The sequence below is a fragment of the Lepidothrix coronata genome, unplaced genomic scaffold (genome assembly GCF_001604755.1).
Source record: "Lepidothrix coronata isolate B3197 unplaced genomic scaffold, Lepidothrix_coronata-1.0 Scaffold35, whole genome shotgun sequence".
NCBI lineage: Eukaryota > Metazoa > Chordata > Aves > Passeriformes > Pipridae > Lepidothrix > Lepidothrix coronata.
In genome coordinates, this window is record NW_016690215.1 from 4,659,516 (window position 1) to 4,720,463 (window position 60,948).

At 40.0% G+C, this 60,948-nt stretch overlaps 3 protein-coding genes across 3 annotated transcripts in view; all 3 read right to left on the reverse strand.

The window, feature by feature from the left end:
* ASB11 (ankyrin repeat and SOCS box containing 11) overlaps positions 1-4,604 on the reverse strand; it is a 13,155-nt gene extending 8,551 nt beyond the window's left edge. The window contains exons 1-2 of the mRNA XM_017812273.1: positions 4,427-4,604; positions 1,320-1,399 (exon numbers count right to left, since the gene is read on the reverse strand). Of these exons, the coding sequence (XP_017667762.1) occupies positions 1,320-1,399; positions 4,427-4,604 (258 nt within the window). The remainder of the gene's footprint in view (positions 1-1,319; positions 1,400-4,426) is intronic.
* A 4,736-nt stretch (positions 4,605-9,340) lies between these two features.
* On the reverse strand, positions 9,341-15,670 carry PIGA (phosphatidylinositol glycan anchor biosynthesis class A). Its single transcript, XM_017812272.1, has 5 exons — positions 15,007-15,670; positions 14,334-14,466; positions 13,154-13,286; positions 11,730-11,936; positions 9,341-10,722 (listed from the first exon to the last, which is right to left on the reverse strand). The coding sequence occupies exons 1-5, from the start codon at positions 15,614-15,616 to the stop codon at positions 10,480-10,482; spliced, it is 1,326 nt and encodes a 441-aa protein (XP_017667761.1). The 5' UTR covers positions 15,617-15,670; the 3' UTR covers positions 9,341-10,479.
* An 11,296-nt stretch (positions 15,671-26,966) lies between these two features.
* Positions 26,967-57,361, reverse strand: VEGFD (vascular endothelial growth factor D). Its single transcript, XM_017812357.1, has 7 exons — positions 56,734-57,361; positions 39,738-39,948; positions 35,541-35,731; positions 33,015-33,163; positions 31,639-31,736; positions 29,082-29,277; positions 26,967-27,631 (listed from the first exon to the last, which is right to left on the reverse strand). Exons 1-7 carry the CDS (start codon positions 56,821-56,823, stop codon positions 27,505-27,507), a joined length of 1,062 nt encoding a protein of 353 aa, XP_017667846.1. The 5' UTR covers positions 56,824-57,361; the 3' UTR covers positions 26,967-27,504.
* Positions 57,362-60,948: the final 3,587 nt, after the last annotated feature.

A 60,948-nucleotide genomic window follows, 5' to 3' on the forward strand; every position in this document is an offset into this window, starting at 1 on the left:
CCCTATGGAGCCAAAGCCTCACTGCTTTCTTGAAAGCTATGGTCTTTCCGTAGAGACTTCTGAGTGTCCCATACATACTCAAGTATAGCCCAATATTTAATTTTAGGCTAGTAGTGTAACTATATTAGAAGCAATGAGCAATGATTGTGCTGACTCATGAACAGATTTGTCCTTACATTTATCAAGGTGTGGTGAATCAGCTCCAATTCAGGCTCTACAGACATTGCTGCCCTGATCTCTTTTCATCCGCAAGGACCCTCATCCTTAACTCCAAAAATTAAATGTCTTCAAGAGAAGGAGAAAGGGTAGATTAACTAAATGATGTATAACCATAACACTGCGTGCTTCTCCAGTGTATAATCATGACCAGTATATAACCAGGGCATCTAGTGAATAACCACAACTCCGGGTGCTCCACTAATCAGATGGTGTAAGGTCAGCATAAGTGGAGATAAAGAGGGTCAGAAAACCATCAAATCCCTCAGTGAATAAACCCTCTTTTTTTTTATCCCTAACCTCCACCACTTCCTTTTCCATAAAAATATACTGTCCGTAAACAGCAACATCTTTTAGCTGCAGTTCAATATAAGTTTGGAGTGGAGGCTTTTACATTGGCAGCTCCACTCCTTGAGGATGTTCTCCATTCGAGCTGTGGCCACATTGGTAAAAATTATTTACCTTGATTTTAAAAGGTCTGATGGCCAAGTCATAGAGCTTTACACTCAGGGAATTAATTTCTCTGCAGTTGCCTTGTGGGGGAAGGGTAAGAGGGATGACAGTTGACCATTCATGCCAGATGAGGACATTGAGTTTAATCAAAGTGGTAAGGAAGACAGTTGGCAAAGCATGAAGAACCATAACCTATCCCTTTTCATATCCAGCTTCTTGTCCTTTCTAGTGTATTCTTTCCTCCTCTCTTTCTTCTGGTTCTATTTGGAGCAGAAGGTTTCAGGCTGACAGCTCTCCCTTTATATAAAGCAATATGCATTTTTATAGCTTTCTACTGTTGCTTTTTTTAATAGTTTATATATATTTATTGTCCCTATTCTCGAGCCCAGTTTGATGGTGTATCATTGAGAAAGAGCACAAGGATCATTGTTTATCATATAGCAAGCTACAAGCTGTAATAGTCTTTGTCCTGGGCTTGTCCCCAGCATCTTAACTAAGCAAACTAATACATGCCCAAAAGCATTTGTGCTGATATATTATTCATATAGCCATATTTCTTATGCCCTGATACAGTCTATTACCAGTTCATGGATGCAAATCATGCGACACCACCCTGCTTCCCAATCTTTTCTTTACCTGTGGGCTTTTACCTGTGCAATCAAGGTTTTCAAAGAGAGGAGGCGTCCCTGGAAGGCAGCTTCATGAAGAGGGGATCGGTCTGCCCAGCTGCCTGAAACAGCAAATGCATGGAAGCTAATTCAGGTGAGCAGCAGAGGCAGATCCCAGGAGGACAGGGGAAACACAGCCTCGTGTAAATGCAGATCAGGACTAAAATCAATGTGGGGTCAGTGGTGAAACTGTTTGATAAATTGATTTCAGTAGAGCAGCTGAGGGCTCAGCAATCCTGAGAAAGCTGGCTGCTCACTAAGGGACCTAAACAAAAGCTTCTTGGCAGAACTTTTAATAGAACAGCTAAAAACATGCTTCAGCAAAAATCACAAGTTTAGTGCTGCTGGGCCTAATAGGGAGACTTTTGAACCCTGCAATTCTCCTATTCAAAACCATATCGGCCTCCTCCTTTCCCAGGGAGCTTTTGACACAAATTGCATCTCAGCTTCCCTGGCACTTAGGTAAGAGATGCATAGCAGGGAGACATGGGGATGACTTGTCCATCAAATGAATTCTGACATGTCCCTGTGAGGTTTTTTTTCATGAACTGACAAGTTCATAAATAACATCCTCCATCTCAGGCTACCAGGTAATATATTTCATCATCCTCTTCACTGAAAGATTTTAGAAAATGCATGGAAAAACAAATTCTGCCTGAGGTTTTACTTTTCTTCTTTAATAATGTTGAGATGTTGAACTGTTTGGACTCCTTCATGTAGTCTTGCCCTTTTTCTTATCTTAATCTATTTATGTGCTAAGAAAAAAAATTCTTTATCATAGCTACTACTTACAGGTATATACAGCCACCCCAGGTTAAATCCCTGCCACTCAAGTAGAAAGAAAAATTTCTTGTTACATATTAAAATTTATAACCATGCCACAACAGTGGGTAGTAAGTATTTCTCCAAAGGCCAGCTGCATTTGCAGAGCCACAGGACAGAAGCAACACCAATGTTTGCATTCATCCTCTGTTGTACAGCAACCCCATGGGCACTTATTTGAAACTCTTGTCCTGTTTAATTTTTTCAGCTACGCCACACCAGAGAGAATGGAAAGGGTGATTTATCTCCTTTTCAAATGATACCCAAGGCAGTGAGAAATCAATGAAAGGCACAGACATATCCATGGAGACTTGAGGCCAAGGACACAGCAGAGGCTTCACTCTTGGCCAAGAGAGTTTCCTTCTGTGTACCCAAGAGGCAGGATGCACTTGAGCTCATGGGGTTACGCTTTTAACTATAACTATTACTTTTATTTCCATTTGTGTAGGGAGCTGTTCCTAGGCTCCTAAGGCAGGAAGCTGGAATGGAAAGATCAGCTGGCATAATATACGACAAGGCTCTGAATGACCAGATAGAACTCAGCAGTCAAAATGATGGAAACAAGAACCAAGCAGGTTGAGAGAGAAACACTTCCTGAAAATATCCAAAATACCCCATACTCCTCATCATGCTGGTGACTGAAATAGGCAAGCTCAATTCAGAAAATCAAGACATTGTAAGTGACAAAGCCCAGAGCCCTTATACAGCAGGAAGATTCAGAAGTAACTCAGACAACAGAGCTACAGTGCCTTATTTAAGCTTTTAAGCCTGAAGTGTAACACATGCAAGTGCATTTCCAACGCATGTGTATGCACACACATCCCTCGCCATGACAACACACCATGACAACTGCTGCACAGTTCCATGCCAGCCACCACAACCTACCTCCCTGAAACGTGTGGCAGATATAGTTCCCATATGGGGCACATCTTCCCTTCACAGCTGTGAGCGACATGACTGAAAGCACTCTCCTTTTAAATGTCTATGGATAAGTCAAGCAGTCCTGCCGCTGCTGTGCTACTTCACTGCAAGGAGAAATGCTGCAAAGCTCTGACTGTAATACAATATAGTGCCCCAGCAACAGTATCACATGATCTTGCATTTTGTAAGATTATCCTTGGTGGATTTTTGCAAATGGTAACTTGCAATAAAAATATGTTATGGCCTGCTGAATTTGAAGGCACCTCAATAAGAACCTGCATGAAGGAAAAACTGCTTTTTGCCAAGTCTGACTATGATTGCATAAAGGTGTTTGATAAAAAATGACAGTAATAAATAATAGGAATTATATTCTGGAGAGTAAAAAATAAATTAACAGCCAAGACATGCCTGTATATATACAGGCTTCATAAAGGCTTTGTAAAAAATGCTTGGCTGCAGTATTTCTCTTGGCCAGATCTTAATCTCTCTGTTTTGGGTGGCCATCTCGCACCACTCATGTTCTGCTCCTCTTCATGTGCCTGTTCATGATGGCACAATCCATCATGAAGCAAGTGCCAAACAAATGAGTCACATAAAAATGTGTGATGTCACAAGGCTGATAAGAATCTTCAACTAGAAAAATAAGTCAAGGCTGATAAGAATCTTCAACTAGAAAAATAAGTCCTCATTAGCAGTAAATTTAAAATACTGTGTCATTTTAATTAGTGGAATTAACAGGCATGCAAACATACGTCTGCTCATTATTATGGCAGTGATGTGAAGGAGTAAAATAACTTGGAAAAAAACAAAACCATGACCTACTAAATAACCTACAAAATACAATATATTCATGTGCCATATATTTTCAGAACAATTTTAGCTGCATTCATTTTTATCATCTGATTTACAAAAAACAAGGATTCTTGGCTTGGATTCATGAAGTCATTAGTTATATCCTCCTAGCATCTCCTTTCAAAAAATCAGTGTACTAAAACTTTTCCCTAAATATTCTCTGGCAGTGAAGCTGGATATTTAGTAAAACCATCTGTAACCACTGCTAAAGAATGCCTTGCTTCCGAGAACAATCTTTTTATTTACCATAGTGCCTTGAGCAAATGTTGTTCTCATTCTAGCCGGAGTCTCATATTTTGCACACCTAAATCATGCCAACACATACTGACACTCCAAAGACCCCAGAAATGGAAGGCACTTCAGGTTAAAACAGTCACACATGCATTTAGCAACAAATTCCTCATTTCATGGCAACTCACTGATTTAAATCCTCAAGTTACAAAAATGTAGCAAATATACATTTAAATGTTAGAGAGTCCATATTTTTACTTTACCTGGGACTATTCCATAGATCTCTTCTGCTATCCTGGCAGCCTCTTTTCTGTTGCCTTTAACAATATAGAAATGGGTCAGCAAAGCCAAAGAAATCTTAATTAAAAGCTTGAAGCAAAACAAAGCAAAAATGGCAAAATAAATGTTAGTGAAAGCATGGAGTATAGAACTGCCCTCCATTTTGGTTTGCTCTTTGAATAGTTTCTCAGGTTGGCTAAGTGGCACTGGGCTATTCTTGGTATCATGTGTCATCTATTTTAAACACTTCAGGACCTGCTGTTCCTCACTTACCAAAAATACATTCTGGTTTTATTTGGTAGAGGCTATTTGATACTAAATAACCAAGGATAAGATACTTTGAACATCTCTGCGTACAAGAAAAAACCAGAAACACTTTTCCAAACCCACATAAATTAGCATAAATTTTCAGATGCTCTCCATGCCACCTGAAAGCCTGAACATCCACATTAGATTAATTCTTTGATGTAGCAGTTCCATTTACAAGACTGCACAGGTAAAGATGCAGAAATTATTCAGAGATTCAGCAAAAAGAATGCTTTTCTGTGTTTCCCATCTTGATAACAGGCTTTGCTGGTATTCAGATACAGAACAAAGAAAACATGTCAAAGAAAAGCATTATCATGAAATAATTTGAAATAAACCCACATATTTCCAAAGCCAGGGCTAAGAAGTCAAAGTTATTCTTGGAGGAGAAAAATACATTGAAATTGTGTGATAAGAAACACATAACATACTGGTATTTTCCATCAGTCAGGGATAAAGAATGCTGTCCACTGCTATCTCTTGCAAACAGAATCTTACTGTTTTGAAAAAATAGAAATATTTTTACTTCATCCATCATTGATTCAAAGGTATAATATTTGAAATCGAAGAAGATGTACCCTTTCTTTAACTGCCCTTTTTACTTTCTGAAGGCACACGGCTTCCACAGAGAACAAAGTATTTTTTCTGCGTGTAATTAATTCAATCTATGTAGAATATCCACCTCTTTTTCTTTTAAACTTTGATTGATTCCTACTTTCCTACATGCACCACAGGAGATTTATTTCTTTCGATGAATCTCCTCCTTGCCCAGGTATTCTTACTCTTCAATTTATACACCTGTCAAAGAAAAGAGCAGGATGACTCTCCTCTCTTAGGGATCCCAAAGAGATAGTGGATATGCAGAAGGAAATTTTACAGTGAATTATTTCCCTGGACACTTTAGAGGTAACTTATTTTGGTTTGTAGCAATATAACTGGCTTAGCGCCTTAGTGAAATTCCAGTAATACCAAAGAGGTCTCCAGGTGCTCTAAAACACCATGAGGAAGTTTGACCACTTGGAAGCAGTCACAGGAACATGACTCTTCCAGAAGGACAAACACTATTTGTGTAGCAGCAAAATTATCCTCCTGGCTTCAGAACAAGACAACTAAAGATTTTTAGTTAAATTATGGAATGAGTCATTTGAGAAAAGTTTGTGTAATCTCTTAATCTGTTCTTAGTCTACAAGAGCACTAGGAAAATTACTGTGGTGGATTAAAAAGAAAATCATCAGTGGGAAGATGGCTGAACAGCACATGGAAACAATATTGGTGAAGGTGGTAGTCGGGTAACCATTGCAAGATCAGGAGTGATCACTGGGAAATGGCAGGTATTTTTTAAACTGAAGAGAGGTGAGCAACACAATGTAGGCATGAGAACAGGTAGAACACAAGAGACCAGAAATGACAGTGCAGAAACAGGATTCTCATTGTTCCTCCCTCACTCTTTGCAGAATCATCATTGTGAGCTGAATAAGGTGGATTATACAACTCCATTGAGACTTGAGTGAACAAGTCAGCCCTCCATAGATAAAACACACCTCATTGAGAACTTCTGCAAGATGCCCAAACTACTCCATGAACCACTCTTGCTTACAACTAGGATTAATAAATTGTTAAATCAAAATATCCAGGAAATGTCATGAGAAAGTGAGTGAATAAAAGTAGTTTAGCTAGATCCTCCAAAGAACTGGAAAGACAAAGTTTATATATCCTTAGTTTACAAACGTGCAAGGAATAAGAACAAAAGATAAGGCAATCCACCTTAGAAGACAACTGATTTTCATTTTGGTAGACCGTAACTTTATCCAACAGGGAGAAATGTCAGATGTGACCTGAAGAATTTGGCAAGGAAATAAAAATTGGAGGGATCCTCATCTCAAAGAAATGAAAAAAGGTATTGGTCTATTCTTATGCTAGACAATCTTTGAATTACAGCATTGTATTTCTAACTTATATCATCAAGAGTTTGAACATTAAATATATTCAAAGTAAGACAAGTGGGGAAAAAGAGGAGACAGAAACACCCTGTCTTGAACAGAAGAGATCAGAACAAAAACATCTGTACAGAGAGCTGAGATATTTATTTTCTATCAGCTTGGTCTAATAAATGGCACTACTTCCCATACAAGCCTTGCCTCATTAGCATCCCTAAGTCAGCACACTTACAACACTCCTGCTTTTGAAAAGGGATGTATACAGTGACTCACTGGTTGCTCTCAAGGCAATGTGGGGTTCATCTCACCTATCTGCCACCCACCACAGCACGTAAGGTCTGGTTATCGAAACTCCTGCTGCTGCTTGGGCAGCAAGACAGCAAATTCCAGCAGGCAATTAATTTCCCCCATCTGCCTCCAACACCTGTGCTGGCCAGTAATGCATCAATCCGTCCTGCTTAAACAATGAGCTTAAAGAACTAGCATTTTCTAGACAACCATTTATTCACAGTTAAAGTTCGATGAATCCCTCACAAATATCATCTCCAGAATTACGACAGTGTTGCAGCAATTCAGAACCTAAAAATAACCCAATCTACCTGCTGGGTTTACAAGAAAAATGCATCATTTCAGTAAAATCGTAAATTCAGATGCATACCCATATCCTCCCTTTAGTTTTGTTCCCTTAAAAAATATCCACCTTTTATCTATGTCAGTGCTCAAGTAATTAGGAAAAATTATGGAACTCGACATACTATGGGTGTGATGATGCACAGAAGAGTAGTTTAAAGACAGCAAATCAACATTAAAAATATCTAAATATTTTTTGATTCAAAAACCCATAAAACCATTTTGAGATTGATTATTCTTATATCTATTTATATAAACTCTGTATTTTATGGAAGCATCAGAAGGATCAATTTTTACAATTATTTTTTAAAAGCCTACACACATATGAAAAAAAGGGACTAGTGAAGAGAAGTAAATATCAAAAGGGAAAAATTATGTTTATTTCAAAAAGATGCAGATCTGTGCACATCCACTAAAATGCAATCTGAAAGACTAATCTTACATCCATACTTAACTAGAGGCTTGTTCTCATTTAACATACAGTTTTCAATTATCAACACATCTTAATTCACAGCATCTGCATATAATGTATTGGAAACACCATTTCTCCTTGTGCCTGGGGGATGGAATTTCATTGCAGATTTTGGGGGATCTTCTATAAAGGTGTTTTCTGGGTGTTCCCTCTACCCACACGCCAGAGGCTCCGCTCTGTGCAAGACCTGAGTATCACTCTCTCTTTGGTAACATCTCCTCGTTATTTCACAATGATCATGTTACCTACAAGCACAGTTTAAAAATTTTAGATTTTTTTTCTGTTATTTTATAAATTTCTAACTACACTCATTATCTCAGTTCATTTTTTTAGTGCTGTGATTATTTTATTTAACTTTTTCCATGTCACCCACTGATTTTTTTTAAAACTGTAAAAATGGTTCAGAGACATCACCCCTTACCCCACTGCACAAGGCCAGAAAATGAATCATTCCTGCAGACAGTTCTGCGTAATACAAGTGGTGTTAATTGAGAAACAGCATATTTGTGGTCAAACCAGTTATGGATTAAGTTTTTATGGCAGCTTGTACGGAATGTTTTTTAATAATCATCTTTTTATAAGAACTCCAACCACCAGTGATGGGAAGCAGCAACATGGTGTGTATTCTTGTACTTCCTAATTGTATGTTCCCACATATTAATGAAACGTATCCATTCTTTATGGAAAAGTTAATAAACCTCTACATAAACTTTACATTGGGCTTGTAAACAAGAGTATAACAAGGTTTTATTATGTTATTCATAAGTACACAATGTTCCACAAAAGAAAAAGGTATTTTGAATAGGTTTTGACAATCTCTTTGATTTGTGTTTGTAGATGTTGCAGGAAACCAAAAAGAAATAAACCAGAATCAGTAAAATATTATTACAAATATATATATAACATTTCCCTGGAGTGATAATTAGTATTTTCAAAAAGTTGTAAGAAACTTGAATGTTTGGGAAAAAAAAAAAACAAACACCAAAAAAAGAGTGACTTAGAAAAGTAAAATATTATCTTAATTCCACCCATTTATCCTTAATCCATATGGCACCATTTTAGTTGACCTCCAGTTTTAATGTAGAGCTCAAGAAATTCAGAATGTAATACAACACATTGTATGTTACATATCAAAGGCTAAAAATTCTAGTAAAAGAAAATAGTCTTTGTATATGGCGTTTATTTTACATTACCTTTCTGTGTTCCGTGAAAACATGTTCAATGAAATTATGTTTGTGGAATTACATCTCTAACCAAACAAGACGAAGTTGTGTTTTAAATACTACCCTTCAACGGTTTGGAAACAGCATTTTCATATTGCACAGTGTTAATATTAATACAGTGTCTGACAGTACACAATACTCAAGAGGCATAAAATTTAGTCATCAGTGATGCTTGGAAAATAAATAAACCCAGTGCATTAGACAAGGGGGAATTTTAGAGGTGGTTAACAGAAATGAGATGAACGCCTCCTCTCACACACTGGCACACTGTGCTGCCTCTCGTCCCAGGTATACATTGCTCAGGAATCCTAACAATTGCAAGGAGCCACATTTTTTTTTTACCTCTCCATGAAAAGCATCCACTTAAGGAATACCTTCCACTTAAGGGATACCTTCCTAAGATTCCTAAGATTTCACTTGCAGAACCTGACAGACAGTGTCTCAGATGTTGTGTAGGTGAAATCTCACACTCTGAACACTGTCTCTCCCGGAGATGGACTGAAATGCCACTTTGGTCTTAAGTAAGGGGAAGGAAAAAGAGAAAAGGGGAAAAAAAAAAAAGGTGGGTAGGAGGTGAGAGGGCAGAGAGAGTGATCAAGCACAATGGTACTTGTTAAGCCCTTCAGAGATTTCACTCTCTCTCACACGTTACTTCACACTTTGGCACAGTCTGCTGGAAGAGTTTTCAGGCCTGAGATGTTTCTGAAGGCTGTATTATCTCTAAATAATACTATTTCTTCGGCTATGTACTGAAAAAGCTGCTATAAGCTTTACACCACTTTCACACACGTAAGTGAACTGAATAAGTTTAGCACCTCTGAAAATATCAAAAAATCATTATGAAATTTTCATTTAGCAACAGGAGGATCAAATCTGACTAGGGAAGAACTTCAAAATAATAATGCTGTGCAGGCAAAACACTGTCACTGGGACACAACTATTAGAAGTAAGTCTCTGAAATTTACATGGTAATGGAGTTTATGACTAATTTCAAGTGCCATTTTCATTTGAGGACAGAAAAAATGTGTTTTGTTGGGTTTGGAGTTATTTTGAAAGAAGTCTTACAATAAAGATCACAGTAAATATCACGGATTAGCAGGGACTACTGTAAGCTAATAATGTTTGTGTTTTGCTTTTCCAAATACCACTAAAGTTTAAATCACTTTCTGAAATATTCAGAAAAATCCTGTGGTTTTGTTTCAAAGGCTTTTAACACATATAAAACCCCATGTTCTCCTCCCAGCTTTAAGTGCAAAGAGATGTCTGTAAATTTGCATGAATTCAAAACTAAACTAAAAATATCATCCTAAATTGAGGTAGCACATTTAACCAAGTTTCTTTCCAAGAATGTCAGAAAGAAACTGAAGAACTGTACGAGTAAGGTCTCTCTCAGCAAGAATTAAACTCTTCAGTGACTGATGCATTCTTCCCTCACCACTCGAGCATTTTAGGAGCTTGGAAGTTCTTCTTTAACTCTTCTTTTTTTTTCCCGAAAAATACTGTTTAGTCCACGCACCTTCAGGTCCTGTGGCATCTATTGCAACATCAATAATGGAATCTGGAGTCATCCACCTCAGAAACGCCAAGAGAAGGAAGTTCAGAACAGCAAAAAAAGCAAAAATACACCCAGTCACTGGGCCACAGTGAGACATTAGTCTGTCAAGTCGTTCATCCATTGGTAAAACCAGTTCATCTGCAACCCTGTCATACACCTAAATGGGGAGGAGACATAAAATAAGGTCTTAAAACAGGTAACTTAACAATGCATTAACAACTGTATTGTGTACAATGTGAGTTCCATGCATACTTCTGCCAATTATATGAACATTTTTCCTAACAAGAGCTTTGGTGGGGTTTTTTGAAGAACGGGCTACATAAAAGAAACTGAAATCTAGGCTAACTTCTATAAAAACTTTGCAATTCAAATATTGCTTGAAGTTACAAAATCATAAAATGAATTGTACTGATGGCACTTGAAAATGATAAACTGGTTGTACATGATACTTCAAGGTGGCTTACAAGAGATATATAAGTGCACTACAGTGTAAGTAAGAAGCATGTGGTTCATCTGTTCTCTCCTTCCTAGAACACAGGAGGTGAAGTCAAAAGTGACACATCTCCACAGGTTTTTGTAACATTACTGCAGTTACCATTCTTCACTAATGGCAGAGGTTTTATGCTGAAGTGCGGTTCTAATTCTGAAATACCATTTCAAAACTATGAAAATTAATTTTCATTACAATGACAGCTTGTGTAAATTCAGCTGTAGTTCAGCCTTCTGGCATTAAACTACCTCTCATAATTTTAAACCCCTTGTTAGCACGTGGCAGACAAAACTTAGTCATGACCTGTCTTTACATTTTCATACATCTTACACAGTACATTTTCCAGCTATGCCAGAAAACTTACTTCATGTGAAGACTTGAGTAAATACATGAGTAGAAATCTAACTAAAGAACTAGGCTGTTCTTCACAATATTTGTCAGCAGTTACGGCATATTAAAAAACACAAATAGAAAAACCCCCACGTATCTAGGGAAGTATTTGGGGAAAACAAAAAGCATCTTCTGAACCTTTTAAAACCATATATGTTTGACAGGAAACCTGTTTAAAAATTACACTGGAAGATTACACAGAGAATGTACATTGTAATATTTCAAAGCAGCAGCTGTTTCAGAAATGTATTTTATGAGAATTTAAAAGAAGTGGTTATACATACTTTCTCAGTTCTCTCTGCAACGTTTCTCCATGTATAAAATGTCTTTACTTTATTATGAACAGTTTCTGGAGATGGAAGTGTTCCTGATCTGAGTTGGGCAATAGCTTTTTCTAATCCATCACACAAAGATTTCACGGAGGGCTCACATAAAATAATGAGATTTTCTGGAAGCACCTCAGGAATCCCGCCAACTCTTGTACTCACCACCTTGGAAACAAGCAAAAGAAACAGGACATATGCAGGACAGCAATAAAATTGTGTGGTGGCACTGCTAATACAGTGTTTAGATGCAGCACTTGAGAAGAATATCACGCTTTGGGAATTTGATCGGTACGTGAATTCCAGGTGTAGGCCCCAGAAAAGACCTGACATAGCAGATTATCTTTAACAATGTCCAGAGTGATTCTTTGGTGGCATGATAAACCAGAAGACTTGGTCTAATGAGTGCTTATGAGACATCTTTCCTAAAGGTGTTTGTAACAGTACAAAACTAAATCCGTGTAACCAGGTTTTGGACTCTTCCTCCAAAGTCCCTCATAAAATGTTACCTCTATTTGGAGAGGACAGTTTTACCACATGCACTTTCAGTCTATGCCCTCTAGGCTACTGAACATTTACAAGAATTTATTTATCAGTTCAGTAATTTTAATCTGAATTATTATTTTTAGAAGGAAATCAGAAATTACTAAGACTCACATTGTGCAATCATCTCTAAAAGCAGGCAACAAAAAGAAACTGCATAACTTCCTCACCTCTAAAGAGGAAAACAGATGACAAGGGAATAACTACCACAACTAGGTTGTAACTGCCATCAAAAGATACTGAAGTAAAAAAAAAAATAAAGTCACTCATATTTTCTATGCTTCCTGTAAATCAGATACTCATATCAGTCTGTCTTTTTAATAAAGTTTCTTCATATTTTAATGTGAAAATTTAAGTTCTTTATGGCTATTGATTTGACTTCTTTTAAGTTGTTAATCTGAGTTGTAAATTAGCCAGAAAGGACTTTACAGTTCTCTCTCTCTCCAACTCTTCTCTTGAATCCCTACATAGTCAGGTCATTTTTCTGCAGCTCCTCTCGAAGCAATGTCAAAGTAAACGTTTGTGAACACCAACCATCCCAAAACTCTGTAAAGGAGTACATACAAAATAGCATTTTGGAGAGGCAGTCTGGCTAGTTAGGGGAACTGAGAGCAGACCTAAGTTTTATTTCCAATTCTGCACAAATTTCTTCTCAAAGCTTAAGCAGTTGCAATTAACCGTTCTGTCTCAGCTTCCAGGTGATCTGTAAATGGGGATAATATTTGTCCACGTTTTTAAAGACAGTCTCAGATGAAACCAAATGTTACAACCACATATTAGTTGATTGTGACCTTTGTTTAAAATGGATAAATGCTCTCTAGACACTGAGATTTTTTTTTTACCTGTAAACCACAGCTTGCTGCTTCCACAATAGCCATACAAAAGGCCTCAGTGAGGGAAGTGTTGAGAAAAATGTGTCCCTGGACTAGCACATTTCTAACATCCTGGTGTTCCAAGGCTCCAAGAAGACGTACCCTGCATATAAGAGGACAGAAATAATAGAGATAAACACTAAATTTGGACTGTAATAGTGCTGTACAGTGTTACATATGTTCTGAAAAAGGTACCAGTGGTTCACACTTGTACAGTTAGAGGATGAACCAAGGCACCTTGGTTCCATTTTCTCTAAATTTTTCCAGCAATGGAGAAACAGAAGACTGCTTTTTATTGTCAAACTGAAAGAAACTTCTGAAAATAAAGTTGAGGGGAGAAGTTGCTGTTATAAGGACAACTGCCTTCAAAACATTGCTACTGAGCTTTCCAGTTCTGCAAGAGAAAATGGTTTCCTTCAGTTAATAGCTAAGATTTGTCAAATGCATTGTTTAAATTTTTACTGTGAGGTCTGATCAATCAGAGTCTGAGGGGGAAAAGTATTTATGATCAGAACCTATTATTTTTAAGAGATACCAAAAAACAGAAAAGAGTAAAAGAAGAATGATACTGAAAAATAATTTTATGAGGGGAATCATTGATGGAACTACAAAACAGGCAACAAAAAAAATAGAAAAGAAAATGAAAAATTAAGAACATAAAACTGGCTTTGATCATGAAAAAAACCATAAATAAATATGTATCATGGAAACATTTTGGTAACACGGTACATGTTTGTAATACCACAAGAGCATTAGATAAGCTCTATGCCAAGGGTTTCATAGTGAAATAAAAAAAATTACTAGCAGTCACCATCACAGCAGCAGTGACACAAATGAGCTAACACCTTTGGCCACACAGTAATATGTGATCCAAGTACCATGGTTGCAGAGAGGAATATGACAAATTTATATCTAAGTCAACTTTTCTATGACTTGAGTGAAGGTTCATTTAGAGTCTATTTTTATTAATCATCTTGCAGGATCACAGTCTCACTCTCAAAGTCTTCAGCAAGTGTCTGGTCTATTTGCTTTGCCTTCAATAAATTTCATCTTTGCCAGCCTCAAATTTTCAGTTTTTTTGGGGGGAGGGTGCAGGCAGTTCCCCACCCCTGAAGTACATTGAAAGGTCATAGACATTCACAAAACAAACCTGTCATGGAGCTGGTATCTTTCCCGGACTTCTTCCAGCACGATTCGTTTTGGTCCTTCTCCTCCAACTAAGAAATGTAACTCTGGATATTTCTGACAGAGCTCAGGAATTATACCACTAAGCAAATCTATACCTAAGAGTAGAAAATTAAGGGCAAGCAGTTATTGTACTTGATTTCAGAACTTCTCATGATGTATCCCACCGCAATAACTCTATTCAAGAGTAGGGGAAAAAAAGTCTCTTGAAGACAGTTACACTGTTGTATATAAAATTATGAAAAAAACCCACAGTTTTTGATCTCTTAAGAGACAAATATGAAAAATCACTTAAGTTGCTGTTACTTCATTAAATAAAAAACTATTAAAACACTTCTAACAAAATAGATAGATTAGGGCCTAAATCATATGTCCAACATAAGCCAAACCTTCCATTTTATAAATTGCAATTTTCAGTATGTTCAGTATTACAGAAGAAACAAAACTCTGAACCAACACACACAAACCAAAATGTACATTTCTTCTTCTTGAGTGCACAGACACAAAAGATCAGAACGGCGACCTCACCACTCCCATTGAAAATTCCATCCATACCACAGACACAGTATAAGAGGTACCTAACCAAGACCTTCCTAAAAAAAAGAACCCAAATAAACTCACATTTTAACCCCCATTACCTTTTCTGTAAACAAGTCTGCTGACAACAACAATTGTTACTGTACTGTCATCCCTCCTTGACGGGTCTGGAGTAAAGTCAGTGGGATCGACAGCGTTGGGGATGACAGAGACTATCCGAGGGTCCAGAGCCGCTCGCAGCACCGTGTTCTCCTTACTCGTGTAGGACACGCAGATGATGTGGTTGGTGTCGCACAGGGACACCGTCAGCAGCTTGTTGGTCAGCACCGAGCTGACATCAGCGAACCCGAAGAGGGAGTGGTCCGTGAAGACGGTGCGCAGCCCCATGGTCTTGGCGTGGAACAGCGCGTCGTGGGCCATGGCGGAGAAGGAGCTGTGGGCGTGCACGATGGTCACCCTCTCCCGCACGAAGATGTACCTGAGCAAGGGCAGGCTGTGGAACAAGGTGGTGGCCGTGGACTGGTTGTACATCACCTTTAGGGGCAGGTAGTAGACTTTGAGCCCGCTGGTGAGATAGCGGACGCCCTTCCTGTGGCCGTAGGCGTGGGTGACCACCAGGACCTTGTGGCCGCGCTCGATGAGGCACTGCGACAGCTGGTACACGTGGCTCTCCACGCCCCCCATGTTGGGGTAGAAGAAGTCCGACACCATGCACACGCTGTGCGCCGCGGGGCCTCTGCCCGCCGTCCCGGGCCCGCTCCTGCCGGGGGAAGGAACCACAAGGCGCCATCACTCGCCGGCGGCCGCCCCCGACGACCCCCGGCCCCCGAACTGCCGGCGGCACTGTCAGGCGCGGCCACGAGGCCCGCGCAGGCCGCACGCACCGGGGGGCGGCGCCGCGGCCCCTTGAGGAGTCCGGTCACCCCGGCGGCCGCCCCGGGGGAGCGCGGGGGCGCTGAGGGCGGGGGGACCGCACACGTACCTGCCGGCGGCGGGCGCTCCCTGCGCGCTGCCCGGCGCCATCTCGCCATTGCCCAGTCACCGCGGCAACCGCGCGCGCCCGCACCGAGCCGCGCCGCAGCCAATCACCGCCCTGCGCTGCGTCACGCGGGAAACGGAGCGCCAATCGGGGAGAGGGCACGTGCCGGGGGCGGGGGCGCCGCGCGTCAGTCCCGCATCCCGGGGTCCCGCCCTCCGGGCATGACCCTGGACAGTTGTCAAAAAAGTGTAGTCCGGAGTGATGGAAAGAGGTGAGCGTGCTGTAAAGGGAAGGAATTGCCTCACAATTCCAATGGCTTTGCCCTGCCCTCAGTGGAGGAGCTCTCCTGGAGTGCTTCTGTTTGGCTCGATCGCAGCTGGATCCCCCGAAGCGTTCTCGATTCTTCTGCCACAGGTGCTGGAAGCTTGCTGTCTCTAAGTAAACAAATATGATTTTTACAGGCGGCCCAGGAGCTTAAACGCTGGGAAAGCATCTGAGTTGCGTGACTTGTGCTCTGACAGCCCGGGCTGGCATCACCTGGCTGTGTATTCTTGGTCTTCTGGAGGAGCTTTGCCATCAGCTTTTTGCAGCTTCAGCACCGGCCTGACTGCCAGGAAGGGTGTGATCTCACCAGGCTGGGGTTGCTCATGCCTCTCCTATGTAGTCTCACAATTATGTGTGGCAGGTCCTTCCTCTTGCCAAGATTTCTGATACAAATTTTGTCAGATTCAATTCTGTCATCACTCCTATGCAAATATATGTATCATGAGTGACAGTACAAGCTGACCAAGGCTGGAGTGCTGGCTGGATTCCTGGTTAGGTTGAAGCTTGGACAGATGTGGTTTGGAAGCATTGATCCCACAAAGAACTGAGGAGGAAATCAGGCAGTTCATTCTAGGGACTGAAAGACATGAAAGACACTAGTGTGTTGAATAAGAAAAACATTGCTTGTTGTTTGAATTTTTCTCACGTGTTCAGAAAGGCGGGACCAGTATTGGCAAGTCTGATTTCATCATCGGATGTTGCTCTGGTGTGGCAAGAACCTGAATTTCGGGGTGAGAAGCTGCGTGTGAGGCCAGAAGAGGGGAAGCTTCTCACCAGCAGCAGCAGGGTGTGAAAGAAGAAGAGACTGAGAAGCAAGGAGCCTTAGGGATCCTAGTTCTTAGAAGAAACTGTATCCTGAGTGTAAAGCAGTGGCCTTAAATTACATCTATGAAGAAAACCCCAAAAATATCATCCAAGTAGTGCCAGGAGAAGGAGGTTCTCAGCTGCAGCACACCACGATGTAAGCCCTGGTAAATGATGGTGGTGACCTCCCTTGCTGTCAGGCTGCCTGAAGAATCAAGCTGTCCCAGTCACCAATTTTAGATGTCAGAAAAACAATGCTTATGGTTTTAACTATTAGGTAAATGTTGGGGTTTTTTAAACTAGTTCTTTTTCTGCACTCTCTAAAGAAGATGTAATTTTTGGTATGCAAGCTTAAAAATCCAAAGAGAAATCATAAATGGTAAATGACAAAGCAGCCCCTTTCTTCAGTAAAAGAAGTGGGATTTGATGTGTTCCATAAGCTAATGCTGACCCACTACTGTGCAAAGCCAGAATGCTGGCACTGACCTACAAAACCTGCAATAGGACAGGTCCACTTAATCTTATAAACCTCTTTTTATGCCACAGCAGTTGTAATTTTTCGTCCCTCTATATTTGTCTGAACTTTGGAGGGAACTTGGCACTTTCCCAGCAGCTGGCCATAGGCTCCACATGTCTTTCTGAAGGAGATCAGGTAAAGTATTGTGGCCAAGCCTTCATGCCCCTGGCCTGGCATGTTGGCTCTGGTTGTTTGACACCTGTGTTCTTCAATAAACATGTCCAGTTGTGCCTAATGTCATACCTGTCAGTGTTCCAATCAGTCTCCCTATATCAGCAGCCTTCTCTGGTTGTCATGTTCAAAGGACCTTGAAAAGTTGGTCTACCAAGGAGCCTAGGAGAAACCTTAATGGAAAGAAATCTTTTCCACTGCAAAGTTGGCAAAGGTGCTGCTAAATTTTCTCTCCATGGTTGGTTCAGAAAGCTGGGGTAACAGATTTTTCACTGTCTGTGGTGTTGTTTTGTTTAGTAAGAAAATTGTCACAGATCCTGGACAGATCCAGAGTTTGTCCTGCCCTGATCTGAGGTGGAACTGATATCGAAGGCACCAACAACTGAAGAGAGAATCAAATTTTCTTACTTTCTAAATGCTTGCAGTCAATGTATTCACTCCCTCATTTAAAGCACGTACAAGGTCAGAGTGAGGCTGTGGAATATGTAAAGTAGAGAGTAAAGATGTTAAACCAGTGACAGCACAGTAATTGCTGCTTCCAAGCTTGGTCCTTGAATGCTCTCTAAAGCATCCTCATAAATTGAGTTAATGGAGAGAGAAGATGGAGGACACTTAAAGAGACTCCTGTGGCTTTGTTCTGGTAGCACATGCCATTGTTCCTCAAGGAGACCACTTCACTGTTCTTGAAATTGTATGGAAACTTTTTGCTGGTACTCTGTGTTATCACCTCCCGCTCAGCCTCCTCTCAGGCTGAATTTGCTGCTCTCAGCCTCCAGTCTGGTGGATGATGTTGCTCCTATTGCATGTCTGTATGGAGCTAAAACTGTCACTATTTGGTGAAGAGGCTTTGCTGTGTGTTACAAGCTGGTGTATTTATTTACACTTAACAAGCCTAAAGCATGCATATTTATTATACAAAACATTAGTAATTGACAGAAACAAGCCATCAGCTGTTCACAACATAGTTCACAACAGAGCTGTGAAGCAGTGCTGTTCTAGAGCCTGATGCCATGGCAAGGGAGCTGTAGTGCTCCTGAAAAAGAAATCTTGTGACATGGAACAGTGGTGTGCACAACCAGATAGCAGTGGTTTTTTCTTGGACATTTTCTTTCCATGATTCAGGAAAGCAGAAACTGTTGGAAGCCTCAAATGAAGATCAGTGAAAAATAGTGCTGAATTGAGAATTGTGGCCTATAGATGCAGCATAGACTGATTAGTGATAGAAAACAGGAGAGAGCCAGAGACAACCCAACACCTTGTTTTAAAAACCACAGTGTCTGCAGGTTTTGATCCTGCTGGAATAAATATGCTCTAAAACAAGGAGGAAAGCAGTATTTTAAATCTTTTTGCTGAAGAGAAAGGACAAACTGTCCTTCCATTTGGTTTACTTTTATAGGGTAAGGCTGGAGAGCCTGTCACTTCTCCTAAGATTCCTGCTTAGAAGGAGTGAGGGCCCAAGCGTCTACCTCAGTGGTTGTTTTCTGGTGCTAGGAAATAACAGCAGGATCTAACAGGTTTCTCTAGTACCTTAAAAAGGTTGGTTTTGCCTGGTTTCCACTGGGTACAGCCTCTCCTATTACCTGGCTGCAATACCACTCACAAAGCAAGCAAGAGAAATCATGATTTTCTCATTTGAGTACCTGGATTTTCTTACAGACTTTCTCCCCTGTTCATGGAATTCCATAGAAGCTGGCTGAAATGACATGTTAATGTACTTCTAAAATAGAGGTTTCAAGTTGAAAGCTTAACAAACTGCAGTGTAGTCCATGAAGGAAATTACCATTAAACACAAATTGGAAAAAGGGATTCTTTTCTTTAAGCCAAATTTCTCTCTTCAATGCCAGAAAAAAGAGTTGTTTTTCCATTTTAAAGACACATCTCCCTTCCAAGCAGGTTGGAGTTCATCTGTAGCAGATGAATTTGCTAATAGAAGGGAGCAGTTGATTGGCAAGGCTGTGCCTGTTAGATCTCACATCTGTATGTAATCTGTGCCTCTCACACACGCCCCAAAGTCTGAATCACTCAGTCATCCTCTGTGTACTAAAATGCTCCTCCCAGAGCCCAGAGTATTCTCTTCCCTCTCAAATCAGGACAGTGAAGGTAGGGAAGAGCATGAGGGCTTGGGAGCAGCTAAAGAGTACATAGAAGGATTAGCTTCCGGTCCTCTGGGCTTACAAACAGGTTACATCTCTGACCTTACCAGGACAGGACAGCTGCTCACAGTGCATTGACAGTTGCTGAGAATAATCCTCTTTTACACCAGCTGCGCATAAGTCATTTACCACTTCCATGCAGGAGCCATTTGGGTACCTGAGCACTTGGTTCCAGAGTCCTTCCTGGTCCCTAGCTGGAGCAGTTGTTGCAAAAAGAGCCTGGATGGTGTCTGTCTTCTGCCTTCTCAGATGAGGTGGTGATCCAGCCTGAATACTCCTCAAATGGCGCAGAAAAAGATTCCTGGGCACACAATGCAAAGTGATGGCTGTGCTCTCCCTGACATTTTAAGTCCATCAGGAGGACTGGTTGCTTTCCTACTGGCAGACCTGGGGGATATCTGTCCTGCAGCCAGCATACAACCAGTATCAACTCTCTAACAAGCCATCTGACTAACTTAACAGAAAAAAAATTCTGCTTGTGTCTGATTTGTATCAAATCAGGTATAGTAAGACACACCTGGTGTCAATTATGAAGCCACAGCCTATTGACCACACTAGACTTGGTTTTACTTGTTTTTTTCCCCTCCGCTTTAGTAGGTTTTACAGTCTGTTTAGCCGGAGATCTAAATTTCTGTTTCTGCAGTCTTGAGACCACATCAAAGTACTTCAGCACTCAGGCATCAGCTGTATTAGAAGAGAAGGCCTGTCCTAGAGATTTTCTCTCTGTACCTCTAAGACTGTACTTGACAAACTCCTTTAAAAATTCCCGGGAATCTGTTTTGTAGAGTTCTACATTATATGAGTCAATGCAAACGGAAGTTCCAGAACTGTCAGGTGGGTTTCAGTATTAAAATGCTAACAAAATGGGTTTAACTGAAAGTTCCACAAGTATAATGACTTCTTGGTGGAGGTGGAAAAAAGGTGCAGTGACAACAGTAGATGGAGCTGTTGGAAACTTAAAATGTGTTTGTCCTGGTGGCAATGCAAAATATTCTCAGAGCATTAGTGTAGTACCTGCCTGCATTGTATACTTTGTAATTTAAAGAAAACTGAGTTTCTTATGAAAACTAAGCATGAACTATCCAATATTTTGATAGTTTGTATCCAGATTAAATCTGTAAAGCAAGAATAATTAATTATACTTTAAAATCCATTAAATGAAACAAAGATTTCTTTAAGTTGATAGGATTATTGTAGCCATGAATATCTACAGATAAAAACAAGATGAGGTCTGTGGAGAAGGCAGTAATTTTTATTTGACTGTTAGAACTGAGAAGACTCAGAGAGACTTACAAGCATACAAACCCTTGAGGTTTGAAAGGGAAGCCACAGATTTCAAGCCTTTTGCAGGTTGGAAAGTACTGCTCTGAGGTTAATTTAATTAATGTGGAGCAGGGCAAGGTGATAAGGTGATTGGACTCCAGGGAACAGGTAGAAAGGCATGGGCATTCTTAGCTGTGTAGTTTTAAAATGGGATGCACAGGTAAATGGCAGGCAGAGAGACCAGATGACTTTCAAGTGATTTTCATTATAATGCCTTTGTAACTGAGCCACAGGACAATACTGCCATTTATTGTGGAGACAATATCATTAAGAAGTGTTGCATAGTTCTTGTAGGTGTGTTAACTTTTCCCTTGTGTTTCATCACCTGTATTGGTGATTTTATTCTGAGGACTGAAGATAAGTAATCACTATGCAACTGTATTTGAGTGTTTAAATATATTCTGAATGGTTAGTCCGTTCATAGAGAGCAAGAAATGCTTTCCCAAGAAACAAAAGTACATGTGTGTAGACAGTCGGATCTGGGGTCAAGGGAAAGTTTTGGATAAATGCTTTGCCAGTGAGTCACCCCACAGAAACTTATGGGTTAGTCTGTGTATCTTGCATCGCAGTTTCAGCTGGACCTGTGATACTAAGCCACACATTAGAGATACAGTCTTCACCAATTAAAATAGCACTTAGCATAAAAAAGTGGAGCAAAACACTAGGTGAAGTGCTTCCTGTTTTCTTGATGCTTAATTTGTAATCACACTCAATAACTGGATATTTTTTGTATAACTACTGTTGTAATTTTAAATAAATAGCATATACTAGTGCAGACTAGAATTAAATAATTGACTATTCAGCCATAAACATTTTAAAGGTAGCTTTAGATGTTTAAGAAAGGAAGCAGTTCACGCTAAGTTATGAATCCTCAATGCTCTCAACCTGGAAGGACCTTTCACATTGAGTAGTATTGTAAAGTATGATAAAAGTGGAAACAAAGAAGGGTGTTAATGGCATAGAAGTAAAAATGCAGATCAAGCCCTGCCACATCATTTTGTGTACTCATTTTGCTTTATTGGCTAAAGGAGCAGTTTCCTTTTATCTTAATTTAAAACAGACTTTTTACCCCCGAGTTAAAATTTTTTATTGAGGTTTTTGAGTAACTGCTGATGTAGGAGTTTGATAAATAAAATGAATGGCAGTACATCACTTGTAACCCCTGACAAGCAAACTCTGGGGTTTTTTTGACATAGACTGTAATAAATGGAATGTAAATTCACTTGACCTGGTAACCACCTTGTAGTTCCAGAAAGACCAATTCACTCCACAAGTCCAGAATTAGAAGGTGACAACCTATTTGATATTTTAAAGTTGAAATGAATTTACCAGTTATTTAAAAAATACAAAGGAAACTGGGAGCTGAACAAAACCACAGTTTTGTTTTGGGTTTTCAAGATTTTCCTTTCCTTTTTTTTACACTACTATAAAGCAAAATAACTCTTGCTTTAAATAGCATAAATCCTGGCTTACAGTGGTACAAGAAAACAAAAATAAACCCAAGCAGATTAACTTTTTTTTTGGCTGGAATAGAGAAAGGGCCTTTGCAAGTCAGCTGGAGTTGATGCCTAAAGGATACATTTAGATTTATGTATTTGCAGTGTATATGGGTATGACAGGATTTATATGTGCTGTCAACCTTCCTATGAATAATGCTTGCTATAAGCAATGTCACAGTACATGACCTGTGATGGCTTTTGAAGTGAATGATAGCAGTACTTTCAAGATGTGCTTGAATTTCATCAGTGTCACCAGCATTTGGTAAGATCACACATACCGCTGTCCTTCTGGAAGTCAAGTGCAGTTTTCACAAGTAGATGAATATTTCCTGACCCCTCCAAATGTAATATGCATATTCTGATCCAGTTTTTTCCTTGCCCCCTTCCTGCAAAAAGCTTTTGCAAGTGAAAGCTAGCTACTCATAAAAACTGATGGTTTTATAAGCTTCATGTGTGTTTATTTAGAATTAACAATTGTTATTTAAGTACCCTCATTTCTATTAAACAAATAATAGAAATATCACATTAAAGACATCCCTCACTATATGGAAATTAAGACATACCAAAACAGGAAATTTTAGCATTATTCTTCTGGCTGTGAAATCTGTAAATCCTGTCCTTATGCTTAAAAAGCTAGTCATGCTAATGCAGTAATAAAAGGCCTTTCCAACTTCAAAGTGAATGTTCCACTGCTCAATAACCTTCCCCCTGAGAAAGTCATCTAGTTATATGAGCTAATGACATCAGTCAAAAAACAGATCTGCTATGAATTTTGCATACCTCATCTAAGTCTTCTGCATTGTTATATTGAATACTTTATTAAATTCTGTTGTATCAATATGAAAGATAACATAAAGCATTTCTATTTTAAAGTTTGTTGAGTATTTTTAACAAGGAATCCAGAATTTCGTAAATAAAATACCACTATGAGCTTTTATAAATCCTCATCAAATTGTCTGTTTGTGTTTCCGTCTCCACCCAGAGCCTCCTTTTAGTCCTGGTTTTCCACATGAAGGATTTATGGCTATGCCATGGTGTTAAGTGACATCCAGATCTTCTTGGGGCTGTGGCAGTGAAGACCATCACGTGGCACTGGCATTCACAACATTGTGCTTAAACTCTTGAGCTTTTCAATGTAGTATTTCAGTAAATGTTACAAATATGCAGTTACAAATATACTCTAGACTTGGTAATTTTCTAATGATACGGGAGAGGAGTGGAAAAGAACAGTGCCCTACAAAGCAAAGACTGGGACAGGGCCTTAGGAGCAGATGATCTGCTAGGGTGGGAATTCATTGTAAAGGAAACACACTGTAAGATGCCTGTAGGTTATACCAGAGTTGACAATCGTATTTGGAACATAAAGAAGTACATTCATGGGGCCAAGAACCCCTAAGGAGCATGAAAGTCATAAACTTGGTAAAAATCTAAGTGTTTTGGCTGCTTAGATCACTCTTGTTAGTGACTGCTACCACAAACAGTTTCCTTTTTCATCTTCACAGTAAGCCTAAGACCTATTCTGAATCCACAAGCTTTCTGGCACATGACTCCTGAAAAATGGAAATCCCTCACAAGTAGAAGAAAATGTAGGGGGTTATAGGTGAAAATAACACTGAATTTTATGTTGACCTTCAGGTGTGTTTTTGGTAATCACACATTTTCTCTTGTTTGAGCATGTTTTTATCTGTCCTGGTTTTAGCTGGGATAGAGTTAATATTCTGCTTAGTAGCTGGTACAGTGCTGTGTTTTGTATTTAATATGAGAATAATGCTGATAACACACTGATGTTTAGGCTGTTGCTAAGTAGTGCTTACTCTAAATCAAGGACTTTTCAGTTTCCCATGCTTTGTCAGTGAGCATGAGAAATTGGAGGAAGCATAGCCAGGATGGCTGACCTGAATGGGTCAAAGGGATATTCCATACCATGGGATGTCGTGCCCTTTATATAAACTAGGGGAGTTGAGAGCGGGGACAGGGTGCTGATTGCTGCTCGGGGATGGACTGGGCATTGGTCAGTGGGTTTGTTTTATATTGTATTGTTATTGTACATTACTTCTGTTTCTTGAGTTTTATTCCTCTCTCTCCTTTCCATTACTACTAATATTAGTAGCAGCAGCAGTATTACTATTATGTTTTATTTTGTTTCAGTTATTAAACTCTTCTTACCTCAACCCATGAGGTTTACCATTTCTTTCCAAATCTCCCCACTAGGGTGGTGGTGGGGTGACTGAGAGGTTGTATAGTACTTAGTTACCAGCTGGGTTTAAACCACGACACTACCAAAAATATTTGCCTAGGTGTTTAATGAAGTAATCCACAGGATTTAACAGCAAAATTTTGAGGCTTAAGGTTAAATTCACCCAGAGGCTTAGACTGAAAGAAGCCTGTGGACATGGTAAGATCTCATCTCACTCCATCCCGTTGGGATCTTCAGCCCTGCATTGGACCTCCAGGCACAGGTCTGTTTTTCAGTGGAATGGGGATGTGTGAAAACCTCAGAGCAGGGCTTACAGTGGTGGCCAGTGATGGTACCTTTCCAGCCTAGGTATCCTAATGGCTCTTGCACTCTCCTGGGTTAGGTGGTTCATGTCCAGATCCCTCTCTGTCAGAAAAGCTTTTGAATATGGTTTTCAGCCCCTCAGTGACTGCTTTATGTAACAGCCTTCTGGAGTTGAAGCAGACTTAATTTTCTCTCAGGTAGGAGCAGTTCAGTTTTGAAAAAGGAAGTTAATATATTCACTGGTCAGGATAGAAAAACTGAGGAAGCCTCTACAGATCAACACTGATGAGACTGAGGAGTAATTAATACAGGGTTCCAGTTGCTAAACTTCAGTTTAAGCTAGGAAATGTAAAAGCTTAATTTCTTTCCACAGAATTTTGCTTTACAAATACTTTTGTATGGTTTTGCACAAGGGTGTATTTTTAGTCTATATATCTCTGGTGCTACACGTTAAGTGTCAGGTTTGCCTCTGCAGCTCCCTGGCTTTCTGAGGAACGTGCTAATGGTGTAGCCTACTGGCAGTCCAGCCATTTGGTCAGGGTGCCCTCAGCTGAGCTAGAATAGAAGTGATGGGGCAGTTAATTCCTTTTATGGACCCCTGTGTAGCTCAGGGAATTCACCAACCATGCACATGTGTTGGAATTTAGAGCCTCTTGGAGGAACAGGAGAAATGTAAGGGTGTGCTTCTGCTGCCAAGCTGCTTCACCTGGTATTGCACTGGGGTCACGTTGCCCCTCCTGTCCATGCAGAGTGCATGCTGGGGGCACGCGTCCTTCACTCTGGAGGAAAACCCAGAAGCAGGCGAGCCCAGGCCAGGCCAGTAGGTAACTCTGCTGCAGGGCCCCCACCCAGATGCTCACAGGTCAGACTATGTTGCTTGGTCAGAGGATCCCAGTTCACAGAACAGGTAACAAAAACAGCCTGCAGATGTTTTTCCACAGACCTAGATCCCAGACAGCTTAGGAAGCACTCAGAACACTCATTCAGAATCAAATCCTGAATTCCTTAATGAGACAAAAAATATGTTAAATTGTTTGGTGCTTTCTCCAACAATCCAATCAATTTTACGGGATTTGGCTCTAATTTTATTTTAAAGCAATCTATTTTTCCTATATAAATACAAAAAAAAAAAATCTCAGTTGCACATCAAAAAGCCATTTCCTACTCCCTGTGTTGTGTCAAGCATTCCATCCCTGTAGGTTGTTTCATTAACTCTATTCCCTTTGTTCACAGTGCAGTGTAGAGTTGGAGAATTCAGCAAAGGGAGAAAATGATTCAGTCGTCAAAATTACCGCTTCCAGTTCAGGATTATTGCTCATAATATTTTATCTGGACAGGCTCACACCAGACTTCAGTGGCTCAGAAAATAATGCTGCCCTGGTTAAAGCATTGTTACTCAGACCTCACACTGGTGTGAGGAATTTCAGTGCAAAGGAGATATTTTCATGGCACCGTAAGCTAGAAGGAAAACCATCTTTTCTTGAACTGTGCTTTTCCAAAATTCACTGAAGAGTTAGCACTAGTGTGGCTCTTATCCCCTTAGGGAGATTAACACACTACACCAGGAACAAATAAATAAATCATACATGGCTGTCAGAGAGACGTGGGAAAAGGATTTTTTTTTTTTTTTAGTGAAACTATTGGATCAAGTGACCTTGTTTCGACCTGGATTTGGGCAGAAGCCAGTCCCGGTGGAACAAACGTAAGAAGGCTGTACTTGAGATGGCTTTGGGGTTTTGCTTATTTTCTTTTTGTTGGGCAGAGTTTTAAAATAACAGAGAAAAATCAAACCCATTCGAATAACTGATGTATTTATTTTCTTATATACACTTAAATATGGCACATCTGACAGTAGTTGTACAATAGACACAAAATGATAATCGAAGCTGGACAGTAGATCAAATAACTCAGTGCTGAACCTATTAGAAGCCAAATCTGTACACTGAATTTCTGAAGAAAGTTTTACCCAGGAGCTGCATTGGCTAAGGATTCAGAGGCTAAGATTATCAAGTCTCAATTTCTGAAAGACTGGCTGGAGACTGTGTCTCTATTTCCAATATACCAGCTTCATCTTCCATAATGTAACATCGAACTGGCACTTTCCAATCTTTCTTCCATGCCAGCAATTCACTGGCTGTTACCTCTTAGAGAACAATTGCCAATGTCCCAGAGGATTCACTCGCAGTTAGTGATTACTCTAATAAATAAATGCAGACTAGATTAATTCTTCTGCTATTAATGTGGAAGATGTTCATGTTTACTATGGTTTGAAAGTCAGTGACAGCTACTTTGCAAAGCAGTGAATTCTTGAAGAATAGGGGAAGCTCAGTCAAGGAGTTTCTCTGCTTTGGGACCCATGAGAACCTCTCTTCTCCTTCGGACAACGACAATGCTTGGAGCACACTGGCTTGGCGGTTGGGCATGTTCTGGGTTGGGATGGACATCTGTCTTCACAACTGTTTATAAAGGATAAAGAAAGCAAAGAGAGAGAAGCATTGTAATATGATAATTCTTCACTGTCACATTCCTCAACTTTTTCATCATTGAACACTGCAATGCTCCCTAGACACCATTTGGGAAAGTGTTGACATCCTACAACGCAGGAAGACAAGAATTTGCTGGCTGACAATTATTGTCTACAGCAACGTCTTGTAGTTGTCCATTTGTCCACAGTTATGACCTACGTGATGCTTTCATTTCTTGAGAGCAGTCAAGTCCCAAGTGTCAGCACTGGACAGTGCTGCCATCAAACTCTGCAAAGTACCTTATCTCCACCTGATGCTTCAGCTTTGCTCCTTCAGGAATACTGGGCATAGATGTCTGGCATTAAAGTCCTGTGTCCAGATTATAGTAATTTCTAGAAGCCAAATTCATGTAAACAAATGATTACATTGCTCCCCTTCCACCTGTCTGAAGCACATAAACGACCAAGTCTTTCATGCTCACTTTCAGCTCTGCTGATTGCTTTGGCTATTTTTGTACTCGTCAACTATTTTGTTTGTCCTTATTTTCAAAGCTGAACCTGAAGATGCAAAGGTTGCTTCTTCCACAGAGTCTTCTCCATGGATGAACCTATGAGGTCTCTGAGAGTTGACCCTATGGGTGACCACTCAGGGAGCTGCAGCTCTGCCAAGGTACCTGGGGACACTGGATGTGGACTTTCCTTACATAAACTTTGAGACTGAGATACTGCAGGCTTGTGGGTCTCTACATGGGACCAAGGCTTTCTGAGAAATGTTAAAAATAAACTAATGCATGGAAACAGGTATTTTAAGAGTGTATTTTTTATCTGAGTCTTGGCACAGAAACCTCAAAACTAATTATACAAAAAAATTAGGGAAATGCATGAAGTATAGTAGCCCCAGAAAAACTTTACTGCTTCTCAGTGGAGTCAGAGCTGATCACGTGGATTTGTATGTGTTCAAAATTGCTTTAGGTCTAGCAAATCACTTGGTCTGAGGAATAAGGAATGTCCTGTGTGCTCTGTGGGCCAACTTAGGGAGCCTGTGTCCCTAAACATCCATGAGATTGCATTCAGCTGTCACAGAGAATACAGGATGGGCTCTGCCTACCTACAAATGCAAGACTCAGTATCTCACTGCAAAAACTAATTTCAGGTATGTAGTTTTAATCATCATTCCCTTAAGATTAGGGGAAAGAAAAGTAATAACTATTGATAGTTGAATATCAGCCTTGTCCAGATTTTTTTAAAACACAATTAAATAAACTTCAGATTCCTGAGGTAAGTATTATAAATATAATCTCCATTGTTATTATCTCCCTAACTTCAGCAAGGTATTTTATCCCAGCTGGACCTCCTTACCAATTCAGTACTTGCACTTCTAACATCTAGGCAAGCAAACTCAGATCTTGCAGTGTAGACACTGAATGACAAGGATCACTTACCTGCAGGTTTCAGCATGAAATATCTTGTGTTTTAGAGCACAGCTCTCCTGGCTCTCCCTACACAAATAGCAGCTGCAGTTCTCTTTACTTTGAAAGAAATCTGTGGGACACTTATGTCTACAGATGCATTCACAATTTTCTTCGTCAAATTCCATATGTTGTCCACACATAGCCAGCTCAGCAAGAGAAGGGAGTCCTGCAATAGCACATACATCTTTTAGCAGTAAGCTTTACATGACTAAATCCTGAGTTTGAAAAGACTAACTCTCTCTGTTCTCTAATCACTGGGACTCACACATGTACTCTCTGATAGATTCTAGACTTAAGAATTTCTGTTGTAATGTACAGTGCAGAAAAGGACTTGAGAGAATTGAGATGATTATTTTACTCTGCTATTTCTCATAAGTTGAACCCAACACAAAAATTTTTGAGGATGTATATTACAAGAGCCTAGTGTTATGTTTTGGAATGCATAAATCTTTACTGACAGCAAGTTTTAAAAAGAAAATCTCTAAAAGGATTTAGTCTATACCCATGACAAAAAGACACATCCATGCAAACTACCAGACCCCCTACAGACACACCACTACACATACACTGCAGAAATTTTTAAGGAATAATGTTATGTCTAGTAAGATGTAAGCTGGCCTAGCCCTTCAGCAAGGAGCACGTGCACACTTGTCAGATAAAAATAAAAGAAAATACTTTGTTTCAGAAACAAAACCCCAGCCAAGGGAACACACTGTCGAATACCTCATCTATCTTCCCTCAAAATACACATCTGGAGTACAATATGAAGCTAATCCTAGCAAAAAGGAAACACATTTTGTGAAAGCTTTATTAAAATGCAAGCAGCACATCCCCGGTCAAAGGTCATGGCATATAACATGTCACTGGGAAGGTAATTTCCTGTAGTTTTACAATTAGCTTTTGGATGTAACCTGTGGAATGTAACCTGCATCTGTGACCTCTGCCACCTGATCTCAGTGGCACACTACTTGAAAGAAACCTTCGTTATTGTTTACTTAATGCTGGAAAACCAATATGCAGACAGAATAAAACCCAAGGCCTACTGGAAGGCAGGAAAGAATCTGCCTAAAATTCTTGGAAGACAAACTCTTTCCTTGAGGTGATAAAGCTCAGCCTGTTTGAAGTGGTGCAGAATATTTCGATCTCACTTTGTTTCAACCTCAAAGACAGATTTTAAGTTATTTTGTCCCAGACACTTGCCAAACACAATGTACTTCAGAGAATCATATTTTTTCTGAGGAAGTATTGAGTCTAGTTCAACGAAAGCTATAATTCAATGAGCCACAAATTTTAATGCTCCAAGCTGACCTTACAAAAGGCTAAGTTAAGAGAACTCTTGCTATTCACAGTCATTTGGACTTAATCTGAAATACAGAGTACTAATCCTTTCTTGAGTGAAAAGTCTGACTTGATTTTAACCGCCTAACCTGATGGTCAGAGAATCTGGTCCAGAGTAAGAAAAAATCCAACAGAAACCACTATGCAACTGATTTCTTGCTTATTAACATTAGGATTTCTTAATCAGCAGACCAGTTTATGAGGTTATTTAGTTTTATTTTAGTTTGCAAGTCTAGAAATTGCTCGCCAACTTGCCTTATTCTTATCCAAAGCCTTGGATTCTTTTGCTTGGTGCGTGTAGGTTAAACCACAAAGGCAGGGTTTCCTTCTGTGTTTGTCTGCTCTAGTGCTATGACTGTGTTATTTTGACCAGTACAATTTCCTGAGAAAAACAGTTTCTAAAATCCTTAAACAGGACTTGGAGAAAATTTAGCTTCTCTTAATATTTTTTGTTAGTCAGTATCTTTAGATTTATGCAGTTACCACCCAGAATATTTCCTGCAAATTTCTTTGACAGATTAAAAATTTACAGGAGAAGCAGAGGATGAAGTTTCCCTTCTACAAATTTTACCCTGTTCTATTTCCTTCCCCAGACCTGGAGGTGTATACACACGTACTCCTGAGTACATAGGACATATCAGTTTCAAAGCCTCCTAAATAACTTAATATATCATAAAAATACTCAAATACTTTGAAAGTTCATATAATTTTTGGCGCTGACTATAGCTAACAGGCACAGCTGATTTTACCTATCTTATTCCTTATTAATTCCCTTCTTAAGAATTTCCCACAATAAATATTCAGCACCTGCTCCATGCAATATATTCCAGGGCATTTTTTTTTCTACAGTTAAAAAGTTTTCATTAATGCCCATCTTACAATTTAAGGCCCCTGTAAAATAAAAATGTATTCAGGGTGCCTACTTCACAAACTCTTTAAATACTTTCCTATGTCTTAGTCAGGTTGCTAATATAGGGAGAGCAAAACATCCAAGCAAAAAGCATGAGATGGGGGTAAACACGAGTGTTTATTTTCAGCTGAGTTTCCACACTGTAATCCAAGTATATTTGGGGATGTGGAATAAAAGCTGTATCTCTCTATGGAAAACAAAGTGAGAAAAAACCCAAAATGATACACAAGCAGCTTGGAGATAGTATGCAAAAGTGTCTGTTTGTCATTTTGTCTTTACCTTCACGTCTATTGGAGTGCTGTGTGTCTATAACACATTCACATTTGTCACTATCCCAGATCCATCCATTATGGCAAAATTTGTTGGTAAAGGGGCATCTAGGAGAAAAACAAAATTGAGATAAAAATTAAAACAAAACTAAAAATGATTAGGTGCATCGGTGTAGTCATTTGGCAAAAAGAACCTGCTACTTTGCTGGGTCTGCCACTTGTACTACATGAAGGCTTGGCATCTGTGTGCATTGCTGCTGCAAAGAGAAAAACTTGGGACTGGGTGGCTCTGCTGATAGGGTTGAGCTGTCTGGCTCCCAGCAACTACAAGAAGCAAGTAAAGCACGTATTTCAAATTACAGCCTTAAGAAATGGCTACAATTGTGCAGCTCCACTTTTCCATAAAACAGCATTATCCCACCCAGGGTAGTCTTTGTCTTGTAGTATTTGTGCCATGTAACTGTATATTCAATTTTGCCATTCTGCCAGAAGGTGCAGCTCCATTTTGAATTTGACTATGCTTAATGGACTATTTCAACATCAGAGAAGGCCAGTTTGACTTTGAGGCCATTTTCTCTGGGACAGCAACTCACAAAGTGAAGGAAAGCTGAGGTATTTCTGTATTTGTCTAGGAAGAGAATTTAGAGTGGCCAACTCTAAATTTAGAGCGGCCAACAGGAGGGAGGGCTGGAGTGGCTTTGCTGAAATGGCACCTCTGCCCTGCCCAGATGTCCAACTGAAGGGCAATTATGGGACAAGTCCATACACAGGGCTTGACAGAGACATCCAAGCTGTCTTCCAATGAGTCATTCAGGCTATTTGTGTTTCTAGAGTCTTTGTTAAATTGATGTAGCCTATTCTCACCAGGGCACAAGTATGAAGTTATTTTGGAGTTAGATGTGAGGTCACTTTTCTCCAGCCCATGAGCCTGACAGGTGCAAACCAGGACTGGACCAAAAAGTGAAAAGCCATGATTCACATTGATTGTGACCTGGCGTGCCATAAGGTATGGCAGAGGGCTTTAGCTTGAGCACATAATTCACTGTGCCCTGGCTAAATAATGCATGAATAGAGTTGCTGTGTCAAGTTGAAAAAGTCTGCACACATACCCAAAAAGCTCCAGTGGAGCATAGTGCTAATATGTGCACTTTGAGTCCCTGCTCAAGCACCTAAATGTCTTAGTGACTCCAGATGCTGCTGAACTAGCCTGCAGTTTTTTGGATTCTGGTGTCCATTCACTTATAATTCACCAGATTTAGTAAAACTTTCTAACCCCAAGTGATAATCAAGTTATTCGGAAAAACTGTTGGGATAACAGAAAGAGAATGGACCATTATAAAAAAATAATTAGAACACATGTAGAAGTTTGCAAATGAGGGAACTTACCCATCTTCTTCTGGGTACTGGACAGATCTTCGTATGATGGTATACTGGTGGTGCTGGGTATTTGATGTACATTTACAGCCTGTGTGATTGGCAATTTTGATGGGCACAGGCTCAGGAACACTTGTCAAGGGAACCGAGATCTCAAAGAGCTAGGTGGGTGAAATAATATTTATTTTTCAGTTTCCATTATGCAGTTAATATTTTGAGTTTTAAATAAAAATGTCTTATTCTTTGACATCATTTTTGCCACCCTTGCTCTTTTCTAGAGATAGTTACCATAAGTATAAATGAGCAGAAGTGCACTGAGAGTTTTGAAGAGTAACCAATGCCCACCAAAGTAGGAACTTGCCAAAACGGTGGTCCTAGTACTGTATTAACAGCTATTAAACACCCAAGACCACTCAAAATTGTTTGCAAACAAACTCAAAAACCTCTTCTGGATGCTAGGGACAAATGGAAGAGGTAGGTGTTGGGAACTTTGTTATATCATCAGTTGAATCTCGACCACTTATGAAGACAGCTATTTAACTGTCCTTAGGTATAATCACAGTATGCATCTTTAGGGGCCTAACTGAACCCCCACAGCCTCCTGAGAGAGGGAAAAAATAGGTCTAAATAGAGGAAAGTTCATTCTGCTTCAGCTGGATTTCTGCAGGGAATCATCCCAGAAACATCTCTCTGTTGACTATAGCAGGAGCTTAAGAAACAAAGCAGCCTGTCTTCAGTGCCTCCAAACTGTTAAGGGTAATGTTTGAGTAGCCCCGTGGAGGCTTTGATTTCTTGGGCAGCTACGTGTAGGAGCTGTTGAAATGATCCACATCCCCTCTGCCTCCCAGACCAGCTTCCTTCCCATGGAAACTAAAACACTGGGTACATCTTGGTGTGCCAGCATGTCTTGGCTTAATGCTGCATCCACGTGCAGAGACTGAGTATTCCTACGCCGGAGTGCTTAGACATTTAAACTTAGGATTTTTAGTATCTAACTTCAGGTGGCATTAATATCCTTCAGTGGATATTATACACCAAGGAAAGAAAAAATGCTCTTACTACGATGGGAATATGGGAATAATTCCATTAGGTGAGTAAATCTGGACTGATGGTGGTGTATCCAAAAGTGGAACTTAGTTGGGGGCTTTTGAGGGAATGCTTATTTTGAAGGATGCTAAAGGAATGCTACACTCTGCAGAACTGCAGTTTTTCAACAAACTTATGAACTGCTGCTCAAAAAACACATAAATAAATAAATACTTTTTAGCCTGACCTAGCTCTCTGAGCTGATGGGATGTCTTTTGTGTGTGGCCAACAGCTCATAAGAGCTTTCTCCTTCTGGTGTGGAATGAAAGCAATTAATGAGCATTGACGCAAGAAGGACAGGCCCTGATTTATTTTACTCCAGCTATATTCCAGCACAACCAGACACAGTGGAATTACATTCCAACAGACACGAAATAAATACAGAAGTGAATTGGATCTGTTCCCCATGAAGGCTTCAATTTTCTTTTTAAAACAACTGCCCTTGATCTTTGTTCTGATTTAAAGAAAAGCCTTTTTCGTAAGTAGAACTTCATTTATTATACCAAGTCAAGTAGGAATGCACAAGATGAAGTTTCCTGTGCTTCTTCTGTGGGTATAAATCATAGAATCATAGAAAGGCTTGGGTTGGAAGAGACCTTAGAGATCATGTATTTCCCCCCACCCCCGCCCCGGCCTCCATGAGCAGAGATGCCACCCACTAGATCAGATTGCTGATCAACACAGATGGTTTCATCCATAGAGCAGGCTGAGAGCACTAAACTTGGAGCTCTGCTCAGCCACCCACGGGAGCAAGATATCTCTGTACATAGCCTGTAGTGGGAATCTACAGAAAGAAGCTTTCTGGCTACTCTGTGCTCACTTTTTTGGCATTGGCCATTAAAACTGGGTTATTGCATGTTGTAACTAATTAGTAATTGATGATTCGTTTAAGCCTTTCTTTTCCTAAGTGACTTGTTATTTGGGACATTCAGATCCTGAGGCATTCTAATTAAGAGCATCTGGTCTCTCTTGATGAAAATGTGTCCTTTTCTGGATCACAAAATTGCACATCCAAAATTATTAGCCAGCCTTCTTGGCACAGTAATGTTGAAATGCAGTGGCCCCACACAACAAAATTTCTTGGGGTCTCTCTTAAACCTTTGATACAGAGGATTCCCATGAGCCAATACTTTCAAGGTCTCCCCGGTCCAAGTTACAATACATTAAAGAAGGATTAAACTTCTTAACATCACATGAGCCTGCAGTCACTTTCTCAAGGCCTGATTTTCCATTTCTACGCGTATATAATTCATGTCTAAGAATGCAACATGAATGTAAAATGCTATTACACATGCTGAATTCACTCTGCATGGATAAAAAATTAATTCTTCTGTTTGTTATGATAGTGCAGACAGATCTTTCATAACAGGATCTCAGAAACCAAACATCCTTCTTCCCCTCCCTTTTTGGAGAGCCAGGGTAAAAAGAAAACAGATGAATAGTCTCATTTACCGTTTTCGACACGTAAGTTGTACTTGTATTCATGCAGCTCAGACTCTCCTCATTGCAGCAGCCTCCACATCTGAACACATTCACACAGGGGGGCTTGAAAAATTTGTTGGTTGTTGTACCCAGCTCTTTGGCAACTTCCACACAGGTTTCCCTTGGCACACATTGAGTCTTTTGCCATTCCTCATCTATTACTGGAGAAAACACCATTTTTATGAGTAATTATGTCAAAGTTAAACCTCTTGATTAGTGAAGCAGAAGCATTATTTAAACAAAAATGAAGTGCTGGCAGGCCTTTTGCACTTACTTGGATCAATTTGCACTTACTTGGATCAATCTAAGGATCAGAGAGAGTCTGATTTCAAAATTATCCCAGTAACTTACACCAGCTTACTGGCAGAGATTGTTGCATTTATCCACCTTTAGATTTCAATGCAGATGACCAAAATCTCTATTAATTCTGGCGGGTTAGGTACAGCTGCATCGATTTCCCCTAGCTGAGAGTCCCCCAGCTTCACATTGTCTGAAAAAACTGCTCCCCACCCTGTTCCCCTTCACTCCAGGGTCACCTTTCTTTTGGTCATTTTATCCTCACTCTGCATGTACACCACCACAGACTCTCAGTAGAGCACGGGCCCAAGTGCAAAAGCACCTTAATGATCAGCAGATTCTGGTCAGAGGGTATTAATACTCCTGCTGGATGTCAGCCAGTGAGCAGTGTTTCCAAACTGCCTAAGGAAATCCAAGACAAACAGTCTCACACCTCAGTACCATCAGGGGGTTCAAGTTTGAATAACAGGAATATGAATTCAAGCATAATCTGTCTATTCAAAACCCTGTGACATCTTTCAAATACTGAATTGTTGTAGACTAGTAGACTAGAGTTGACTGATCTGTCACATTCTGACTGTAAGAAGAAATAATGCATTAACTGATTAAACCAGACAGAGAAAACAGTGACATTTACATAATACAATCCTGAGTCTTGTCAAGAAGTGGCCCTGCTTTTTTTGGCTTTTGCTTACCTGATTCAAGTTATGAAATTACCTAAGAGTCATCAATGCTTATGCTTTAAGTTCTCCTTAAAATTATGAAAAACATTTTTCCTGTCTGCCCTTGTCCGTCAGGCTTATGAAAGATCAAAGACAACTTCTACACTATCAAAAAAAATGCTCTCTCTTCCATTGTAGTCCACCTTCCTAATATTGTGAAAAGAGTGCCTAAGTTTACAGGGAAGTTCTGAGGAAAGAATCTGAAATAATTTTAACCTACATATTATACCTCGCCTTCAGATGAGCATTTACTTTTTTCCCTTTCCTACCTGACTTTCCTTCTTTTTTTTTTTTTTTACTTTTTCTTCAACTGAGTGTGTATATTTAAATCATTTTGTTTATTCCTACAGTCCTTCCCCTGGGATTGATTCACTCCCTTTCCTAGTCATGAAAAGAGTACAGGAAATAAGAGCCTGGGGTCCGAATTCTGATTTTACAACATAAATTAAGAGAAGAATCATTGAAATGAATAAAATTTTCTAGAGTAATGTTAGTCTATCAAAATAGCAATCTAATCCTAGCCTTAAAATAGAAAATAAAGTGTTTGCCAAAGTCATTATGGTATGTGCATGTAATCACTTCAGATGTCACTTCAATGAGTGTAAGCAGTGATGACCTTTCCAACAGAACACATCCTCACTTTATTAACCACTTCTTTAGCAGAAGGGCTGTTATAGGAATTAGGTGTCTTGTTCAGAAGCATCATGGTCACCCTGATCTTTCCTGTGAGCAAGCACAGGGCAGTTGCTGAAAAAATTGGCTCTGATAAGGACTCCAGCTTGAAAGTGCTGCAGTTCTTAGTTAGCTGAGCTGCTCAGAGGAGGCTGTGGTTAGACAAAGTGATGCAAACTTTCAGTGAATTCATTGTTAAAGCACTAGAAAGGAGGAATAAAGTCCTGAATTTACCCTTCTGGAGTTTAGGGTGCTGTGGAAGATGGTCTAGTGAAACAATGATGAGTCTCGATCCAGCCCTCTCATCAAAACTCTTAAAACAAAACAGATGGCCTTGGCATAAAGGTCACTATTTAATGACTGGGAAGGGTGTGGGAAAGAAATACATGTTTGTAGGCTTGGGTTTTTTTAAAAGGAGCTTTAGTACCTTGAATGTACTAAGATATTAGAACAAATGTCGTTTCTGCCCTGGGATAATTTCACTTTGGATGGAAGAATGGAGACAAGGACCCAATAGGCTTTTTTAAAAAATCTTGAATTTCAGTGACTTGCCTTTAAATGAGAAAGCTGACATCTCTGTGTCTAGAGTTAGACTTTCAAAGGGAAAATAGGAAGCAACCTAATAGCTATTTCAAGTAGAAAATTGTATCTATATGACTACAGTCATAGAACCACAGAACAGTTTGGGTTGGAAGGGACCTTAAAGGTCCTCTAGCTCCAACCCTACTGTCATGGGCGGGCACACCTCCCACTAGACCAGGTTGCTTCGAGCTCCATCCAGCCTGGCCTTGAGCACTTCTAGGGATGGGGCCCCCACAATTTCTCTGGGCAACCTGTTCCAGTGCCTCACCACCTTCACAGTAAAGAATTTCTTCCTAGTATCTAATCTAAACCTATTCTCTTTCAGCTTAAAGCCATTCCCCCTTGTCCTGTCACTACATGTCCTTGGAAAAAGTTCCTCTCTATCTCTCTTGTAGTCCCGTTTATGTACTGGAAGGCTACAATTATATCTCCACTTAGCCTTCTCTTCTCCAGGCTTAGCAGCCCCAAGTCTCTTAGTCTGTCTTCATAGGAGAGATGCTCCAGCTCTGTGACAATCTCAAATTAGTCACAGCACACTAAATGGCATTCTGACTTTATTACCTCAACATTATTTACGTTATAAATAAATACATACATATTTACATTATAAATACTAAATTATATTATTCTTCCAGTGAAAAATGCCCATTTCAATATGTCCTGCCTCAGTAACACCTGATAACATCTTCTTTTGTCATGCTGTTTTGACAAAAGGAATATTTTAATTTTGCAGAAATGCTGGTGCTCACTAAATGATCAATAGTGAAAGTTACAGAGAATTCTATAATTTAATAGAGAATGACAGCATTTGACACTGGGTACCACTTCAAATAACTCTATGGATTTTTAATGCTGCTGACTAGAATTATAAAGGTATATAAACAAAATGTTTATCATTAATTAAAGCCATCTTAATTGTTCCAAAGGTGTGTATTTTATTTCACTTGTTTTCTGTACAAAATTTCTATGAGAAGTTTTAAAACATGCCTGTGATGTGAAAGCCCTCTTCAGACTGGCACTTGTATATGCATTTCCGTGCTGTGGCTCAGAGAAGCAGTTTACGGCCTTTGCTCAGACATAATTTAGCTGAATAATGGTGTGTGAATGTGGCCGAAGTTGTTGTAAAAGTGGTATTGGAACAGGATCAGCAACATCTGATTGTCCACAAGGAAAGCGATATGATCATATCACTTCAGGGTAAAGACAACAAAAAAGATTAGCTTTGTCTGTCCTTCATTAGTCTACAGTGTAGCTTTGCTGTAGAATATCCATTTGCTAGACCAAAATATAGTAACTGATCCTTTATTTTATATCCATGAACATGTAATGTCTTTTGAGTCTTTCAGCTACAAGGAATAAAATTCATTTTTGCTCCAGATGAGGGAGTAGATTGTGATTCTCAACTTTCAGTTGCTGTTTGGTTGCTTCAAGATCTGCTTTTCTCTGAGGAAACTTCCTCAAATAGATTGAGGTTAGGACAATACCTTCTTTCTCTCAATTCCCACCCAGATGCTGCTGCTGATGCAGTGCCTTGTATCAGAGCACACCTAATAAAAAAGGGATTTCTATGCCTGCAGTAAAGTTTATTCATTTCTGCTTGCAAGCAAATTCTGAGATATAGCACAATGCTGCTGGCTGGCCCCTTTGCCAATCATTCTGACTCAGTCTTTGCACACTGACTTCTCCTTTTTTGGACTGACAAATCCCTGCATGGTACAGGGAGGTGTACTCAGACTGTTGTCTGACGTTTCTTCATACACAGTCATTTTCCATTAATGCCCTGTTGTTTCCAGTATGGGTGTATTCTAGGAAGCCCCTTGTATTTAACACTTTGCTGCACAAGAATCAGGGGACTTGAAGCTGAGATCAGGCTCATCCACAAACCTGCACCTACCTTTCAGTGTGTCGATGTCATAGAAAGCAGCAGCAAATCTGGTCGAGCGATGTGATGCAGAGCGTGAGTCTAAATTGGCCAGACTCTTGAGTTTTAGCCTGCATTTCCACAGCTTCCAGTCCTCAGAGTGAGTAATGTGAAGCAGCTCTTCCAGGCTGGATGCTCTCCTAATCTGCTGTTCTGATCGCTCCAATGCTGACAGAGATGTCCTCTGGAAGGAAAGGGCGAAGTCAGAAAGCTGGAACTTTACAGCCTGTCCCCAGTGCATGGAGCACTTGTACCAAACGACAGCACATTACTGAGGACATCTGAGTACCTGGGAAAACAGCAGCACATAGAGATGTCCAGGGCTTTGACAGTGTGCAGCACCAGACTGATCTGCAGGATTTGTGCCTGTATAAATTGGGAAGGGGAGATAACCACTTCATCACAGCCCTCAGAGCTATTTGACAAATGCAGACCTTACTGTGTCCCGGGTCCACAGGTAACCTGGCAGACAGTGATCACATCACTGCTGTGCCTGAGCTGGCCAGTCATGCCAGCATGAATCACAGGTCACCCCTATAGGCAACTCGAATGAGTTCAGCTGGTGAGCCCAATCCATGTGCCTTTGCAAAAAGCCACCTCAAGGTGCCAGAAGTCTGGTTCCAGCCATGAGACACCACTGCAGGTCTGGTGATACATCTGGAAGCTGCACTAAGTACAAGGGCCCATCCACATGGCAGGCAAACATAGCATTCAACATGCTGCAAAGTGCAGGATGCATCTGCCTTCTTACTAGTGTTTGGGTCATTCCCAAGTCAGCCAACATGGCCTCATGTCCAGCCTCAGGGCTGTGGCTGTGCAGCAGCATTAGCACGGTCATTGCATTTTCCACCTGTATGAGTCCATGACCATATCTTCTCTTACTGGAGAAGACTTCTTACAAAGACCTACCTCATCAGTTTAAAGTTGATATTCACTTTAAAAATAGCTGTTTAACACTTAATATAGCACAGTACCCCATAACAATACTGGTTTCTTTTGGCTGCTGCTTTCTGACATCTGTGTTTGTGCCTTTATCAAGGCATTGAGAATTTATTTCCACTGACTCACCAGATCTGCTGAAAACATTGCCTCCAACCCAAGTAAAAGGTTATCTTTGTAAATGTCTGTGTTGCACTGGACTGGTGCTCTCTCAGCTGTATTCCCTGGTCATACAGTGAGCTGTATTTTTTGACATGAAAATAAAGGGATGCAGTGCCAGCTGTCATAATAAAATGCCAGCTCTTAAAAGCAGAGCTGCAGTACAGGAGGCTGTCGATGAGATGTACAGCAGACAGAAGTCTGAACTGGTAGCAAGCGAGTGCTCTGTATAGGACTGGGGAAGGGGTGGGGAAAGCGTGACCTATAAGAGGAAGATTTTTAGATGAGATCTGAAACCCAGGCACTGAGTGCATGTTACTTGTTATTAAAACATCTGTGGCATTTATTTTGCAACGATACAGATGTTAGCCTGTACATACGGGCCAAGTTCGTTTTTGGGTAATTACCTTCCACTGACCTAAAATTCCCTGTGTAGTTAACTCAGAATAAGTTATTTGCTCTCCTTTTATGCCCATACAGAACATTATACTGTGCTCTAGCAAGCTGCCATGTTTCATTATAGAGATGGCTGCTTCATAGGTGAATGATTTCTCATGCATTTCATATGTGGTAAAAACTGGAAACCCTATCTCAGTACTTATGGAATAATAGCTCAGAAGGAATGTGAATACTTAGCAACAGTAACTGAATTTCAAGATAATTTTACAAACAAGATGCCCAGAATTTTGCTGATCCAGGAAAGCTGAAATTCGGCTCGAGGTCAATGTGTCAAGACTTATTTTTTCTAAGAACCACAGCTTATATTCACTCCCATTCACAAACTTTCCTTGATCTTGCAAAACATGCAAGTGTAGGACCAGCACTGGCATGGTAATGGGACCAAAGATTTCAAAACTGAACTCTATTACCCATTGACTTTTTTTTCTCTCTGTTTGTGGTAAAAAATATGTTCTACTAGACTGAATTTGCAGAGAACCTGTAAAATGAGATGAAAGTATTCTGTAACTCAGAAGACATATCCCTGCACTTCTTATAAGAGTTAGTAGTTTGGAACAACTAGCTTTTCCATTTCTTTTACTTACATATCAAGGGGTTTTATTAATCATAGAATCATAGTATTGTTAAGGTTGGAAAAGACCTCTAAGATCATCAAGTCCAACTGTCAGGCCAGCACCACTACCATTTTCACCACTAAACCTGATTCTTATCCTGATTCTTATATCAACAAAAGAAGTTTTAAACCTAAGATGAAAGAGTACAGAAAAAATAGACATGCCTCCTCATGATAAGCAAAGATATCTGGTTTTGTCTAAAGCAAGAATTTGTACTGTTTTAGGGGGGGTTATATTTTTAAAGCTATACAAATTCCTTAGTATGGACAGAATACACTGAAATTAACTAACTTTATGCCTTCACAAATACTATTGTATAAAAAGGTGATTAGTAGAGGTCATTATTATACCAAAAAAATGCATCTCCAATAGGATTTGAATTCTGACAATTAAAAAAACCCATCTCTGATATTGATGCATCATAGTGGTACTGACAAAGCTACCTATGTATTCAGGTTGTTCCTTCTCTTACTGGTTTTCATATGATGGGAATTGGAGAGTATGGTCAAAGGAAATGAAAGGAGCAGTACTCATTACAAAATTGCCTCTGCAGTCATCAGAAATGTATCCTAATAAACTAAATCATGATTGTCCAAAACTCATGCAGAGCCCTCAGAACTGGAAGTTATCATTTCTCTGTCAGATCCAGCTCTCCTCAACATTGCCTGGGCTATTCAGCTGGGCTATCTGTTGCCCTACTCTCTTCATGTTTCCTAACACCTATTCAAGCTCTGCAGTTTGATGGCATAGCCTGTTTCCTAACATGACACCACTAGAATAATTGTATTCCTTCTTCTTATATTTGACTTCTTCCTCAGGGGAACAGATTTTACAGATGACTTTATAACTTCTTCACAGGATTCCCTATCCAGTATAGAATTTCCTGATGCCCTTTCCCACAACAACAACAGCACTAAGATAAAGTATGGTCTGTGCCTCTGAGCATTGCTGACACTGGACAAGACGGCGAGCTGAAGGCACTGCTGAAGGCTTTTAAGGGAGGTCTGAATCTCAAGTAGTTGTAGGTTTTTACATCTATTTTTCTGTGAGTTAGTTGCTCTCAGCTCCCTCTGTAGCAAAGACAGAGAAATATGGACACTTTTAGAGCATGATTCATTTAAAATCACATTGAAAGTCTTTTAGTGGCTGCCCAGCAAGGCCAGACTTGCCAGATCAGAAGATGGATCAGCATGGTAGATCTTTGGTCAAACATATCTCAACATAACTATCTCGAGTATGAAACATCTGAAGAGAAGAACCTCATTTTGTTTCAATCTTGCTAAGTGCCAAAACAGGAACAGTGGAAAGCACCTTATGTTTTTCTTTTGATTCATTTGAGACTACTACAATGCTCTTATCCTAAATGTTCTTCTAAACTCTTCTAAACCCAGCAGACTGTTCAGCAGTCAGGAGGGTATCCCTCATCCTGATACACTTTGACCATAGAGGTGGTTGTCCACAACTTAAAAGCATTCAAAACTAATAGCTTAAAAAATGAAAAGTGTGGAAGGTGTGTCCTGCTCCACCAGCAGGACACAGCCCTACAGACTGAACTGCTTTGGCTGGGCACTCTCTTGATGCAGCACAGCAGCACTGAATAGCATGTTGTCATTAAATCTTTTCAGAGTGTCCATTTCTGGTCATGCTGTTCTGAAAAGGACAGCACCAAAGGAAAGCACAGAACCTCTTACGATTTCAGATAATACCATGGGTGAAGTGTCTTAGGGCTGCTGGCACCATGCAGAGGTGGATACTTCTTTCATATACTGCAGTTTAAACTCAAGCCCTGTTTAGATACAGACATACTCTGGCTGACTGAAAAGACCCACTTAGAAGAGCGCAGCTTTGGACAGAAATGTAAATAAATGTTTCAAAATGTGAAATTGGAGGAAGGTGTTAGGTTCAAGAGAGTCCTAGACTTACCTGTCATGTGATGATCTAGGACTTTATCCCTTCTCACAGTGATATCAAGTGGACAGCAGTTAAAATTAGCATTTGAACAGCAGGGGAGCTCCCCACTCAGCTACAGAGCAGGGAAAAAGACAGATGTCAAACTGACATTTCACTGACATTTCTGGAAGATCCAGCTCCTCACAAAAAGCAAGAGGAACAGTGCCAACTGTCTGCTTCTCCTGACTGTAGCCATCTGCACATGCCGTTTCCCACTTTTCAGATACCCCCTACCTCCCTTTTTCAGTCTTTCTCTGCTAACTACAGTCCTTCCTTCCAGGTTCCCCTCCCATTCTCCACTCTGCTCTCATCATCTTGTACTTCTTGGCTCCCACTGTGCTTTCATGTTGTTTATTTTTACTTCTTTCCCCATATTCTGCTAGGTGAGAGTCTAATGAAAACTACCTCAGGCTGTGCTACTCAGCCTCCTGGTGCAGAGGAACATTCATTTTTTTTCCCCTTCCATGCCCTCATTCAACTTTCTTTTACATTGACACAGATTTAACAGTCAGCTGGGGTGAGCTGTCACCATTGTGGGAGTTGTTGGTTGTAATGGTTGCAACCTAGATGTGGAGCAGAGCTTCACTGCATTTGGTGTGGTACACATAAGTAGCAAAATTATGATCTCTGGTCCCAGAAAATTTAAAATATACATTAAGTCTTGAGAAAAAGAAACTAAAGAAGGAGTCATTGGGAAAGGGCCAAGACAATGTCATTTTCATGCTCCCAAAATGAACAAATTACCTGGGCAGCCATATCACTGGAAAACTCCAAATTTCCTGAACTTCTGGTACTGTAAATGTACACCTTGTAGTCCACCAAAGTCATAAGGCTATGGCCTGTGAGAAATGTTTGAGTAGAACTCTTTCATAGCAAATATCAAAGTAGTAGATTTAAGTACTTCATTCTTATCTCCTCAGTGTGCTGGTACTCTTAATGTAATTTTTGTAAGTACCTTATCTAAAAATGGATCCCATACCCAGAGATAAATCATATTCATAATTAAATGAAGTTGTATGTTTTTCAAAACACTGACCTCTCATATGTTCTAAAATTATTTTTCAACTCAAAGAGGAATATCTGTTTTCCTTTATTTGTGCTATGAGCAACATCATCAGGAAATGATAACGTGGGTTACCATTGTGATTTTTGGAAAATTACAACTTTTGTCCTTCCAAAAGAAACCATAAGGGGCTATCTCTCTTCTTCCTAGCAATCCTGGATGCCAGAAAAGTGCTAGAAGTAGTTAGCATTGGAGAGGAACAAGAGAAAAAGTGGTGATACATTCAGTGGCCTTTCCCACCTTGGACACTGACTTAAATCAGGCACTGAGTTCCTTACCCCGTTGATTTATGCTATTCAAATATTTGGCTTATGCATCACGTCATACAGTTGCACAATCCCACACATAGCCTGTATTGTTCAAACTGGGCTCCTTCTTGAGTATTAGTGTTGACCATCTCCTATCAGGTCCTGCAGCTCAGCAGTTGGCACCTTTTCTCCATCCTTGACAAGCTCCTAGGCTTCTTGCCTAGGAAAAAAATACGCTTCTCAAACTGATGTCCAAGACAGCCAGCAGAACCCACCTTTTCAGAACCCTTTTTTTTTTTGCATGTGCTGTTCTTTTCAGCCTGACACAAATGATCTTTGCATTAACTATATGTTTCAGGATCTCCTGGAGGTATTTTGAAAAATAGCGAAAAATATGGAATATAATAGTTAAAAAAATGGCCTGCTAAGGTCCTAAATTTATTTCAGGACCTATAGCACAAATACATGTGAGGCTGTAGCAAGGTGAGGGTTGGTCTCTTCTCCCAAGTAACAAGCAACAGGACAAGAGGAAGTGGCCTCAAGTTGTGCCAGAGAGGTTTAGACTGGATATTAGGACACATTTCTTCACTGAAAGGTTCATAAGGCATTGGAAGAGGCTGCCCAAGTAAGTGGTGGAATGAGCATCCCTGGAAGTGTTCAAGAGGCATGTGGATATGGCACCTGGGTATATGGTTTAGTGGGGAACATGGTGGTGGCTGGGTTGATGGTTGGACTTGATGATCCTAGAGGTCTTTTCCGACTTTAACAATTCTATGATTCTATGATTCTGTTTTCAAGGCCATCAGAAGCTATCAGTATTTTTATTTAAGAAAACAGATGCATGGTGAATAATATTTTGTATGCATGAGAAGGCAAAAATAAAGCTTGATTGAACTCTGTATTTTGCTCAATCTGAGGAAAGTCCTGCTTGCATTTCACTCTGTACTCAAGCACACTCACAGACCCAGAATACATCCTGAAAGCTTTACACAGACGACTTCTTTCCTGAAGCCCCAGCCTCACAGTCTTTCTCCACAGTAGGACATAAACCTCTGCTTAAAGCTAAACATGTGTAAGAGCTCTTCTGATAAGGAATGTTTTTCTGAGTTAGGGTCACAGATACTTTCGTGGCAAGTGCTGCATAAATACCAGTGGAAATTTTCAACATTCTCACTGTGTCCAGGGCCAGGACAAATGATTAAGGAACCTCTCAATAACCTTGCGCTGTTTTATGATCCATCCTCTCAGCGGTTAGCAATAAAAAGAAGGTAACAGTTTTATCTTGCCAGTAAAAGCAGATTGTAGCTGCATAACACAGAGTGATGATTTTATTAATGCCATTGTATCACAAACTTGGCCAAAGACTTAAACTAAGGTCAGACTAAATCTTTCAAAATTAACTAATCTGGAGGGGTGGAAGTTTCACCTCAAAGTGAGGACACTTGAACACAAAGAGTAGTGGCAGCATGCGAGGACATTTTGAACCTTCATGCCAGTGTTGTGTGCTTTTTGAAGCAGTAGCAACTGCATTCAGTTCAAGAGAAATCGTGTGGAAGACAGACTTGATGCAACCCAAAGCTGAATTCCCCATGTGCCAGAGCTGCCTGAAGGCTAATCTCAGAACTAGACTCAAACCAGTTTAAATACTAGGTAGATGATTCATTGCCACATGAAAATACCAAGGAACTTTGCTTCTGTGTATGCTGCACCTGAGAATAACCTTCTTTTCTTCCACGATGCATTCCCCAAGGTGTTTTTACAACAGTGTATGAGCTGATTATAATTGCAGGTTCATCTTCCAGAGAGAGTGCCTATAGCTCCCTAACATCCCACAATTATCAAAAATAAAAAATAATCTGATTCTATGATTCTATTCACCTGACTGAATATGAACTAGTTATCTAAAACTTCTCTAACAGTTAATGGAGAAAAATAGATCCACTGGGGGAACATTCATCTCCCTCTAAAGCCTGTTGAATAAACTTTGCCTCCAAACTGCCCCTTCCTCTCCATTGATGCTGAAAGATGAACCAGCAGATCGCCAGCTTAGCTGTAGCCAGGGGACCTGAATCCCACTCAACTGAGAGCAGTCAAATGAGATGAAATCCTCTCTCCTTATCCAAAGCACAAGCAATTTATGAGGTACACAAATATAACCATCCAGGAAGTGCAACTGCACCAGGGTCTGAAGGAGCTGGGACTGGCTGAAGACCAGCGCTGGCAGCTGCTGGGCAGGGGAATGCACTCCATTCCCTGTCTCAAAGCTACGAGGTGGTTGCCCAGCCATGCTGTGGATCACAGCACACAGACTGTGAGCTGATGTGGCCAGGAAACTGAAAGGGAGTTCCCATGGAAAAGTTTTGTTCTCTCTTGGCAGGAAAACAAAGCAGCTCCTGCCATTGTGAGGCCAACACAAAGATTCTACATTTTCCTGGTGAGAATGGCAAGCTTACGTGGAGTCTCCAGTAAGAGGAACTCCTTTGAGGTATTTTATCATTATTAGTAGTATTTTAGCATTATTGTGTCTCCTATGAGTATGGAGTCAGGTACAAACACAAAATAAAGAGATAATACCTAAACTGGTGCCTACAACCAAACTAAAAGACAAGAGAAAACAGAGGAAGGTATTCACCCAAAAGGGAGTCCCAAGAAAACACAGAAAATATTGCTCAGAGTGATGGACCACAATTTGGAGATAGCAGGGGCTCAACTATTGCCAAATTTTATCATAACAAATTTTGNCTTATATCCTTGGGGTGTTGCATAATGGATAATAAAATAGTGAGAAAATCTTCTGCAGCTTGAAAACATGAGGCTTGGAGGAGTCACTTACTGCCTTATCAACAAGCAACTGCATCACCCCATAAACATCTAGCATGAGGCATCTAACTCTGCCACATGTCTGACACATTAGCTTCCAGTAACTTTATCATCACCATTGTATTTCACTTCTGAGGAGAGAAAGAGCATTTACTTTTCAACAGCTACAGTAAAATCATAATTTTGATTCTCTGTCAGCTATGAATTTCTGATATATGAAGTCTCATCCCTGGCTGCATCCCCTCTGGAAGCATCATTGTGTAATATTAGTGCACAAATAAGCTATTTTTAATTATAGTGAACATGACCACAGAGAGAAAAAAGAATTAGATATTTTGACTTCCTACTAATATTGTTCTCTGAAACAGATGGGCTTGTCATGAAATTTTTAAGTGGCTATTACACTCTTTGTCATCATTATCAGAAGCATGGATGAAATTTCAGGAGCATGAAACACTTCATTCCACCTTCAAATGCTGACTGTTGTAAATGAATACTCAAATCTCTTCTAAAAAGTTTCAGCTCTCTCAGTGCACTGCCTTGTCCAGACTAAATATTCATTTGATCACTACAGTTTACAGGGAGACTGACAGATATGTTACTTGTGGGTTTGGGAAGGACATAAAATGATAAACTAATAGTTTGATCAGGTGTTGTATGAGGTGACAGGTGGCTGACAGGGAGACATTGACCTGGGGCTGTCACATTTCTCACTGATACGGATGTGATGGTTGAGAGCCGCTTTTGCTAAAACCTTGTCAGTACACCATCTGACTGAGACCCAAAACTGGAGAAGCAAGCTCTGCACTGCTCCATCTCTAATGTTCAATGTAGTAAAAAGTTTCCTCCAGACTCCCTTTCTTGAGAGTCTGTCTTGCTGGGCTCCAGTTCTACTTCCACTGAAGGTTGGAGACTTAATTACTCATTTCCTAAAGTTCATGGTCGAGGTGTGATAAAACAGCTTCTACTTTAGCTGAAGATGATATGTGTTCATAAATAAATCACATTAACTACTCCATGGCTTCAAGAGAACAGCTGTTTTATATTTTGAATGGCCTTTTGAACTAGAATAGATCTTTTGTGGTGCTACAGCAAACAAATCAGAGTTCTTGTACTTTAGTAGCATGCTTACATTATCAAAATCCTCAGAGATGAGACATTTTGGTTGCTGTATTCTGTCTTGAATAAATCAAAATATTTAAAACAAGTAACTGAAAAATCGTACATGATTTTGTGAAAGCACAAATCTCAAAGGAATTCAGATAATTTTTCATGTCCAAAGCAATCAGAAACTGATAATATTTTATCAAAATACTTCTTACAACTATATACTTTTAGCCAGCTGTATCTTTACACCAAAATGAGGAGGTTTTTTTCCATCCAGAAAACATTCCGAGTATCAACTACAAATCTCATTAAACAAATCCTTCTTCCCACAGCCAGGTCTTTTGGCTCTCATGGGAAACATCCTCACAGCAGCTGAATGTGACTTTGAAGGTAACAACATTCAGTGTGCATGATTTTGTTGGCATTAATGGAAAAGCTGGACTGGTAGATAGAAGAAAAGAGTAGGCGTGCTAAGGTGTGGAGTTTCTTCCTCTTCAAACCTAATCATCTGCATTGAGAGTTTACCTTTAGGTCCCTCCTAAAGTGATCACACCAATCAGATTTGCTTGATAAGTGAAAAAACACAGGTGATTTGTCATAAATATCCAGTGTGGCAAGTTGCTGATACATCCTAAATGCTACCGACAGCCTTGGGAGTCTTACGGTACATTTTCTGAGCCTCTGCTTGTTTCCTGGTTTGTATGGTCTTGCATTGCAGCAATGTGTTGAGCCAGCTGTGATGCTGAATACAGAGTACAGCTAGAAACATTATGTAGCACTCACTTCACTATACACGAGGTTAAGTGCTGGTCTAACACTGTGACAGGGCACACATGTCAAAAATAGCATATTATATGTGTTTACAAAAAGCACGACCAGGCTGTAGTCACTTTCTTTTGATATTTGTCCATTCTTTGGAAGTCACTGTGGTTTGGACAGTGAGTTTGGAATGGCTCAGTAACAGAGACCTGGATGAAATCAGATGACTATGTATTCTTTTAATACTTGAAAATATTTTTTAATGTGGTGAAGGGTCCTTCAGTTAGTTCTTTCACTGGTTTCTGGATTTGCCCCAAGACACTTCAGTAAAAGTTTTGGAAGTGTAACTAGCCAATTGGACAGCTGGGTTTCAAAATGTCACTTCACAAAGCAAAACCATTGCCAATACTGAATGAACTTATGTTACCCCAATCACATGCACACATTTTCCTGGAATTGTAATTTTTCTTAAGTAATATTTCTCTAGCAATTGAGGAAAGTATCCTAACATGGTTTCTTAGTCACACTGCTAATTAAATTGAAAAGTTTTGCCTGTTAGTATGGCACATTCTCTACGTGCAAAGTGACATGTGATATAGTAACATGATGCAACTTTCTCACAATTCAACATGACTCAAATAGAATTCCCTCCCCAACTGCACTCAAATAGTGATCACACTGCAACCAAAACTAACACAGCGTGCCTCCCATCTGAAAGCATGGCTCAGACCAACCCATCCTGACATCCTGATAATAAGGAAGGCAGTCACACCTTTCCAAACCCATCCATATGGTGCCCACATTGGATTGCCAAATCCCACGTGTCCAACTGCATGTCAGTTGTACTCAGTAGGACTCTGCAGAAGCAGCAAGGACCCTAGATGGCGTCCTACCACCAGCTGAGTGGTTGCACATGTTAACTCACATTAGGAGAAAAATATAAAAAATACGCAGCTGTCCTTCAGGAAGCTGAATTTTTCCTAATGTAAGCAAACTAAAATAGCCTACGCAATTGGTCTGCTATTCATTGATATGGAAGCCCATATATTGCTTTTTCACAGGGACATTTTAAAAAAAAAGTAATTCTGCTTGTTCTTCCCATGGGTAAATGAGATCTCAGCAGCCGTAGTAGGGGCACTCAGCATTTTGCTTCCATTGCTCAAATCCCAACAAGATGAATGAAGATCTGCAAAACATGCTGCGGAGGTAAGAAGCAGGCAGAGAAGTAGATAAGGGAATGGCACATAGTGAGAGGAATAAGAAATCTCTAAGGAATAAGGGTTTCTGTAGGAAAGTTATTGTATCAGATTTACTTCCCTGCAGCAGAGTATCTTGGGCTGTTTTTCCCCACAGCAAAGCTGATCAATACAGTCTTTTTGGAACTACATCTCAAAGTCAATCCCAAGAAACAGCAAAGGCCAGTTTTATAACTGGACTTACTTGCCCTGAGAGAAAGAAACACAGATCCCACTGTAGCAATAACTGTAAAAAGTACTGTACAAGGTTTTCAGATGACAGCCACAACTGATGGCTAATTTTAATTACTGCTGTCTTAATTTCAAACATCTGACTATTATAATTCATATCTCAAATGCTGCATCTGATTAATCTACACAGCCTGATGTACTTTTCCAAGCTCTGCTCAATTCTCAGACATTACAGTCCTAGCTGAGATCGACTGGACTGGATCAGCAGCTGGAAGGGATTTTTTTTCTGTTTCTCATGAGCAAGAACTACTCTTGATAAAGTAGCAATGTGTTAGTAGTTCCCTTTCCAAACTGATAAGAGCAAGGAGGGATGTTGTGTGGCATGGTAACAATACAGGATTGTTCTCTTATCCTTCAGTGTACCTTGTCAAGGCAGTAGCAGATAAGTCAGAACAGAGTGACTTCCCTCACAACCTCCCTGGTAGCTTCCCATTTCTGAAGGAAAAGCGCAAACAATCATTTCTGCAGGAATGCAGCAAGTACATTTTCACACATTTTTGGCTCATCATGCCTATCAGAGATGATAATCACAGAGAATCAAAAGCAGCAGTGACAAAACTGGGATAATAAAACACTTCTGAAAACCACAATTTCATAACATTTGTTTAAAAGAGTTTCCTAACTTTGAAAGGAAGCTGGATTTGAGGATGAAAAGCCTAGTTTAAACAGAGAAATTGTTTCCAATGGCATTTCCAGTTGCTTTTTCTAGCAGTTGAGCAGTTTGCTGTACTTTCAGGAGCTGCCTTGATGAAAGACATCCCATGAGATGGAAGATGTGTTAGAATCTAACTTTTCTAGAAACTGAGCAGCATTTGCAAGCAGTTATTAGAGGTGTGTCAATCTATCTGAGAAACACTGTCAGTGGTAATTACAGAGACAAAAGCTTACAGCGAGCTCTGCTGCTCAGGTTTCTTCAGAGAGCTGTTTTGATTGTACAGACAGACAGACTGCAGCTGGCTCTAGGAAGGGAGATGTAAAGAGCTTCCTGATTCCTTCCGCTCATGATGTGATGGCTCTCCAGTATTTCCATGCCTTCCCAAGGGCAAAGCATCCTCCACTTAGGTGGTCCAGGGCCTCAGAATGATGGGGAAGTAATGCTTCACTCTCATCAGTGGACAAGGACTGTGTACCAGCTGTGTTTGGAAAGTGGCTTCCCCCTCTGTCCAGCTTACAGTGACAATATGAGACTGTTGAACCTAAGAATATGTGTTTGAGCAAAAACAACCACTCAAGGCTCTATCAGTGTTTAGTGAAGAAGTAAAAAAGACTTAGCTGTGGAAAAGCAGTGCATGTAACAGAGAGCAGCCATGTTCACCTCCCAGCTAAGCATGTCTAACCCTCGGTCTTTTGATCAGAAAGCAGATTTATAGTTCAGTGACACTCCTCAGGCCTATCCACTGTAGGTTTCTCTCTAACAAACCAAAGGAGGATTCACCATGGGGAGAAGACCTCTAAAGAGGAAAAGACTGTGAGACTGTTTAACTTGGGCATGACCAGTTGTCCCTTGCTCTTGCCTGCCTCATAACACTTCATTAATAATGTAAAGGGGCAGAATAGGGCAAGGAGCAATGAGACTCAAATTCTCAGAGATCAAGACCTTGAAGCCTCATTAGAGAGGTGGTTTTAGTGTTGGAAGGCAGAAGCAGCTTTGAGGGATCACTGGCTTTTCTTGGCAAAAAATTTGCCTCAGCTCTGATGAATATAGGACATAGCTCTTTGCATCTAATTTTAAAATTCTGGAAAAAGTAACCTATGTCTGTCGTTGCTCTAGGAGAAGAAAAATGTGTGGTGGAGAAGCAGGAATAGAGACAGGGAATTTTGCGGTTCTCTAGCCTAGGGATTCCAAAATGTAAGAGACTTTCGGGAAAAAACTTCAACAAAGAATTTTTAAAGCATTTCCTGATGGAAAAAAAAATAGATTAAAAAAGTAATGCTCAGTCTTCAGAAAACCCATGTGGAAATCTAACTGTTCCATGAAGACTTTTTATGTCAGGTTGGCACCCTGAACCAAGCCACTTGCGTGCAAGAGAGGGTGATGACTGCCAGCCTTTACCTTAGCCCAGCTCCAGAGCTGAGCCCTGCTGGACACCTGCATGGATGTGCTGCCCATGCTTGAGGCTGCCCACTATTCCCCATCATGAGCCTGTTCTCCAGTTGTGCCTCACATCATTCAATGTTCAGGCTGAAACTTTCCATGCCAGATGCCTGCCTCAAAATGACTTTAATTTGCTTTCTCTGTCAAAATAGTTTGCCCGCAGTTGAGGATGAAGCTCCTCTTTTATCTACTCAAAAACATTTTCTGTCTGTCTCCTCTTTGCAAACGTCTGGTGTTTCCCTGCTGTGGGTCACAGGTGTGAAGTTTTGACACTTGAGGCATCTTTCTTTGCCCAGATATGTCTCCTGCTATCTCCGAAAAAAATTCACCCAAATGTAAAAGCCTCCAAGAGCAGCAGCAGAGGCCTGCCAGGGCTTTTCTGCATATGGGCCCTGTGCTGACGCCAGTCCATTCATCAGCAGAGCAGGACATTGCTGCAGGCTGCTGGAAGTCCAGCCCATGGGGCTGAGAGCACAGAACTGCCCTTCCTCTCCCTCAGGCCACAGGCATCCAGCAACTAGGGAAAGGAAGCTGCTGGATTTGCCTATGGAAGGGAAAGGAGATGAACATTAATGTAAGAGGGCAAGACCCGGCCAAGAAGGCTGAGAGCATCCTTGGAGACCAGAGCTAGAAATGGGTCAGGAAAAGGAAACAGAGGAAGTTACAACCACAGAGACAAAGTGAGAAGCTAGGGATGGAGGAGGGATGCAGGGACCACGGTCAAACGTGACTGGAAAGCAAAAGGGTCCATTAGGCCTGTCTATGAGGAGCTTGGACAGGACTCCTGATGCTCTCTGAGAAGCAGGACATCCTCACCCATGAGGCTGCAAGTGGGAAGGGGGGCGGCACTTGGAGAGCACAAACAAAAGACCCGTGGGGAAACTGAGACCCTAAGTCCTGGAGGTGAGGGAACACGAGTCAAAAGCTGGGAGTAGAACAGATCAGGAATGGAGAGAGGAAGGAGGAGCTGGGCCTAACAGGCAAGACACTCATGCACATGGTGGGGAAAAGGAATTCCTGTGCCCAGAAGAGGATGGCATTTCTGAAGGGTTGGGAAAAGCCAAGCACCATTGAGATACTTGCTGAATCATGGCAGCTTGTACATAAGCTTTTTAACGTTCACATCTTTAATCAGGATATTTGAGGAAGGGGGATAAGAGAGTATTTAAATCCTTAGCCCCCCAAAAGTCTATTGCATGATACCACACTGACACCACCTGACATGGTTTAAAGCATCAAGTTTAAAACTTCAGGTATCCTGGGCTGAGCTCAGCTATTTGGACTCCTATAACAGGGGAGAGCAGGTTGCTAGTGCTTAACCCTTCCTAGGTCTCATTAGTTGTGTATTACCTGTACTCTGACCTCGGGGTTTTTATCCAGGCAATACTGTTCTTGAAGTTAAAGAACTTTGGAAAAATAAGGTATAGCAGGTGAATGCAATATGTAATTTCTGTGTTCTGCAAATTCAATTTGAGGTGCAAATGGTAAGAATAGGCATAACCCTGTGTACCATCCAACACTGTAACATCAAGGACTTTTTGTGGTGTATATCAACATATGTACGCACACAGAAGCCCATAGTTCATACATGAGAAAACAACCTAGAAATCAAACATCCTTCTTAAAACATTAAAACAAATATAATCAACAGTTTAGCCAAATATCTCTGTCTACACTCAAAAAGCCAGAACAAGCAGAAAGCCAGTCTTTTCCTCGTGGCAATCAGCAGCCAATGCATGTGAAACACAGCCCTCTTTATTGTGATCTACAAGATTCCTTTAGGATAGCCTTGGAAACTATCAGTGAATTGTTATTAAGTACAGTACCCTGTGGCTAAGCTGGTTGCTTGAGAGCAGTACCCAAATTTCAGTGAAAATCATCACATATGTACATATGTTGGTTGGACAGCCCTATCACAGTGAATAATCTATAAAACAGTTTAAACGAGCAAGAAAAGCTCCTGAATTTACTCTAGGCAAAGTGGATATGGTTTCAAAATTTAATTAAAGGACTTTCTAGTGGGTTTACTATTATGCTGAATAAACCTGTGTCCCACATGAGGACAGAATTATCATCTCTGCCAATTATACAATGGTTAGTATTCTGTATTAGAAAGCAGTTTCTGGTTTAAATGAAGTGATTCCTACATATACAAACCAGTGATTTGTCATGCAGTTCTCAAAGGTAATGTGTACGAGACTGATTACTCTGCTCCTAATGTCTTCCCAGAACTCATTGCTGAGGTTGTAAATTAAAAGCTTGTGAACAGTGAGCAGGCAAAGGGGTTAGTCACCAGTCATCCTGAGGCACACATAGCTCACCACTGCTGACTTACTGGGCTGGCAACAGCAGTCTGCAATTAGGCACATAACTTAGCATTTCTTTTCTAAAGCACAGGTCAGAATGCAGCGCACTTCACAGACTAGTGTGTGGTCATCTCTTGCAAGCAGGAGGTTTTCTGAAGTGAAAACAAAAATATTATCTTGTTTTGCTCTGCTAGTGAAAAACAAATAATTTGTTCTGGACCACACACTGAATTAATCATTTTTGGACAGACTGAACATGTAGGAACTTGTTCCAGTTTTTTGTTCTGATTTTTCTAAATTATTGTCCTGGATATTCTCACATTGTCTCAGAAAGTCAGATCTGAATCATCCTACTCTCAAGGTGAGGCTTCAGCTGAAATTTTGTTGCATGTATTATATTCAGAAGAAAGGTTAATTTCCAGGCAATGTCCTCTATTATTTCTAGTTGCTGTTGATTTTAAAATCCTGTATAACATCTCCTAATTAAGCAAAAGAAAAATGTTTCTCTGATTTCTGGGAAACAAGTGAACAACAGATGAACACGTGTCTTTAGAGGAAAAATTTTAATACAGAAAATTCAATTCCTGCAATCATAAATACCCAAAATAAAAAAGTGTATTTAACAAGTATTCTAAATGCTCTGACTCACTATTTTTTTTTCAGATTCTGCTTTTATTTTACATAACTGACTGACACCAAAATTTTAACTTAAGAATGAAGTTTACAACAGGTATTTAATAGCTAGTAAAAAAGTAACAAAATATTAAACAGAGAATATGGATTTAACTTCTTTATAGATTAATTTTCCTCTATGGTTGGTAAACATTTCTGCAACTAAACCATCACCAAAAAAACCTCAACAACCAGGTATTAAAAGAGCAAAAATCTATCACCTTGCACATTAAAGGTAGGTAATTCTGACAATTGGATTACTCAGAAGCACAGTAAATAAAGATCACCTACCTTCACAGATCCGTTCTCATAGTCAGATCCTTGCAGCAGATGTAGAAAAGAAACTATGAAAATATTCACAATTGCCCACGGTTTGTACATTCTGATGTTTCAAATCCACAGGTTACTACGCAGTCGTTGTCATACAGCTAGAGGCGTCTGTTTCGAAATGCATTTCTCTACCACCAGTACAGAAAAGGTTCCAGAATTTCTCTTATAAACTCACAAAGGATTTCAACATCCAAGAGTAAATATCTGTCTCTTTATTGCTCAAAACAATTGTAAGTCCATCTAGAAAATGTCATTTCTTAGAGCAGATTTTAAATACACTTGAAATAAAATCATGATGAAGTTTTAAATAGATATATATCTGTATGTATACACATACACACTCACAAGGGATCAGGTATGGATTCTAGTTAATGAAGTTAATATATCTTCCATTAAGACACAAAGAGGCATTCGAAATCCATCTGTGGTCCAGAAAATGTAAGAAATCTGCTCAATCCTGTGCTCCGTGTTAGGGCAGGCTTTTAAGATGGTGTGTAATGGCCAGTGTCTTGAGCCGAGAGCTGTAATCCAACTCTGTATTAAAACTTTTTTCACAACCTTCAGGGAAGCTTGCAGAAGCATGTGTCTTAAATCTGATACAGACTTTGGCAGTAACACAGGCAAATTTTGGCTCTAATCCCATTTTGTTCCTACCAATAGCATAGCAGCTTTTAAACTAACTGATGCAATCTAGACTCCCATTATTTTAAAGAAGATTACCTGAAACATGAAACTTCAGCACACGTTCTTACACCACACACATATTTTAAGTTACTTCTTAAAAAAAAAACCAACAGAGGGAGGTAAGGAAAAGAGAAAGACTTTTTTTAACGTGTTTTATCTTATGTGTCAGAGAGTTTTCTGAATAGATTTTTAAAAAGGAAATTTAAGAACTACCTTTGACAACAAACAAGATTTTGGGTTTTTTAGAAGAAAGCTCATGATGCTACAGATATAAAGGGACAAAATTTATTCTTATTGCAGTAAAATAAAATCATAATTTCTGCCTGAAGATGAGCATGCATTTTCTCTGTCAGTCAAAAAGGGAGATTCAAAAACTGAGATCTAACATTTAAAATTATAACATAGACAAAGGCTCTGATAATTATGCATGTAAAAGCTATATTTTTGTATTCGTATAATATATTGTGTTCAGTAGAATAGTTCCAGTCTCACATATCTTAGTGTTTGCAGAATCCGACTCTACAGCTGTTAACATAAAACAGGCATGTACATAATACTTCAGAGCCCTAGTTTCCTCCTTCTGATGTCCAAGAAGTGTTCTCTTAAATACAAGTCACGCTTCTGTACCTATCATTAGTTTAATGATAGGTTAAATATTCATTACAAATTGACATTAGAGAAAAAATTGTTTTAATCCAGTCTTTCCAGCTGTTGTCATTTAACTGTCATTATGTTTTAGAAACACGTGTAACTGTATTACTTTTTAGCTTTGTCTTTTGCCACTTGTTTTGTGAAAGCAGTCCATTTCTCATTTTTTTTTTGCTTTCTCCCCCACTCATCCCACACTGGTTTGTACAAAGACAGCAGGAATTTCACCTCTTTGAAATGGATGTGGAAAAGCTGCTCTGTCTGTGTACCTGCTGCTCCCCCTCAGACCTTTCCTGCACCCAGGCTGCCAGCAATATTCACACAGTTTTGCAGGCCCCACGCTACAGGAGTCATCCTATGTCTGTACGGTAGTTTACCATTGAAATACTTTAATTATTTAATTCATAATTTTAAATTAATGTGTTATCTAATACTTACGCACAGACACCTTGACCTCATTTAATGTCTCTGTTTCCCTTGCAATACTAATATCCATCTCCTTGCAGGAGCTGAAAGCCTGATAAAAGAAATTAATGTGCCGTAGCCTCAGATGCACAGATTTAGGATAAGGGACCAAACGGAAAATAACCACTATGGTCTTAGGATTGCATGGAAATAACTTTCTATCGATCTGCAGTTAACTAGAGGAAGTGTCTGGCCATACTTACCTCTCATTTATGGGATCATTTGAAACACAGAAATCGACTCACAAAAAAGTCAATAAGCAGTACGTGTCCTCATGCCTTAAAAGCCTGTGAGTGGGACACTTACACAGCCAGCCTCCAGCACAGTTCAAGGATGAGCTGCTCTGTTACCCTGGCAGGGCTGGTGCCAAATGCCAAGGAACCACAACTACAGGACTCTGAGAAACCTAGCACTAGAAAATCAAGGCTGTTTGTTTTGGAAATGTTGGAGGGAATTATCTCAGTAATATTTTGTATGTGTTTTAGTTCATCACTGTCACTTACCAAATTCAGCTCTGAATTACAAATACATTTGGAAAGACCAAACCTGCATCTTTCTTAAAGCTAACCATTCATCAGAAAAGGTCACTCAACGTCTGTCTTGCTTCAGTGGGCTTTTGGGTAGGAAGACTGAACTGACCCTCAGGCATTGAATCAAACTCATTTATACGAGAGCAAGTTAGATGCTGCAGGCAGAAAACAAAAAATACCTAGTCTTTCCCTTAGGACTCAGACATAAAGACTAGCAGAGAAGGAAAAAAACCTTTTATTAACTGCAGAGGACTCTAAATCTGCCTCAAAGTTGTTAGTGAAAGCAAAGGCAAAGCAAGAGAAACCAGGTGATAGGACAGCAGAGCAACTCTGATAATGAAACAGCATTTTCACCATCCGTACCACTGTGCCCATCCCATCCCCTATAGCTCTTCTCTCTCCTCCACCTCACAATATGAATCAGTGCTCCCTTCAACATCACCTCAGCCCTGCCTTTCACACAGCTTTCTTATGGTTTTTCCTGCCTACTGCTTAAGAAGAATTTAAATACTTTTGCACTGGAGCTTGAAACTCAGAAGGATGTTGAGATTATATTGCAGACTGCCTGCAACAGCAGTGAACAGACTCGCTGTCTGGCCAGACATCTCTGTTTTCGTTTAACATATGAACACAAGTTAACAATACACACATTCTAGTTTCTTCTTTTATCTCAGTTAGCTGTTGTAGAACCACCTGCTCAGTTCTGTGCAGGGCTTGGGTTTGTATTTCTTTTAAAATCTAGCACTGTATAAAAGAGTACTTAAATAAAATTTGGAGGACTATTTACATTACTTTTGTAGTGGAATAATCATTTCCATTGATGTCAACAAGGCTAAATACTGCGGAATGAACTGAGATTTCAAACGTTTATGTTACCTTTGGGTGAGCAGGTAATAGATTAACACTGTGGCAATGACTCAGTTCTTTGCAAAAAGAGCTTAAAATTTAGTTTAGATAAGTCTGTTTCAAATATTGATCAACATTGATGTCTCAAATGTTTAAGTCTACTTATCTGCAAACATGTATAATTCATTCAATAATATTTGAAGCATGAGTCTTTTTTCCAAAGTAACAGTCTCACATACATTGCACCAAATCCCTGAATCGCTGATTTCCATACTCTGTTTTTGTGATGGAAGAGAAGTGACCCAGAACTTGGTAGATGTATGAATTTCTTCGTACTTTCCACTAATTTTTAAAGTATTATATGCAGACCAAGTGCACCTTATTTACCAGAACTACGTACCATGGTGCATTTCAAGTTCTATACTTGGACTTCACAGCATAAAAGGAGAAAAAAGGCCAGTACAGATGATTACAACTCAAACAACAGCACCATATTTAACTCATGCATTTCTTGGATGTGTAAACACCCAAGGAACAGAATTTCTTGACAATGCTGAAACTCATATTCTTCAAGCTGAAATTCTTTCAGGTAAATGCCTTCCATAATCTGAAAACAAACTGCACCTGCAGATAGGGCCAGACTAGCGTCACTATTTGCCAGACAAAACTAAAAGGGAACACCTCCAACAAAAATCATCTTCATCTGGGAAAGTGTAACAAAACATGAAAGGAGGATGTTTCATGCTTTTAACACAAGATTAAGCCATGAATCAATAGGACTACTCGGATCACGGAAGGTTTGTGACAATATGCCCTAAATAAACTCTAGTTAAATTGATCAGTCTCAGACCGCAAAGTTAAAATTAGAGATCAATAAAGGCAGTTCATTGGCTTTACTTCAAATAAGTATTTTTTCATCACACTTGAAAACTCCACACCATTAGAAGTTTAAACATGGCACAATGTTCAGGATAATAACATTATTCCCAACAAAGTAATTAAG

Coding starts and splice junctions, on each gene's coding strand:
- PIGA (XM_017812272.1), bottom strand. CDS start 15,616: ATGGTGTCGGACTTCTTCTACCCCAACATGGGGGGCGTGGAGAGCCAC. Junction 13,287..14,333: donor AGATACCAGCTCCATGACAG/GTTTGTTTTGTG, acceptor TCTTATATGCAG/GGTACGTCTTCTTGGAGCCT. Junction 10,723..11,729: donor TTGCAGAGAGAACTGAGAAA/GTATGTATAACC, acceptor CTCCCCATTTAG/GTGTATGACAGGGTTGCAGA.
- VEGFD (XM_017812357.1), bottom strand. CDS start 56,823: ATGTACAAACCGTGGGCAATTGTGAATATTTTCATAGTTTCTTTTCTA. Junction 35,732..39,737: donor TGACATCGACACACTGAAAG/GTAGGTGCAGGT, acceptor TGTTTTCTCCAG/TAATAGATGAGGAATGGCAA. Junction 31,737..33,014: donor CAGTACCCAGAAGAAGATGG/GTAAGTTCCCTC, acceptor TTTTTCTCCTAG/ATGCCCCTTTACCAACAAAT.